The following is a 72,089-nucleotide window of genomic DNA, read 5'->3' as shown; positions in this document are numbered from 1 at the left end:
ACTGCCCATCTCATTTTCCGTTTCAGAGAAACAGTCTCCTGTTTTTCACATCAAATGTTGTCCTTCAAGTCATGGAGCATCATTGGTGATGAAGAGTTTCCAGTTTTGCTGAATTGGTTTGAGGGAAGGAATTGTACCTGGGAAAAGGAAACGCTGCCATTAGACCTCAAGATGATAATTTAAGAGGCACTGTGGAACTTTGCCATATTTTATCAGAGACGTTCCCCAATGTTGGCTAATTCGGCATCCACCTTACATCCTACCTGTATTTTGAATTCTCTGTAGCCAGTAAAAGTTAGTCAAATGTTGACTCTAATCTCTTTCTCTGTCTTATGAGTGTGTGTTATCTTCTCATCCTACAATAGCATCCTCTTGTATTTCTTTGCTGAATCAGAAAATGTGTTTCTATCCAGTAGCTGATGTGCAGTGATGGGAATAATGGCTTTTTCTGTTACTAGTGGCATTACTTTTTTCAATAAAGTGTGGTCTAACTATCACTTATTATTGTTAAAACACGCCTACTGGCCACGTTTACATGACTTTTAATTAATCCTTTGTTCTGAATAAAAGTTAAATCCGCTTTAAACTGATGAAAAATGACTATGTAAACATGTAATTCTAAATTTGGAGGTAAATTTAATTCCAAAGTCAATGGCTGGTTTATTACCATTTTATATTTGAACTGATAAATTCCTTTATCATGTTAATGTTTATTTCATGCTAAGTTAAGTAAGGGATAATGCCCGGCGTGGTGTCCATAATCAGAAATTAATGGACAACGCGGAGGCATGAACCGTCCGATGTGAAGCAGACACCCTGCAACCAATCAGAATCGAATATTCACACAGACTATGGTATAATTCCGATTATACCAATTACAGGGCATTATCCCTTACTTGTTTTGCTCATGCTTGTTACTTTATCCTGTCCTGATGATATCCATGTGTTGTTCTTCCCCTAATTTTCGGTAGTCTATCTTCTCAACGGTTGAAAGAAGTGAAGTCGTTCGTTCATGTCAAGCTGGTACTTCAAAATTATAATCAAAATAGTGGCAAAACTAAGACTTATTATGTAGTTTTCCATGTTCCAACAAAAAGACAAGAAGCAGGAAGTTGATTCTGTTTATTTCCAATATATCTCAATACATCATGCTCGCCCTCTGTCCAATCCGAACCCCTCCTAACCCACCGATCAAAAGACGAATTAAGTAATCACGTGTTTCCATGTAAACCTCAATTCGGAATTACTATTTCCATGCAAACCCTCCGAAAAATAATGTTAATCAGAATTATTTAAATTCCAAATTATTAACTCCGAATCAAAAAACATCATGTAATCATAGCAACTGTGACTAAAGTTAGTCCAAAGTTGGCATGGCAAACCAACTAGAAGCAGACTTGGGTGGGCACTAACACACAAACACAGTAAGCGTTCAAGTAAACAAGGCAGACAGAGACAGTCATGGTGAGCTCTGATGATTCAAAGGCAGTGCTTTTTTTTTTAAGGCAAATACAGACATTAGTTTTCTCTGTTAGATAAAAGGCAAGAATCTATATGTGAAATTTAATTTATGCCCTGGAACAATCTGCTTCTCTGCATCAGCTGGAAGCAATTTAAATCTCATTAAGCACCTCTCAGCGTCACATGCTTCAACAAAATTAGTCACCAAGAACGACAGTGTTGATAATAGCATCTAAAAGCCAGACTTAGGTGATGTAACCACATAATAACAAAGAAGATGGAGCAACGCTATCCAAGCAGTCTACACTTGATTTTTCTTACCCACAAACATCTGTGACAAACACAGAATTAAACAGACTGAGAACTCAGTATGATGTCGAGAACACACTGCTGTTATCAACCGTAGCGTTGGATTCCTTCATAGCTCTCATTGATAAAATACTGGAAAGAGGTTGGGTAGGCACACCATGCAGAAAGACTTTTCTAAATACAGACACAAAGTATGGTAAAATGAATGTCAACCTAAAAAAAAAAGCATTTGAGGAATCAGAATATGTCTCTACTGCAGCAGACATTTTGGACTGCAGACTCCACACAGCATGGAGTGTGGAAAAGCAACACTGACATGCAAAGGATTCAAGGGTGATCATAGACATGACCGTATTGCAGCTGTGCAGGAAAACATTCACTTATGCTGTGGCAAATACAACAAAATAACACCAACTGTCATGAACAATGGCTCTAATTTTGTCAAGGCCTTGAAAATGTACCAGCAAGTGGAGAGGGATGAGGATGAAGTAGCCTTTATGAACATGAATGATGCATTGATGTGTTGGTGATGATAATGACAGTGATGATAACAGTGCTGTAGGAATTACTTTGTTGCTATATCAGAGATGTGCATCACACATATGAAAACGTATTTCTTGTAATGATGGTGACAAGTAGTTCCTGTCACAACCAGAATAAAAGTTGTATATAGAAGAAGTACACTGTCATTAAGCCACTTTCAATGACTCTGAACATTCCTCAGGGCAAGGACAACACTTTTCATGGCACACTCCAACCCACACTTGAGATACCAATGTTATAGACCCTGGAACTGAAGACTGGTCTGGAAATTCTTGTTTTTCTCCTGGAGGCAGTTTTCAAAGCAATAAATTAAATCAGCAACTGCATTTTATTTATTGGGGAGAATGGAACATGCATATTATTAGTTTCTACAGTTTATGCTGGGTTTTAGAGCTATATGACATATGACTACAGATAATAGAGCTGCATTGAAACACAGAATGCATGTCCTTTTTTTGAAGAAAAAAAAACAAATTATGAAAACTGTAGTCTCAAAATAAATTTTCCAAGATGCACATATGATCTTGTGTTTGTTTGTGTATGAAGATGGATGCAGAGGTGTTGGAAAGTGAGGATGCTCACTTGGGTGCTGTGACTTACCCAAGATCAAACTGCATTGGTTGTGGATAGAGGAAAAGAAGGACAAGGTCAAGGCAAGCCTGCTGGCAGAGTGCCTGAAAATTGTCCTTGACCAACACCAGCCAGCAGATACCAGCACACCCCCATTAGCTCGAACTCAACCACATACAATGATTTTTTTTTTTTCCTTTTAAGATGAGGAAGACATTTCTGCTACTGCTGAAAGTCAAGTCAAAGATAAATCAGGATCACATGGAATGGACTAATTTGCACTAATATAGAAATTTACCTAAGATATAATGCAGCCTTACTGCTCAGTTCCCCAGTAAATAGACTGGCTAGCCTTGGGAAGCTTGTCTTCACTACAAAGACGATCAAGCTTTCAGATGAGAAGTTGGACAAGCTTCATGTTTGATATAAAACCACTGGTTTAACCCCATAAAACTACAGCAGGTTTCTCTTAAAACATGTTCCTAATGGATCAAAGGCCAACTATTTTACTGAACCCTTACTGATGTAATAAGATTGTTTTTGTTTCAGTATTTTACAAATACTTGTACCAGTGGTCTGAAATAAGGGTTTACTGAATCTACAGTTATGGTACACTGTAAAACCTGATGAGTTAGTTGAACTCAAATGGTTTGAGGAAACCGATTGCCTTAAATGATTTAAGTTCATCAACTCAAACGTTTTCAGTACAAAACACTTTTTTTACTAGAGTTAAAGTGACTTCAACCATTTAAGTTCTAAATACTTTAATAAATAAAGTTAAGAATACCTAACATATTTTAACATAATTCAACTCATATGAATTAGTTCCATAAACTTAAATGTGTCTCCTTTACCAAAATTATACATTTAAGTTAAATCTGACATTTTTGAAGTGCAATCACTACATTCTAGTTGTGACAACTTACTGTTGTGCTGTGGCTACTCAGTTCATTTAAGGAAACTAATTGCCTTAAACAATTTAAGTTGTATGAACACAAATAAAACAATACTTTGACCAAGTTTGACTATTTATTTAGTAAAACTACATGCATTCATTACAGAAAATTCCATTTTTCCTGTACAAAACTCCTGGATGACTTTATGAAGTCAAAGTCCCCAAGACAAAATTAACTTTTTGCATTTAGTTTATATGTATTCATTAACAATACCGATATAAAGTAAATGATAGGAGGAGGAACCCAGATGTATTTAGCAAAAGTCCATATTCAAGCTACTTTTGACAAACATAAATCAGATGTCCTTCTGAATAATTTTGGAAATAGCATGTGGAAAGATTTAAGTGCACGAGAGCACAGAAATAAATGTTAGATTTAAATCCACCAGTTTTTTTGGCAGTGCCAACATATTGCATTTAAATTGTAAAACAACATATTAACTGTAATGATTGTAGATGTCCAAGTAAGCTAATCAACACACCTTTAACACAACAAAAACTAATTTTTATAAATGGCAAAGACTCCAAAACACATTTTCAACATTTTTCATGGTCATCTTGCATTGGCCTTAAAAAGATTTGGGTTAAAAAAAAAAAAAAAAAAAAACAACAACAAAAGAAATTTGTTAATTGTCCTTTACAGTTGTGTGAAGTGAAATGAGTGAAATGAGTTTTACCAATGCTGAGAATGATAAATCAACTGGAAAAAACAGAATACAAAATGGAAAATCTTTTCATGTAGTATTGGAAATAGAAATTAAACATTCTGTAAAAGCTGAATGGTGCAAACCTAAAACTTGAACTGAAAGCATTTCCTTAAATGAGTTCTGCAGTGTTTTATCCAACATGCATCTACAAGAAGCTATTTAGAATGATGCATGTCGATTGGATGTTTTCAAAGTAAAGAACACTTTTTGATGCATCCTTAAAAGCCAAAATCTACACCATTTTATTCAAGCTCATTTTTCAAGGCCTGCAACTTAGGTTTCTGCTCCTTTCTACCATCATCAAGCTTTAGGAGGACAATTTGTATAAACTCAAAAAAACTCAATCAGTTTTTGTGGGTAGTCCAAATGAAGTGCATAAATCAGTCCGGATTCATCCTGTAAAGCAAAAAGTTTTAGCTATTTAGTTCAATTATGTTTCAGCATCTATAAGACATTTTCAGAACATAAACATAATAAAACAAGCTAATTCAAGGGCTTGTGCTTTCAGACTGTAAATTTGAAATATCAAATTCATGAATTAGCAAAAAAGAACATCTTAGGCTGTTCACAGAGAAAATATTAAATCTACTTAAAGGGAAGACTTTTGTTGTGTAACTTAACCATGCTTTGTATTTTTTAATAAACTGTATAATTTGGTTTCTGTTGGTGATTACCAATGAGTAGTGATTAACTTGGAAAAATAAAAAAGCTCAATGTATATATGAAAGATGCTGTATAATACCTGGCAAGTTTTAAAGACCCCTGAAGAATCCTCCTTTTGGAGTGGAAGACCAGCCAGGGCTGCAGCCCTTGTTGCAACAATATTGTTCCTGTCCTGTATTACACATAAAACACAAGATGTGCATATCAGGCTATGAAGTCGTGTAAAGTAGTGTTCAGTTGATTATTAAATTACTGTATATCAGTTACATCCGTACCTGCTTGCCATATGTCATCAGAATATTTTTGCATCTTCTCACCAAAACTTCCAGCCATCTTTGTTTTGTAGAGCCTTAGAAGTCGAGGTGTATACTTGTCCAGTGCAGCAAAGAAGGAGAATGGAAGATTCTGATTGGTGATCATGTGGAATTCACAATAAAGCTGCATGGAAGACAAAAAAAAAAAAATTCAAGTAATGAAAATGAATTTATTATTCAATTAAATGTCCAGTTAACCATTACATTTCTGTTTCCCCTTGACACTCTATTTTCACTGTGTACTCTTGACAAATATACCTTCAAGGAATTAAAAGTATTAAATATACACATGCATTTGCTGTATAGGCATCGTAAGGTTGAAACCATGGAATACTGGCCATGAAACAGTCTATAATGTCTCAATAACCACACTTTCATAGAGCTACAAAAAAGCTACACACAACTTACATTTTCACATGATTTTTCTCCAAGCCCAATGAACTCCCTCAAAGTTGAGGCTGCTGTGGTTGCCTTACTACCCTGAGAATAGAACATTTGTATCAGACTAAATATTTCCTCATTCACTTTTGAAGTTTGGAAAATCAAAACACATTGATAGTGACAAAATTTGCTACACAGGTTAAGGAATCTACAAAAGTCATTTAATGGATTGTTTAGTAATATTTAGAAGCCATGGTTAAATTAGTCAAGGCATGCGCTAATTAGCGTTAGCACGCTAATCAACTTACTGGCTTTTAACATTTTCTTTTTTTTTTTTTTTTTTTTTTTTTTTTTTCTGCAATAAAACAAGGTTTTGGTTTGATTGCACGCTAAATGGAATATATGCTAAACTATGGCAATTAGTTTTATGGTCTAACCTAAATTTAGTGAAAAGGCAGCCATTGAGGGAAAAAAAAAAAAATAAGAGACTTTTTTCTTATTGAAGAGTAGGTCTGGTGGGAGCTGGTTTCCACAACGTTGAAGAAAATATTCAGTCCAAAACATTGAGGGCAGTTTAGTTCGGCTATCCACCGTTTATGTTGATAAAATATTGAAATAGTGCCTCAGTGCTGCTGAGGCTGCGTGAAGGTGTGAACTGAGCAGGTGCAGACCAGTTCCAGCAGGTTCCAACACGTTCAGTTTGATTCTGTTCAGTATGGCAAAATCAAATTAGAGTAAATCAGTTAGTTTAACTAAATGGATTTATATAGTCTCTACTTAAAATGCTTTGCAACTTTAAGTGCACTAAAAATAATTGAGTTATTATAACACTGGGTTAGTTTTAAGTACACTTAATGTATTTGAATTAATTTAGAGTAATTTTTTTCAAGAATTTAGTAAAGGTAACTTAATTGCTTTATTGAGACGTACTGTTAGGTTAAACAGTGTATATGGCCTTAAAGCGTCTCAACTTTTCCAATAGTGTACAATGTGTAGGTACCCGGAAAGAGGTACCGAGGAAAATACTTATTTATTTGTCATATTCTACCAATGGGATGTCCGTTGCCAACAGCTTGATGGCTTGGATAGATTGGTGAAGCTAAAGTTGGATGTGCCAAATAAAAAGGCTAAATATATTTAACTCTAGGCAGAGAGGGGGCTTGAACTGTAGCCTTCCTGTATGGAGTTTGTATGTTCTCCCAGTGTAAGTGTGGCTTCTCTCCAGGTACACCAGCTTCCTCCCACCATCCAAAGATATGCATGTTGGGTTAATTGGTTACTCTAGCATTGTCCCTAGAGGTGATTGTGAGTGTGAATGGTTGTTTGTCTCTGTGTTTGCTCTGTGATGGACTGGCAACCTGTCCAGGGTGTATCCTGCCTCTCGCCCACTGGTTGCTTAATGGTCCCACGTGACTCTTAATAGGACTACGCAGTTCAGAAAATGACTGACTGACTTTGACAAAGCAGCCCCAACACTAATTTGGAAATGAGAATTTGTTGATGTAACAGATTTTGAAAGACTTTTGACTGTCTATCTTAACTTTAACTTCACCACTCTTTTGTTGTTTTTGAATAAAAAGAAGCCAACCTAAAGCACCCAAATGGATTGATGTGTTGTATCCCCGTCTAAACAATGCTCACTTAATTTCCTGGTAAAAATAAAGAAAATGGAAAGAAAAGTGAGGCTTTGGTTCTTAAAACAATGAAATCTCATGAATGGAGGCATTAATAACTCTTTCATCTTTTTTTTTTTTTGTCACTTCTTGCCATGTTGGGAATGTTTTAATAATTTCAAGCTGTGAAAACGGAACTACCATATTTTGTGTAACTATTAACAATAGTAGCCATAAATTAAAATGATTGCTTAAACATTCATTTTATTAATGTCCTGGCCACTGATATACAATATGCCCACATCATGGTAGATTTATGATAATGGAAAGAAAATGTTATGTGGGTCACCCAAACACAGGGAGTGGTAAACTGCACTGTCATTCTATCTGCAGATTATATGCACTGATGCTAATGTGTACACATTCGAGCCTCATTTAGGGAGATCCCTCCAGTCTTTCTGTCATGGTGGAATGAGTTTAGATTGATGAAAAAGGAAGAGAGAGTCATATTAGAGGGCATGTCATGATATGGTCGCAGAGGAAGAGGTGAGAGGTAAGAAGTGGAAGGCTGGAAGAGGGAGGGTGAAATAGCCTTTGGGTGTTCCTCAACCATCTATCAAGACGGCAAAGGCGTTGCCAAGAATCTCTCCCACCAGAAGGAAAACCCCCAGCAGCTGCCAAGGAAAGACATTGATGGGCTGGTGAGCAAAGAAAAGCCTCAGACTGTCTACTGTGTGAGCTCATCACACAACCTCTGGGACAGAAATGGGTTGAAGGAAGAAATGAGTGGCAGCGGTTAACAATTGTACTGACAAGGTAACAGAGTGGTCAGACAAACAGGGTGTCAGGTTAGTGGTTAACATTTAAAATGACCATTCATAAGCTGACAGAAATTTAAAAAAAACAAAAAAAACAAAAAAAAACACGAACAAATTACAATATCTTTTATTCAAATGATTCATTTTGGGGGGGGGTACAGTTACCTAAGTTCTAGATATAACTACTGGGGATTTTCAATGTTCAACCAACTTTTTAATTACAGAAAATACATCAAATTATACATAGACAATAATTCTCCCAATTAATCACTTGAAAAGCTTTAGCTAAAGAAGAAAGTCCAAATGCACAGTACTATTTTATACTCATAAGACTGCTGGTTCCAATTTATACTGGCTCCAGTACTTAGATTTAAAATGCATAAATTTCTCTGAAAAACTATAGCATTACTAAGGTATGTTTGCAAGGAATGATGACATTATTTGCTGCAGCTATTCCTGTCTGAGAAGCATGCTTGTGATCCCTTACAAAATTTGTTCTAAAATGTATAGAGAGAGCTACAAAATCAGTGTTTCAAAGCCTAACTGGGCTCATTTACCTCAGATGTTCATGAGAATGAATGAAAAAGCCCATCTGGCTCCAGGACAGACCTATTAGAGAAATTAAATGAATAAAAATAATACATAAACTTCATATTTTTTGGTCTTTCTGAAAATAACAACGTAACAAAGTATGTATTTTTGTCTCAAATGTAAGTATATCAGTGAGTAAAGCTGTGGCAAGTCATGCCCTGGTGATATGAGGTAGTAATATGCAACCAAAAGATCCCAGTTATACAGCAGTTGACAGTAAACAGACTTCTTTTTAAGTTTTATGTTTCATCTTATAGGCCTTATTTATCCATTTCTATCTTATGTTTTTGAATTTGAAATTTTAAACACTTTTTTTCAACAAACATCTTTGAAATTGTGTCTAGGTTTGTTATTGTTTAGGATATTGTTTCGATCAGATTGACTCAGGTGTCAGTGCTTGATGAGATTCATTTGAATAGCTGCAGGATATCGAGCAAGCAAACTTTACTTCTTACATGCAGTCGTGTGTAAAACCCAGAATACTGCTTGGAAACCTCAGAGACCGGCTAACAAAGGAAGTCTGCATATTTGATGTTATTGTTATACTTTTTGTGATGCGGCGCAACATGGATGTTTTAATTAGCTGGACACTGCAAAAGGCCTATTGGATCTTATGCACCAAGTGAAGTGACAATAACTTTTTCCCATGCTGCATCAGTACTAAGGATTCCCACGGTAACAAGATAAACTGTAAACGTAACTTAGCATCTTCTTATATTGGTGGTTCTGTAACCTGGTTAGCTGCTTCTGAGTGTAAAACCATAAACAATATTCTTACCCAGACTGCTTTTATTGACCGAAAATGCAAAATTGTTGGTTACAACACATCCCATATAAAACTACTTAACAGTAGTGAACAGGCTATAGCTTGCTTGCCACAGACATATGTGCATCACTGACTCTCTGCCTAATTTCTGTAAGTCCCTTCTGTTTTTTTCTTCAATTATCAGTGGACATTGTCTTAGTTTATGCCTGTATCTTTGGTGTAATTTCATATGCAGTCCTGTCAACATGAAAATTCTGTAAAATGCATGAAAACACTGAAATAGGCTGTGACAGACCTGCACTGCCAGTACAGTATGCAGCCAGTTAGTTGAAATGGGTCAGTGCACACAGTACATACACACCCAGTATTTGTTGTTACAGCAAATACTGTGCGTTCAAGGTGATGCGAAAGCTTGTCGTCTCTTATCTTCACGTTTCACCAGGCATCGCTGCAACTCTCTCTAGTCTTTGTAGAAAGATGAACATCTTAGGCGTCTCCTTGACGTTTTCTCTAAAATGATTTGGACAGTGGAACAATGAACTGAACTTAATTTCAAATTAATCTTAGTTTAATAACTTTGCAGTTGACCAAAAACCAGAAGACAGAGAATCGATGGCAGCTGATTAATTGAAATAATGAACTTATCTCATTCTTTGCTGAAACTATATATACAGAACCGATAGACAGCAAAGAGAGAAAAAGGGCAAAAGTTCATTTAAGAGAGTAAAAGTGGGACAGAATTAAATAAAGGAAACACTAGAAGAAGAGTTAGCCTCTGAAATAATGATCAGATAGACTTTTCAGCAGACATCTTATCAATCAGAGGCAGGAGACTGCGGCATTTGTGTGTATGGGGGCAGAGGGGGGTGAGTCTGTGTGAGTCAAAGACGAAGGGGAATATGATGAGATGTGCTAAAAGTTCTTTGTCTTTAGGCTGAGTACAAAGCCATGCTAACAAATGCTATGGCACAATACCAAGTACAGACTGGAGCACGAGACGCCCGCACACACTGAGAGATGTGCATAAACCACTCGGAGTCAAAGTGCGCTCCAAATCACAGCGAGGAAGTGCTCTTTGTAGGTCTGCAGATTTGATAGAGATCTTCCAGATTGAGGGTACTTAGACTTGGCAGCTTAACAGACAGTATGATTGCATCTCTGTGTGTGTGTGTGTGTGTGTGTGTGTGTGTGTGTGTGTGTGTGTGTGTGTGTGTGTGTGTGTGTGTGTGTGTGTGTGTGTGTGTGTGTGTGTGTGTCCATTCAAGGGAATCTGAGCTTTCTTGCTGAGGACACTCTTCAGGACAGGAAGAGCTGACAAAAAAAAAAAAGATGGATCCTCATAATGGTCTAACATCTGGAAGCATGCATGAGGCCAAGGACAGGCCTGCTCTCTCCCTCACTGCCTTTCTTCACTTTTTATGGTAACATGTAGCACTTAACGTGTTCTGCATCTCAAGAATCACCAACACACATTACTCAGAGGTAAAAAAAAAAAAAAAAAAAAAAACAGAGGGAGTTTTTCAACCTCCAGATCCTGCCAAATGCTCTTTACAACTTCAGGAATCAATCACCCTGACGCAGCAAAAAGAGATATTTAATCCAGGGATTTAGGTTTTAACTCAAAATCCATGGCTTTAATTTATCACAGCGTGAAGCTCCACTTGGCCAGTCTTTCAACAAGGAGCTCTTTCTTTGTGGAGCTGAATATTTTAAGAGTGAGTGTCTGAAAATGCAGCACATGAAACTCATTCACCTAAGTATCTTAATTCAAACACATATGTAGACTGAAGATAAAAGACTCATTGTTCAGTCAAAGACAACCTATTTTAAGTCCTCTCGAAAGATGATTTGAATTTTATGCAGTCACACCGCTTAAGGTATTTTGTATTTCAATAGTCTGTTCTGAACCATGAATCGGATCTGATAGTAATGTCAGTCTTGGTAATCTCTTGTGAGACAACCTGAACTGTTAAGTCCAGCGCTGACAATTCAAGTGGTCCATCTAGTCGAGAGGGAATGCCTGATAACAACAAAATCCCTCGCATAAGATGATAGCAGCAACAATCCGTGAACTTTTCTAAGAATATAGAAGAGTTTATTTGCATTGTTATAGAAAGTCTTTCGCAATTCAATAAGCTGTTTTATGGGAAAAACATATTAAAGCCTTTTTATGACATTGGTGCTACAAAATATAACACTTTTCAATTCGCTGCTGACTGAGACAATGAAAAAAAACAGAATAATCAATCTTCTCTGTAGATAGAACGCAATGAAGTTTTTAATTAAATTAAAAAATTCTTGTTTGACTTTGCAAACAAAAAGCCAAATGAGATATTGCTTTAATTAAATGTTTGGATCTGGTTAACGAAGACTACGTTGTATCTTAAGAGAATGGCCGTGAACGCCCCGGGCCGAGGTAGGTGTGTGTTCATTATTCTGAGCCCTGTAGCTGCACACAGATCATTTGTCTGTTTGAATCCTGTTCTGTGAGTGGCTGGCTGTGACGTCGTCCACCTGTGATTGGCCCGACTGTCTACAATCCAGCAGATCCAGCACTATTTGGATTTCTAAAGTTTGTGAAAATTCTCAAGTGGATCATTTTGTGTTTTGGGGCTGTTGCTTTATTTTATTTATTCATTATTTTCTTTGATACATTTATTTATTTATTGTTGGCAACCTTACTTTAAATAACTTAGAGCAATTATTTCTGATCGTTATTGTTACCAGTCCCATCTTCATTAGCTGGGTCGTGACAGATACAGTATAGACCTGGTTGCTAGTTGTTGCTATCAGTAGAAGAAGAAAACTAACAGAAAACAAATTTGCACATGAAGAGCACTGCTTCAGGGATTCCTGTAATTTCTGGGAATGGGGAGTTTGTCGTATTATGGAAGTTCCTGGTTAGTCACATGAGTTTGTTTGCAGGTAGAAGGTAGAAAAAGTTGGTGAGTGACGTTATATTAATTTGTATACGCATGCCTATTAATGCTCATTAAGTCTCCTTGGAAACAGCAAACATTTGGAAATAAATGCTGCCTCCAGTGAGAATATAGATTTTTTTTTGGGGGGGGGGGGGGGGGTTAATCATATGGGCTTTATTTATTTATATAATAGTTTTCTACTTACTTTATTTTAGTTTTATCTTCTAAACACAAATGAAAAATGACGAGTGTGAACCCAGCTCATGGTATCCATGTCTTTTAAATGAACTATACTCCGCATAATTCCTTTGAATTCTGGTATACATACTAGTGGCTTCTAATGTCGAAATTTCTCCATATCACAACAGAAAGAAAACTGAGAGGAAACAATTACTGATTTTCTTGTGAAACGACATAGATTTCACCGAGGAAGCATAAATAACAAAAAATTGGATGAAAATGGAAGAAATGAACACATTTAACTAAACACTAATTTTACTGTCTCGTGAAAGATGTTTCTCTTTTAGGTCAAACGTTTTGCTTTTTAACATTTAATATTATTAACACCACATGTCTCTACATTGTATAATAAGTGGTCATCCTTTCTTTGAATATTCACATTATTCCTGTAGATATGGGAGCCCTCAACAGTGGCAGTCAGCTCATCTTCATTCTCATATCTCCTGCCATGATGGTCATTTTTCACTGAAGGATAGGTTGAGGGAACAGGGTGAGGGAGAAGTTTGTAGCCCCACACATGACAAGCTTCCATCCCAAGTTGGTTGGTCTGAACTGGCACATTGTCAAATGGTAAAACAAAATCCCACAACAGATATTTCTAGAGCATTTGGCCTTGATGGATTGACACAGCTGCTTCAGTAGCATTGTGGCTCCATGAGGCAGGTACTTGAGGTTGACCAGTCCTTTACTGTACCAGAAAAGGATCGCCACAGTCTTCTTGATGGACCTGGTGGCTTTAAACTTCTTGGCCTTAAGAAATTTGACCAGTTTCTATTCCACCAAGTGTTGTTGCTCTCCAGATCATTATTATAAAGCCAGGTCACAGGTTACAACCTTAAAATGAAAATCAGCTGGGTTGGAGTTATAACAAGTCAGCAAGGCTCCCTTGATTGATTCATGTCATCAAAAAGCATTCTCGGGACACATCTTGCACAGTTTGGACATGAAGAGTTTGTCACTAAGGGAATGCCTTTTGGGTCCATATGAAAGACTTGTTTCTTCTAACTCAGTGAGAGGGAAGCAGCAGTTTCCCATCAGTGGTTTGTGCATGGTGTTTTCCTGACTGGTGCTGACTGATGGCCATCCTGACTGGGGGGGGTATGTTCCAAATTGTGAAGTATGTCTCTTCCTGAAAGTGACTAAACAATTGAAGCCAGCAATATGATCCCACACTGAGTTTGTTGCGAAAACATGAGTGTACATCAGGCGTGATGCATTATCCAACTGGAAAAAATGTGAGCCTAAAAACTTTTTGTCATCCCCTCACATGTAATGTAATGACTTGTACATCAGCTTTAATATTGCTTTAAACCTTTCATCTTACTTGCATCTTCAAGTAAGTTTCTACTGTAGATACCACATGAGAGTCCACAGTACTCAAAAACTACATGTTAAAGCAATATTGCTTACGTTTCTGCCTTATTTTGATGGCATAAAGACATTCATATACACATTCTTGCAGTCACCATTCTCCACATTTCTAACACAAAGCATTCTGTGACAACTGTGTTTGTCTGCATGGCATTGTTTCACATGGCAGCATCTGGATAATATCACATTGGAAATTTTAAACAGCAACTCCCATCCTTCAGTGTCCCTGTCTTGCAGGTTTTAGCTGTTAAAATGTACTTTTCCATAACTGTGGCCATAATGTGCAGTGATTAAAAAAAAAAAAAAAAAAAAATCAAAAAAAAAAATCGCATCTAATCATCTGTCAGCTTGAATCCCCTTCATATGATTTATTCTAGCATTTGACATTTAACGTTAATTAAATCCATTATTCTTCTCTCAGCATATTTTATCTGCATGTCTGACCATGTCTCACCTGCTGCTGAAGCTCCTCGATTGATTTCTGTTTCCTAGACAGTCATCAGGATGTCTGTACTGCACAGTTATGTATTTGCAGATGCCCTCTCATCTTTGGCTAATAATAGAATCAAGTAGCAACAGGAACCAAATTGTTTTTGGACAGTTTTCCTCAGTAGAGTATTCTGTAGAGTGAAACCGGTTTTTATTTTTTTCTTCTACATGAACTTGAGAAAGTTACAAATGTAAGAGTTCCAGCTTGGACGCCACAGTTTACTGAGGTCTGAGCTGTTGTCTAAATAAAGCGCCATGATTCAACCAGCTGCATATCAGATCGTTTCCATTTTTCCATCTCTCACGTGGATTCTGCGATTCTCCACACAGATAAATGCGCCCTCATGTTCCCCCAGAATGGAACAAACCGCACAGTCTGTGTTTCTCCTTTTCCTTCTCTCTCTCTCTCTCATTCCTCTACATTTCAGAAATTGCAGCCATATGTTTGAAGGGACCCCAGCTTCAAACGCACACCTTGAAGGACAACGCCATTATCTACAATTGATTTAAAGCTTTAAAGTTTATGCAGAGAGTGAAAGCAATTGCTCATGGTGTGACAGTGGCGCAGGGTGGACGGAAAGATGGAAAGATTATAAAAAAAGAGACAGGGGAGGTTAAGAGGGGTGAGCTCTCAGTGTGTTTGCATGTGGATGTATGCTCAGGTCTGTGTGTGTATGCATGTATTTGGCCTCTATGCACCCATCTACATCCCAAGGAAGATTGATTGCCTTCCAAGGATAATCTGTCCCAGACATTTTAAAGCACCCCCTTTACCCAGGCTGCATCAGACTCCTCTCCCCTGTGTCTCCTCTTTCTCACCCTTGTCTGCCTTCCTTGCCCTTTGCTCTCCCAGTTGCCGTAACCTCCCCATCCTGTCTAAGCACCTTGAAATGTACCCCCCTCCCCATGCCTGATCCTGCTTAAGCACTTTTCAAATGATTTGTTTTCTACATTTGTTTGTTTCTGCAGGATAGAAATTGTGAAAAACATGATGCAGATTCTGAAGTGAAAATTTATAAAAGTTTGAATGTTGAAAGAAAATGCATAAATCTATTTCTCATGGCCATCTTCCTCTGTCTCTCTGTGGCCCAAAACTGAGCTTTGATTTTTTTTTTTCTTTTGTTTTCTTTTCTAGTTTGATTTCCAGCATGGACCTGTGTTTTAAGACTATTATCGAAAAGAAACATTTTACTTCTGGATTTAACAAAAAAATAAATCCAATATCTAGACACACAGGCACCTTTTAATCTTCCTTGTCTTTCACTTTCACCCTCTCACTAATTAAGATATTAAGACGACAAGAGAGGGTGCTTTGGTGAAACAACAGGTCAAGGTAGCAAGTAGATCTATTCATTAATTTTTTCTAAGTTTCATTCTCTTTGTGTTTGTGTAGATTCAGTTGACCAAGCTTGTCTACTTTCTGACTTCCCTCATTAATCTATTGGGACCAAAAATATTGAAAAACACTTTATTCTCCTTTTTTATGAAGATTTTGCTAGTTTTAAAGCTTTGCATTTAGAATTGTTATCACTGGGTGTCCAGTTATTTATAGTTCTATTTAAAAATCTGAATTTGGCATTACCTTAGTGACAGAATCTGATTTTTGTCATACAGTTGCCTTATTTTACTTTACTGAATATCCTAAAGACACTTATCAACGTGAATAAGAAGCAAAGTAGAGTATAAGACAATGCAAACAGCACTAAGAGACATGCAGAGTGGTTCACAGTAATGCCATCCCGTTTGCAACTTCATAATAGCAATGTTGATGTGTAAATGTTGGTGGAAATAATTCTGATTAGCATATCAGATTCATGACATTGTTTTCATTTGCATGAAACATTAAGCAGATACATTTGAGATAATTATGCTGTAAACATTTGTTTTGCAGTCCACAAGAGCAAGAGTACATTTTAGAAAGCATATAGTTCTTTGTCCCTCTTAATGTAAATAAATTCTCACATAGCTGCAGCAACGATCCAAGCTCTTCTGGAGTGAAAATGGCTGACTGTTGCCAATATGGGATACTGATTGGTCCAGCAGAACTTTGCACAGCCATAAATACACAGTTAGATATTCTCCTATTTTGATCATGATCTCATAAACTTTGTGAAAAATGCAGCTGCTTTCAAGGAAGGATTAGGATTACTGTTCCTGCACTCAACAGGCTGTCTGAAAAAGAAAAAAAAGGTCAAAACTTGCAAAAGACATAGATATACCAGGTTTCAATTGGGCTACGATCAAATTATCTCAGCAAATAAGAAACATGCTTTATTTAATCATCTGCTAATATACTAATCTACTATAATACAAGCAAACAGAAGTTTGGTCTAGCATGCTGAAAGCACAAATTAAAGACATAACCTGTTCAAACCAGATCTGATTCAGACATAATGGATTTAATAAGCACTGTTACATTAGCTCAAGCCTTAATCATGGACACAAGCCCATGTAATTTCTACAGAACTAACAATGAAAATGGTGCCCTGATTTCCTTGAACTCACCCTGACCCTGCTCACAGTCTTCAAATGATGCCCTGTGTTTGTATTTGACCTATGCATGGAAATAGTGCCTCAGTTATCCAAAGAAAATTGCAGGGTATGCACAGAGCTTGCTTAGAGGGGTATATGGATACCCTATTGGTTGCTGAAGCATCTGATGAAAGGGGAAAAAAAACACACTGTTGCTATTAGTGTATGACTCTGCCTTTAACAAACACCAGATCTGTTGTGACATGTTTTTCGTTTCCCTGGTAGATCTGTGATAATGTTGAAATAAAGAGCCAAAAGTGTCAGATTTGTTTAAGAGGTGTTTAAGCTTGGGTTGATGGCTTAAAGCTTTAGGTTTTAACAAAAATGGATTCGCAGACTCAGTAATATTTAGTTTTCAACTACAGGCTTAATTCTATTTATCATCTGAAGTTGTGGCTTTAAATATAACATGATAAATTACGTTAATATTAAATCAATACTATAAAATGCAATGTCACATAAGACATGTGCAATTATTAAAATGTCATTAAAGATCCTGCCAGCTTGCAAAAGCCAGAGAAAAAGTCGGCTTCAAACAATGAAGTCATATTTTGACTTTCAGTCTGGTGTTGAAAAATTTGGAAATGTTACCTACCAGGTGTGCAGGATGAAACATATGGAATGCATTTACTGTTGATTTTGCTGGAATGAAAAAGGATCCATCATTCGAACAAAGACAGCTGCTCTTGCAAAATGATTTATATTGCAGCATAAAACGAAAGCATGCTGAGGTTAGTCGAGTTGATAAACCAACAGCCTTTTTTTTTTTTTTTTTTTTAATAAGCTGATGAAAAACCGTTTCACAAAGACTTCCTCTGCAGGAAAGTCAATGCACACCTGTTTTTAATTCTCCAGAAAATGTTTAACATTATATTAAAAAAAAAATTTTAAATGTCAGTGGATGTTTTCATCTATCTTTTTAAATAGGAAGAGTCTGCAGATGCACAGATTCATAGTTCTGTTACATCATTAATGCCAGAAAGTGTTTTCTGTGTCAGTATCACTCTTGTCAGCTGGGGGACAGCTGATATTGGCTCAAGTCTGGTTTGTCTAAAGGAGTCAGATCTCAGGATGAAGCTGTTTTTTTTTTAGGCCTAATCTGACAAGGTTTTAACAAAAGAGAAGCCTAAACTTCCCTTTTCCTGGTTACTTCTTCTAGTTAGTCTCTCCAGAATGTCCCGGATCTTTGCTGGGGTCTTCTCCTGGTGGGACATGCCCATAACATCCTACCAGAGAGGCATAAGGGTGACTTCCTCACCAGATACCCAGCTAGCTCACCTGGTTCTTCCCAATGTAAGGTAGCAACTGCTTTACAGTGCTCTACCACGAGGCGAGAGATGGGCAGGTAACTCATTTAGGCTGTTTGCAATCAGGATCTCATTATTTTGGTCATGGCCTACAGGCTGTGACCATATGAGGGTACCAACATAGATCAACCAGTAAATCAAGAACTTTACCTTTTTGGCTCGGCTGCCTCTCCATCATGACAGACTGATGTATAGCCTGCATCATGACAGGCACCGCACCTGTTGCTCTACTGCTGCTTTCCTCCCTCGCTGGCATTTTTTATACCATTATTTTGTGACATTTTTAAATCTAGTGACAAATTTACAGTTTCTTCATTAGATTATTCTTATTATTAATATCACAAGGAATTGGAGAAAAGTCAAAGACAATGTTCTTTTGTTTTTTTCTTACTGTAGATGTTAATGCTTTAAAGAAACCAGTGATAAACAGGTTTGCAAGTTGGTCTGCTGTATCTGCATGCCCAGACAAATTACATAATGGCAGTAAAAAGGAGAGCTTATTCTCATTGTAGTCATTGCTGTAATACTGTTGTGGAAGTTGCCAACTTTGGAAATGGAAACAATGGGTCTTCTACATGGACTGTTTAGCTGTAAAGCTCTGCTAGATGGTTCTCTGGACAGGACTAAAATTCAATTTTATCTCCTGTCGATGTTGAACCACTGTGGTACACAAACATTTAGTGGATTGCACATTTCATAGGAATCTGCCTTAAGCTTGTTACATACTCCACGGGAAGCAAGAACTGAGTTCTGGCTCTCGAGGCTGCAAGAACAAGAAAAAAATTATTTTTCGTCAGGTCCATACATACTCCACGAGAAGCACGTCTGCAGTGGGTTCGGGAGGCAGACTCCCTCCACACCTTTAAGATCAAGCTGAAAACCTTCCTTTTTCATGATTCTTATAGTTAGGATATGAGCATCTCCTGGATTGGAGTCTGCATGTACGGGACCCAACTGACCAGGTTATGTTCTTTGCTCTTTTTTTTTATTTTTTTTTTAAATTTTATTTATTTATTTATTTATTTTAATGTAATGTATGTTCTTTGCTCTTATAGTTATGGGTAGTCTAGCCATCCATTACTTATGTAGCAATGGGAACGTTACCTGATGCACTGAGATGTACCTCACTCTATTTCTCTAATGTATTAATGTATAAATATATGCCAATATTGCCGTCTCTAACTTATTTCTCCTTTTTTCCGCAGGTCTTCCTGAATAAGTCCAGTTGTACATGTTGATCTGTCTTTCCTGTCCTCTCCACCCCAACCAGTGGAGGCAGATGGCTGCCCTCCCTGAGCCGGGTTCTGTCGGAGGTTTTCTTCCTGTTAAAGGGGAGTTTTTTCCTTCCCACTATCGCCTCGTGCATGCTCAGGATAAGGGATTGGATTGAAGTCATGACTCGATGCAATCAGTTGGTTTCTGTTACAGGATATGTGTGAATTGGCTTGAAATGATGTTTATGTTGATTCGTGCATGTAAAGTGTCCTGTGACAACATTGTTGTGAAGTGGAGCTATACAAATAAAGTTGAATTGAATCACTGTGGGGGGCAATGTCTGCTTTTATGTACAATGAACCCGGTTGTTACCTCCGCCGAGGAGGTTATGTTTTTCCCAGAGTGTTTGTGCTCAAGATAACTCAAAAGGTTACCGACGGATTTTTTTTTTTAAATTTCAAGAGTTGTTGGAAATGTTGACGCGGGAACAAAATTGTCATTTTCTTCTCGTGGCGAACCAGAAAAAAGTTCTCGCTTCTCGCAGAGTATGTAACAAGCTTTAATGTTATACTTAACAAATCAAGGAGTTTGATATCCAAAAACTGACCAAGCAACTTACATTGAATATTTTCTTAAACAGGGAGTAGCTAGTCAGGATCTGAGCCAGTGGGTAATTTGGCTCTTAGTCTTACATTTGTTCTGGTTCTCTAATCTCCCTAAAAGTGGATTTTTGGACAAAGAAAAGAAATCTCTGTATCCACAACAACAAAGAAAGTCATGTCATGCGTGACAGATTTTATAGTACTAGTACAAAATTTCAAACTGAAATGCCACCATTAAAACACAATGTGAAACGGGTCATTCTTATTTTGGGTCTTCTATCAAAATGAAACGGAACTGCTATAAATCTTTTATATTTATAACTCTGTCCCATTACAGTTCTCTCCGTTTGACAGTCTGGCAGTGACTTTTCATATTACCTAACAAAGACAACAAACATTATTACCCTTCTGCTGTTTATGTTGGCTTGCTGCACCTTTCACATGCCCGGGAAGAGGGGAAAAAAATGACATGACAGAAAAAAAAACAGAGGCATTAAGGCACTATCACACGAATTTAGACACATTTCAGAAAATCCTGCTGTCCAGGGTTCAGACTGGGACATTGCTCAGGCTCTTTTAAGGGAGTTTAATCCAGGCTGAAGGTGATGGCCTGTGACACTAATAACCAGCCACCCAGTGACACGGACCCCACCACACAAGCAAAAAAAAAAAAAAAGATTTTCCACTTGTTCTGAAAGTCACACTGAATATCACGCCAGGTAATTACATAATTGAGCTTGTTTTCTTGCATGAATTGACTTTTAAACTGGGATTCTCTGCAGTGGATGTAAGGCTGTATGTAACGCAGCTGTGGGTGGAAGTGTGAAATTACCACACTGATCCCTGCTGGGTGACAAGAATTTGGTGGCCAGTAATGCAAAGTTCTAGTTTCCATCACATTTATCCTTTAAGTCCCAGTTAATGTTGGGAATGCTTTCTTGTAAGCCAGCCTTGGAAGACGGATTCCACGCCTCAGGACTATACAGTTTAATGAGTGACATATCAGTAACATACAGTATGACTCGCTCCTTTGCTCTGCTCCCAACAAAAACCAAATCCTTTGTGCTTTTCAACAACAGTTGGACATATTTTTGTCTTGGATTTTGTCTATTGTTACAAGAAAATCTGTCCTTGATCAGCATAGTGCTCCAAGGGATGGCTCAGCCATACTTTTCATGATGAAATTGTAAGCTCAATGGTAAAACCTCAAGCCAGAAATGATAAACATCACAAATACATGTTTGTTTATATTTGCCAGCCAGATCTTGAACATGTGGATGTGGTGCTGTGAGTTGGTGATACTGAGATGGAGAGAGTCTGATGCTTTGCGGGAAATGAATTAGTTGCAGATTTCCCTCCTTTTTTCCGCCTTCTACCCCCCATCCCCACCCCACCCCCCCACACATACACTCGATGACCACTGGCCACTATAATCCGCCATCAAAGGTATGTGTGAAGCTGTTCTTTCCGACTGTAAAATGGTTGTTGTCAGTCCATTCACATGACAGTGCTGAACTCTGACGCTTCATTCTCACCTTTTACTGCCGACCTGTGGAATATGAGTCCCGTGGGGGTCTTGTAAAAGGCACAGGAAGGGTTTTACTTAGGACAAAAGGGTCTCAGTGGGAGCATGAATATCACAGACACTTCACAAAACTTCGGGACCTCACAGTAGTGTGATCAGACATGTAGTCCATCACTGGAATTCTTGTCTTCACTGAAGGTCAAGGACTACTTTCATTGCCTAAATGTTGAAGAGTTGCTTCCTTGAAAAAAGGCATTGATATTTGTTTTCTTAAGATTTTAAATGGGTTTTGTTTCTCTCTCTCTCTCTCTTCCATGCTAAGCTATCAAGCAGCCGGCAGTAGCTTCAGGTTTGTTAATGGTGTTGATGCCTTCTTGTCGAACATTCAGCAAGAAACTCAATCGGGGTCTTTTGCAAAATGTCTAAATCTTGCTAAAGCTGTTTTTGCCTGTTTTTCTCACAGGGATCTGATAATCATCTTAATCCAGTGAACAGCCCGGGCTTGTCTCTTTGCTTATCTGAGAGTCCATTTGCATATGTGCACATGCTTTCTCCCTTGTGCATTTTACATGCTGCATACTCTTACAGCTTGTACTTGCACAAGGAGATTACTACACACCTGGATAGGTGTCTGTGTCTATGAGGGCCAGTTCTGACAGAGGCAACGGGGCACGTGTGAAACCAGACGATGCAGTTCTACTCACCCGACCCACTCTCCCATGCCTGACTGGAAGTGTGGGAATGTGTCATCTGATACCATACTTCAAGTAGGACCTGTGAAGACGGGGAAGATTATCCAGCAGGAGGGAAGGCGTGTCTTGATCTGATCATTGCAGCTATGTGGATAAGAAGAATGCCAAAGGAGCCATAACTTTTAGGGTGCTTTTACATTTCCATTGGAAATTGCTTTGTAATTTGTAACCTAGAAGCCGAGTTTGGTCTAGTTTTAGCAAGCTGGAACAGAGGGTGCCCTGCAGATGGAGAAACTATGCATCAATTTAAATTCTTTAACGGGGGTAACAGCTGCTCTGTGTTGCCTGTTGAGCTGCAGTGGAAATAACCTCATGGCTGCCCTGGACCTCGGCCCTAATGACAATTAAAATCTATGTCACATGCTTTATGCTTTGCCCAGCTTGGAACGAAGCTGTTTTGGCAGTTTGTAATGGTCCAGCACTCCATTAAGATGCAGATTTAAGTGTTCTCATAATATAGGGAATCCCTAAAGTCCAAATCAGCATGTAATCATAATCTTTTCCAGTGTGAGAGTATGTTTTATGCACACTCTCATTTTAAGAATGTCTCTTGTCAGATGAAATTATTCTGGTAAAAGTCAGACCACAAAACCCAAGACTTCAATTTTCCACAGTCTTCACAAAAACTAATTTCACTCACAGGGAATACAGAAAATGCCGAAAGTATTTGGTTTTGAGTTGAGATTTAATCATAAGAGTGGAAATGTGGCACTTAAAACCAAAACTATAAGCTCAAAGATACCTGAAGACGAAGGTTCCTAAGACGAAGCGTAAACTGAGAGGTGACCGAGCTTTTTCTGTTATTGGTCCCAAGTTGTGGAATAAGCTGCCCCTGTACATTAGACAGGCTGAATCGCTTCTTGTTTTTAAGTCTTGTCTGAAGACTCATTTTTTCTCTTTGGCGTTTTACTAATTTAAAGGGTTGTTTTACTATTAACAATGTGCTGATGCCCCAATTATGATGTAAATATGTATGTTTTATTGTTTCTTCTGTACAGCACTTTGGTCAACTTTGTTGTTTTTAACGGTGCTTTATAAATAAACTGGATTGGATTGGATTGGATTGAATGCTCTTCAGTCAACGTTGGGTGAGAACAAAGGGGCACTGCTGAATCCGATTAGCCCCTGAAATGCCCCTGTTCAATCACTGATGCTTTGACTCTTCAAAGATGAGTAGAAGTTAAAACATGTAACACTTTTCACAACCAAGGTGATGCTCTAGTATTTTCAGTGGGAAATAAGCCAAGGGAGTAAAAGTCAAAACTGGATGTTGATTAAAGGGTGTTAGGGGAAAAAAAAGATCACACTGTTTTACCCCCTGTGCATTCTGTATCTGTAAAGTGCAACTTTTTGAGAAAACCATTGTTTTTTAGGAGCAACAAAAAGATCACCTTCCATTTTAACAGTAGTTTGGTGTGAGTGTCAGAGTTTCAAAACATCCAACAATATCATGCATGTTAATTCAATTCAATTCAACTTTATTTGTACAGCGCCACTTTACAACAATGTTGTCACGGGACACTTTACATACACAAATCAACACACACATCATTCCGAGCCAAATTCCTTGTTTTATTAGCAGATTTGATTTAACTTGTGATTCTCACCATTCTTTGATATTGCACATTTTTTTGGACTAAACACAATAAAAAAAAATGTACAAAACATTTTTTGTTCGGCATTTTTCTTAATTTCATTTAGGGAAAACAACACAGTATCCAGACTATCATTGTGCTACAAAATTGTCCAAGAAGACAAGTAAAAAGATCAATAGGAACAATAAAAATGACAACAATTTCATAATGAATTATTTTTATAAAAAAAAAAATCAATATTTCCACTAAAAAGCGGCTGCCCGGTGGCATAGTGGTTAGCACTGTCCTCACAGCAACTGGGTCACTGGTTCGATCCTTGGTAGGGGCCAAGGTTTGGTCAGTAGCCTTTCTGTGTGGAGTTTGCATGTTCTCCCTGTGCATGCATGGGTTCTGTCTGGGTCCAGCTTCCTCCCACCACCCAATGACATGCAATACATTTGGTACATGCAATTCAATGACATGCAAGTTAGGTTAATTGGTTACTCAAAATTGCCCCTAGGGCTGACTGAGTGTGAGTAGTTGTTTGTCTGTGGCCCTGCAAGGGACTAGCAAGCTGTCCAGGGTGTACCCTGACTTTCACCCAAAGCCAGCTGGGATAGGCTCCCCACAACCCTGAATTGGATTAAGCAGTTTAGAAAATGAATTTAAAAAAAAAAAAAAACACATTGTCAAGCAAAAAAATCCTGATATTCAATTTTTTTTTTTTTTTTTTTAGTCGATTCCCAGCCTTTGAAGCGTAGTCTGGGCGTTATCACATCCACAAACGTGAAACATATCACGTTATAATGCAATGAGTTTATTGTAAAAATGTGAAACACATAACGTATCTGAAAACGTAAACTACATCATCTTAGCTGCATTCAAGTGCCATCCATCCAGTCATTCCTCTTCTGCCGCTTGTCCAGGGTCGGGTTGCCGGGGCAGCAGCCTAAACAGGGAAGCCCAGACTTCCCTCTCCCCAGTCACATTTGCCAACTCTGCGGGGGGGATCCCGAGACATTCCCAGTCCAGCCGAGAGATATAGTCCCTCCAGTGTTCAAGTGGTTATACGTTTTTACAGTACAACTTATCACGTCATAACGTGATATGCTTCGCGTTTTTACCATAAACTTATCACAACGTGATAAGGCCCAAACTTTTTATTTTTATGAGGATGACAGCTCTTCGTTTCCATACTTAATGACTATCCAGTAATTTTTTCTTTTTTTTTTTTTTTAACTGTTGAATGTTTTTAACTTTTTCACTCTTCACTTTATCTTATCTTTAAATGTTTCACTTCTATGTTTAGCACTTTGTTGCAGCTGGGATCCTATTAAAATGCTGCATAAATAAAAATGAGTTGAATTTCTGATTCTTTATTCTCTAAGAGGTATCACAAATCCCAATCAAGAACGCTGACTTTTAAAAAAGAAGACAATATTCTTAAGCACAATGATTTTTCTTCTAACTCTTATCATTTTATGTAATTTAGATAATGTTTCTTTAGCCAATTCAGTCTAAACAAACTTAAGTAGGGTAATTTCCCTTTCTCTCCTGCTTTGCTTCTCATCCCTGTGGGGATACAAGAAAACACTATAAAAGATTCAGAGATAAAGATTTGAGATAATGCCAATGTGACAGAGTTGAAGAAACTGCACTATAAAGTATATCCCCAAGCAAAGTTTTCTTTTGTTTTTGCAAGAATGTCTTGATATTCCTCAGATGCTGACGACTACGTTATATTTTCTGACAGATTATGTAAAAGTCCTTTTGCAGGAGATGACTACTGTTAATAATCTGCTGTACGAGGGCCACAGTCACTCAGTCCTTGTTTAGATAAATCGAGGAAACTTTACATCAAAAAGTGTTAAAGTCAAGAGTTTCAGTCCAACATGACTCATGAAGTCGTGGTTGAGGCATACGTGTACATTTCTCAGCCTCACTGACATGGTCATACAGAAGTGAACATAGCTTTTGAAATAAGTCCACGATGTTCACAGCAGAGGCTATTAGTGTTACACCACCCTGCAGGAACAGTCAGATACTGCAATGATTTTATATGAATAAATTTATTCCAAATAACTGATTGATTGTTGTACTTTCTGCGTATAAGCATGTTCTCATGCTAATTTCACAAGGTGCAAGGACTAAAAACTGTTCATTACAGTAATGTTACTGATCAGTCAGGAAAAAAAGGGACACCCCTTACATTTGTTATTTAGTAACTTTTGTTACATTTTATTTGCCTTTTTATTCAGAGTAATATTTAACATTGTGATGATAAACTGCAGTTAGAGAAAATATCGCAACCAGAATAGTATTTTGTTTCTGTGTTTCCAACCTTCACACATATTTTCTGCAGTGATGACAATAGCTCCACCTCTCCCCTAACCCTCATGCACAAAACCTGTTAACATCTTAAACCACAGCTGATAACTGTTGCATTTGTGCAGCAGATGCTACTGAAAATTTTGTGAAAAATAAAGTAATGGTAAAAAATCAAAAATCCACAAAAATGTCATATATGTCACAGCCATTTTTACGTTACCATCGCACACGGGTCTTATTCTTTGTCTTTATTGTACGTATGTGGGATTGTTACAGCTCCGCTTTCAGGCCTGGTATACATATTACAGCATTTTTTGTGGTTGGATGCACACATTTCTTAAAACAATTTCTTTACAGAAATCACTATTTTTAAAGATACTGAGTTCTGCGTGGATGTTACCTAAATGCATGTATTCATATTAGCATGTTAACAAGAGACTTTCCATTGAAATGAAGTCACAGATGAGAACATTGTAGCCTATGTTAGTTACTAGAGCATCAATAAAGGTGAAACTGTTAAAGACAAGATGCTGAAATGAGCTGAATATATTTTATATTTATATTTTGAGGGTGACAGAAGCCTTAAAAATCAATGTTTTTTAAGCTTTCTCTAAAAACACTGTGTATTAATATCACCATTATCCATTCATATCTGAATGTCCAATTAGTTGCTCAGCAGTACTATCAAGACTTGCTGCATGTGTTACTATTAGAGAAAATGGAGCTGATGTCTGCAAAGATATAAACATATAAACATATAAATTGGTGTTTGGAATGGAGTTTTAGTGAGAAGCAGACCTTGCACATGCTTCAGTTCATTTTTATAGCCAAGTCTGATTAACCCGAAGCGTCAGGAGCGTTTCCTTCATAAAACAGTACTTATTTAATGCAGCTTTAATTGTCATTTTATCGCAAACACAAATGGAAAATGTTTTTCAATCAAAGACTGTTTATATTTAAGTAGCTAAAGACGCAAGTCCAAAATAAAATGCAATTTACACAGACTTACATGGACTAAAAATGGAGCATTTCAGGTATATGCAACCATTTCATCAGCATTTTTATAATTCTAACTCTCTAACAACATGACTTTTTAGAGTAATTCAAGATATCTGGACTCAAGTTGCAATAGTTGTTAGAAACATATGAAATACTGAGCATTGAAATGCTCTCTAAATAATACAAGACTTTAGAGGATTATCCAAGCTATGAGTCATCCTTGTGTTTCATGTTTATCATTTTACAAGCAGTTTGAGAAGCATTGTGACGCCTGCTGTCATGTACACATCTCAAGCTGGAGGTTGGAAAGTTTGCCTCTGTTTTGAGTGTGTTTTTTCCTAAATTAACCCAAGTGTGTGTCAGGACGACGAATCAGTTGGCAGCCCACCCTCTGATGACTTAGTTTGGCAGTTTGACGTATAGGTATGAATCCATTCACGATAAATCGACTGCGACGGATGATCTGGTGTCTGTGTCTGAATGTGCTTCACTACGTTTAAAAGATCAAGGAGACACCCTGGCTTTGTGCTCCTCCAAAGAACCATGTCAGTGTAAGAAAAGAGGGGAATGGTGGTTCGCTTAACATGTTTTTTTTTTTTTTAAACTCGTAGATCACAACAAAAGCATGATAAGAGAATTCTACAATAAAGGCAGAATGACTGAGGCGTGGGATCGGTCATGCTTTGGTTTTCTATTATGTAGCTTCAGAATGATTGTTTTATCACTCTAAACATCTACAAAAAGCAATATTCGTGTTACTCCCTGTGTGGCCGGAACTGTTTTTTTACCCCCAAACCATCCCAGTTTGATCCCATCTGTTGTGCTCAGTTGTTTCTGCTCAGCAACATACCACCAGATGATTTTTGTGTTCATTTTTGATGATGAATGATTTTTCTCAGTCTCATTTTATTTACTTCTCCTGACTGGACTGAATCCATTTCCTCCTCAGAATAATTGTTTGTCAAAGTACCACACACAGAAATGCACATCAGGTTTTTCCAGATGCTCCAGAACAAAGGCTCAATTCTTGGAAAATTCCCCTTTGCGCTAAATTTGATTAGACACTGAACTGGTTCTGTTTCTTAGCCCTTTTGTTGTTTTTTTTTTTTTTGTTTGTTTTTTTTTGTCATCTATGTTCTGTTCGCTTGCAGTTAGTGTCATTTCACTTCACATCTCAGCCAAATGATGTGCTTCCCTTAAATTGCTTTAAGACATTGTTAGTTTCACATGTGCTAGCTGAATAAAGTCTGGGCTTTGTGGTGAGCCTGGGTACATCTACGTCTTCATGGCAAAGCAGCTTGTCTCTGCTTTCCACCATGCAGGTGTCATATATTGGAAAATAATCTGACTTCTTTTGCCTTTTAAGGGTTTCTTAAAGCACCGTTTATGCATTTGTCACAAAACACCCAGGCATAATTCATCCATCTTACCACAGAAATCACATTTAAAAAAAAAAACAAAAAAAAAACTCTTGTATAAAAGGATGGAGCAGAAGCTTGAGAGTTTTTAGTTGTTGTTTTGTGCTCAAATTTCATTGTAATATTTCCCACTGAGCCACATGTGAAATGTACATGCAAACCCATGAAGATATAATTTAGTCATGAAACAAGCATTGAAACGGCACAGAGTCTCCATGTGCTGATGCTTGAGGGGGCTGATTGTTTAAGTTGCTGCACCTGTCTAGGTGATGTTATAAGGCCTGCCTGATGAGGCGTGCTGGTTTTTTCCCATTTCGCAGTTGCAACTCCAAACTAGTCTCACCAGGAGACTATAGTCCAATCCAAACTCAGTTTTTATTCCCTTATAAATAAATTTTGACCTCAGTGAAGAAACTGGTTTGTAGAGGCGTTTTCTCCAAGGGACACCTGAGATCTTCAGAAGGCTGCTGGTATTTTTCTGAAGTTGCTGTTCACACAAGCACTTCACAGTGGGAGACTTGCTGCTGGACAAGTATTCTCAAGGGCCGTAGATGACTAAGATACCACTTCAGATGTCATATTTGCTGCTTCATAGAAGTTGGACGATGAGTTAGCAATAGCAAAAGTGTGTTGAAGAGTTTCTGCTTTAAGAGAATGACAACTCTGCTCTTTACTTTAACATTAAACCCTAGCATTTTAGCATGCTAACCAAGTTTGCATGTAGTATTGCAACTGCAACTTCCAGGGCTGAAATCCCATATTGAATTTTTGAAGCGGGAAATGCAAGGAAGGGCCCTAAAGAGGGATCTGAGGTACGATAGTTTAGAGCAAACAAGATGTGCTACAAAAACCGTATGGTGCAAATTGCTGTATTTACATTTCAATGATGTTTTGCAGGTGGGGCTTCTTCATGATTTACTATGTGAATTTTGGTAAGTTAACTGGATAACTGAAACACAGAGTAAAATGTAATGACTATGAACATAGCAATAGACAAACTCAGGGAAGATGTCTACGCTGGAGGCTTTAAGCCTGCTTTAAGTGAAGACACAGATAAAGAATAACTGCATGAAGTATTTAAGATATCCTATTTTGTATCTGCCAACATCAATGGAAATAGCTTTTTGCTTTTTTTTTATGTCATCTAATGGCAACAGCACAGCTTAATGTGAAGCACTGCTGAGATCATTTTGGTGTGTGGCGATATCAGCAAATCATGTGTAAACATCATGTCATATCCTTTTATAAACAAGAGGGAGATGGAAGGGAATGGACTATGGGACTTAATACAGAGGGTGTAGCGTTGAATAAGCAAAAAAGATGATTAGAGTAGATGGCGCAGAATTTAAGAGCATCAGGAAATAACCACGGTCCCCCAGAGCTTCTACATAACTTCTATCAGCACAGGAAGCTGCTCCATCAATCACTGCGAGGACAACCCTCTTTCTTACTTTCCTCCTCGGGCCATGAAGCCAACACAGTGCAGCTGCTCCGCCAGCCTCCAGATTTCATTCCTATCTCTCGATGAACACGTACATTTTTCAAGTATGCACACACACACACACAGCTGGGATTTGGCCAGTAAGGTAATTACAGGACTACAGTTGGACTCTAAACCAGCTTTACCACCAAGATACTGATGGATGATAAAAAGTCAGAGAGGTTAATGACAGTGAAAGGACACAAGAAGTCAAACCACAGCGAGATGCTTTCGTGTGAATATCTGTGTACTTGTTCGTTCATCTTTACGAGGACCAAGTTTCAAACAAAAGTGAGAACATGGTGGCAAAGTAAAAACATTTTTGGCAGTTTGTTTTTACTGTTTCCACACATTAAGCTCTTTAAATTAAATTAAAAGCTCATATCTAAGTTTTAGCATAATCTTAGAAGGTAGGAAACCGACGACCCAAATACCAAACAGCATGAAAATCTGCCAGGTAAGGGTTATCCTACAGGACCAATCCTCCTGTCTTCTCGGTCCAGTACAGGATACCACTTCATCTGACGAAAATCCAACACAATCTGGCACAAAAGTAGTGACGTTTTGACTGACAGTGATAAATGATTGCCAAGAAGACAGTCCTCTTCAACAGTAGCTAACATTTTTGTTGTTACTGTGATGATATCTCATCCTTTAGCTCGCTTTTCAACATTTTTTTATTACGTTTGTAGCAATCATGTCGGGTTTTTTTTTTTTTTTTTACACCAGAATAACAAGATGTCCCTTTTCTTTCCACAAACATTTACAATCATTTACAACAGACATAATGCACATGCCAGCTTCCACATTAACTTTAACTTTAAAAAGATTTGATCTATAAACACCTGACTGAAGCAATGTTATCATGCTATATTCTTTTCTATATACATCTGCCTTTTTCTCAGTCAAATATGACTCATTTCACCATATATAGCAGGTTAGTATTTTTCACTACATATTACAGAAATGGACTACATCTTTGACCATAACTACCCCTTTTCCCATATTACTGTTAAATTCATCATTGTTTTGAACATTTTAAGCTTTTTTTGGTTGTTTTTTTTTTTTTTTTTAGCTTTGCTGGTTGTGGATGAAGAAGGATCAGCAGTGTCATCTCCAAGCCAAGGATATCTGCTGAGAAAGAAAAGGAGAAGCACACTTAACTTGTCAAACATGGACAGAAAAAAAGTAAATAGAAAAATGGAGGAAATAGCTCAATGTATCATAGAACATTCTCCAGCATCCCCAACTATAAGCTTTGTCGAAATGGAAAGTTCTAAGCATCATCTTAAAGGTAGAGAAGTTGTCTGCTTCCCAGATATGAAGTAGGAACTGGTTCCATGTGACAAAAAGGACTGGATGAGGCATCTAACACCATCTACCACCAGAGGAGCTACTTCGTTAGCCAAATTTGCTGAAGCCAGTCAGGGGAACATAAAAAAAAACTCAGTTTACAGGTTTAACAGCATGAAATAAATACCTATCTTGATATTAAACAATTGAAAAAACTTTAGTCTAGAGGAATATTTGTTGGGCTTTTCTGTGCTTTTAAAGTTAATATGACTGTTTCTGCTTTCAAATCTTACTTCATGCACAACCGAGATCCAAATTATTGTTATTATTGATACATAAATGCTTAATACAATCAAAGTGAGGAACTGGAAGAGAGTAAAACTGTACAAAGCAGAACAAACGGCTTAGCTAGTCATGTTGACCGTCTTAAGACCAAGGATGGTATTACACGTGTCATTTCACGTCGTCTGCGAGGGATTTGGTGTAAGAGGGCTTACAGCTGTCTGCATTAGCTGCCCCTGTTCACAAATGCAAGAATGATTTGTATGGTTCAAGCACTTCATAAATAGTGAAGATAAATCAAGAAAATTGATGTGAGTTTTTTAAAGCATGGATGTGGACATAGAACACTTCAGATATTCATCATTTCTGACCAACGAGGTTTCGGTTGCAGGCAGCAGCATGCAAAGGCAGTGTTAGTGTCCCTCTCCCTCTCAAATTGTACAGAGATGTCGTTAAAAATAATGAGCCTTCACGTCTACGGAGCCCCCACTCTGGCATAGGCTGCTCAGTGTACTCAGGCAGAGGTTTAACAGTTTTTTTTTGTTTGTTTGTTTTTGGTTTTTTTTAGTGTTTTTTTTTTTTTTTTTATTAGCTTTTTACAGCATGAGAAAAAATCCCAGTTGAAGCAAGTAAGCCATTAATAGCTCATGTTCAGGCAGTTTACCATGATCCTGCTGGTGTTGTCCCAAAGTGTTAAAAGTTGGGCTGATCTTTGGGTCACAAATAGGGCAGGAAATTAACTTTTTCCACTGGCTGTACTTGGTGACTGGTCGCATCCAAAAGTCAACAATCACCTCTTGTATATTAGCAGCCAGATGTTTTACAACTGTTTTACTTGTGTTATTTTATACTCCTTTTATTTTCCAAGTATCAGTTTTCAATCTTTTTCTTCATTCACATCCAGAAATTCTGTTTGGTTGGGACGACTATGCCATGGTTTATTGTGGTCCAAAGTCAATGACCAGGAAAATGTGTTCACACCACATACAGTTGTAAGATACATCTTCTCTTGGTTTTAAATGCCTCTGATAATGATAACTAAGACTCATGATAGATCACTGAACTAACAGAGATGCTGAAAAGTGAGTAAATACATAAATAAAAGGAAGTTATTATAATTTTGTGGTCATTTGCAAACAAAGATTTACTTTAACATGTGATTTTTTTCCTTTTTTTTTTTTTTTGCTCCTGTAATTTGAGGATTTTTTAAATATTATTTTCTGATCTGACTTCAGATGCGAAATCTTTGATTTTGTGACAATAACCAGTATTTAAAGAGGTTCTGGGATTGTCATGATAATGTTATGGACGTTTTCCTAAGTATAGTCTGTCTTTCAGCAGTTCAAGTTAATCTTTTATCACATCTTTTGAAATGTAATTTATGTATTTATCAGGACACAATCTGGACTATCGATCTCACTGAGATCTGACTGTTGTGGGTTTACAGTAAACACTGACACTCCTAAAGGACTGCTGCAGTAATGTAACCATTAATCAATCTCATTTCATGCGGGCATTGCTTTTTCCCTGTCCTCTCCCCTCGTCAATATCTCGGCTGCAGTTATCAGGTCAGTGTATTTCCACATGCAGGCTTCTCACATGTGGGATGCTGACTGGGGTACATGAGATGGAGGATGATCCAGGTTGGAGGCAGCAGCGAGATCCAGCGGTTTAACTGATGAATGACATCGTGCCATAATGACATGGTCACAAGTCAAGCTGTGGGACGCCGCATATGTTTATTTTTACTGGTCCTCCTGCATATATAATATAATTACAGCAGCAACAGAACCAGCACAGATGACATATTAACATGGATGTATATTAGTTTTGTCAAGAACTTAAATGACCTGTCTGCGAAATGCAAGTTTCATGTGGTAAAACAACATGCAAAGTATTTCATGGTCTGGTTTTAATTTAAAAAAAAACAAAACTGCACGGTGACTAGCTTCATTCCTTGCAATCAAAGCACCAGAATCCAGTCCAAGAACCTATATACGCCTGCTTTTAACTCAATTTGAATAAATCGTTTAAACCAGTGCAACAAATGTGGGTGAACGAGAAAACAGAAGACATGTGCATGTTCACAATTTCATGTGGAAGCTGGAAAACGCAAAAGATCTTTATTGTGGAAATGAAACCGCAACACAGCAAGGGTGCTTTCCTGAAAATGGTCAAAATGCACGTTGACATGGTAACAACAGCAGTTGTGCTTCTGCTTACCTCGCCTCTCATGACCGTGCACAGCCATCGCGTCTGGACAATCCTCAGCAGTGGCTCCCGCAGCAACACGGTTGACATGGCCTAGAAACAACAACAAACACGCACTTGGAGACACTGTCTCTCGCAGGCGCAGACAAGCTCAGAACACACACGGGTACACGTGCATGTCGCTGTCTGCTCAAGTTTAAACACTGAGCAGTCTGCCAATCAGCCAGAGCTGTTCTGACAGGTCAAAGGTCGCTCGAATGTTTATATGACATCCATGTGTGCTACTGCGTGTGCCTTTTCAAAATGTCTTGGTTTTGTTTTTTATTCAAAGTGCTCACCTTAAGAGGTCTTTAATTGCTCCATTACTGCTATACTGAAGTATGTTGGTGCTGATTTACAATGAAGAAAGTCTTGTCTTTCATTTTTTCACATATCCTTATCTTTTGCACTTATAAACTTTAAAAACCCAGCTTCAAATCACACCTGATCCCAACCATTCAAAGCTCTGCATTCTCATGCTGTACATTGTGGCAGCATCTTGTGATGTCTGACACTCATGTTTAGCTTCAATATCTATAAGGTTCTCTAGTTTGCACCATACATGTAAAACAGTTATTAATCCTTTTGTTTATAAAGTATAATGCAATTTTTAATGGTATCATTAAGTACAGCATAAAAAGTCTGTAAAATGACATATTATGGAGCTCAGGGTCAGTTATTCTATCTGTGGGACTGTTCATTTAGGTTTGGGTTTTGCAAGCACAATAACTCATACTCCTTTCTATATCTCTGTTTGAGATGAGGAATATAGCACAGTATTAAAAGTAAACATCTTTCATAACCCCTGAGTTTCTTCTTTCTCTGGTCTTCGCTCAGCTTTTTGACTTGTGAGACATATAATACTTCTGTCATCTCTGCCTCTGAAGTGGGTCAACATTTATCCACAGCCGGCTGGACCAGGACTGAGCCTGAGGCTGAGGAAAAAGTTGCTCACTGCTATCTGTCTGATTGGGAGAACTATAACTACTAAATTTAGCGCACGGTCCTGGCGACAGCCTTATTAGGAACCTACAGCTAACTAATGCCACTTAACTGTTAACAGTTTCTAATGATTCGATATGTAAAGATAATCTTAGTTATGAATTAATTTGCCTGATCTTAGTGTGATGTTTCTGCTTTTGGTACGTTTTTTGTGAAAAAACTTCACCAACATGCGAAGAAACTCATTAGTACTAACACGTCTCTGTTGCAGACAGCTTAGCTTACAGGCAGATACTTAATCAAACAGTGCTTTGGTTTGATGACAGGCTGCATGTCAGAACCAACCTCCAACCGTATAGACAGTCCCTTTTCATATTCCTGAGAGTAATTTGACATGGCTTGCAGGTTTATTCTGGGTGAGATACAAATGAGCAAGGTTTTATATGCTGCTGTCTTTAAACATGCTCATCAATACTTCATAAATGATTCACAGAAGACAAATCTGGCTGAACTCTCCTCGACATGAGCGTCTCAGCAGCAGTGTCATTTATGTTGTTTATTAGATCCTGGGTCATATTTCTAAATTTACATTGGATTGGATTCTCTATAACAAAGTGGTGGATTCAATCACAGATGAGAAGTGTAACATTATTTGAATAATATGCTTGACGTGCATTATCATCCCATTTTAGCTCAGAGTAATCTGATGCACCCTGCAGCAGCTAGGTTCCTCTTTTAGTTGATTAGTTTAAACCATCTTTTTCTGCTCTACAAGAAACACCAGGATAGTGCCTGGTGTTTTGATCTACAATTTGCCCGCTGTCTCCATCTAGTGGAAGTCGTAGGCAATGCTTTATATTTCCCCACCCAGGAGCTGAAATTTGCAAGTTAAAATCAACTGCAGTATTGCTTCAAAGTAAGAAGGTTCTTCATTCAAACCTAATCTCGGTCCTTTCTGTGTGGACTGTGTACTTCATATCCAGGCACCGGTTGTCTGTCTGTCTTCTACCCACAGTCCAAAAACATGTTTGGTTTCTGAAGTTGACCGTGTGATGGACTGGTTTACTCTGCTTTTTGTTCTGATCTAGTTCCCATGTTTGAGATCACTCCATTATCTTATGAAAACATTAACTTTGAGGTTATTTGCTTTCCTATAAAGTTACTTTTTCTAATTAAAGGGGATTATTTCTTCCTTCTTATACTTTTGATTAACTAGTTGGATTGCAGAGGTTTGCTTACATTCAAGATGAATGCTGAATTTTTCTGCATTATTTACACAGTGAGGAGAAAAAAAAAGGCTAATTTTAATTTCTTTTAAAAGAAAAAAGGTTTCAGATAAGTGAAACTGAGTCAATAATCATCCTTGTAGGTATTTCTGGAGAAAATATTTTAAAAGAAATGTGTGACACATTGAAAAGTATCATTGTTTTCTGAATACTCTAGTTTTTATTGAGAGCACAGAGGATTCACCGTTTACACACTTGTACACTTAAATTTGTTCACATTTGGCAGTGGCACCTTTTCAATACACATTTCATCAACTGCACATTCTAATATTATGCAAAATCATGTATTTTTTTCTGAGTACAACAAACCAAAGTCATGAAGTATCACAGTCACTGACGATGGGGAAAAAAACAAAAAAACAAAAAACAAACATCAACTACATTTTCAAAGGTCACACTTCATGATCTCTCTGAGGCAGATGGTAGCGTAACAGGAGGAGTCCAGGTCGAAGTTTAAGGTCAGTATGAGGGAGTTGGATTCTGCGGTCTGAATCCCTCCACCATCAACGCCGGCTGCTCTCTGCAGCTGGTTGCTGAGGTTGTGTGGGACTGCCAGCAGGGGGCGGTAGCATCCTGGCAGGTTCAGTTTCAGGCTGCTTACTCTGAACCGGCAGTCGCTCAGTCCATCTCTGGCCAATCTCTCCTTGTACCATGTCCCCATGGTGTTTTCTGGATATTTCACTGTGTTTCCTGGCATTGGTAATAACACCTGACAGCACAACAAAGTAACTTTTATTTTGTTTATTTACAACATTAAGCTGAAGCTCTGAAGGCAGCTGATCAAACTACAAACCTGTTGTAATGTGTAAACCCTCGCCTGCTCTTCTTCTTCTGTCACCACATGGATCTGGAAAGGAAAAGATAAAGGAAAGGGTGCTGAGGTTGCTATGTCTGCTTCAGTGAGATGAGTTGTTCTCATAATCTCTGTGTTGTTGGAAAATGCCTAAAAGCTAACTTATTTATTCACTTATTTGATTATCAGTTGTTTTTCAGCTTTTTCAATACTTAAACACTCTTTTTATTGGCTACGCTCTTCTTCAGGAGTTTATAAAGCACTCAACACTCTCCTAAAACTGGGATTCAGAAGAAAATCTAAACTGGTCTATGCAATTTTTTTCTATCTGACCCGTGATTTGTGTGAATGTCTTTCACTAGATGTGTCAGAAGCAACCCAATGGCTTGCTATGGTTGTAGATACCAGCCTTAAATCAATCAAAATGGTCATCACTGACTACTGACTGAATTAATATTAATAAATGAGATTAAAAAGGAAGCAAATGTTTTCTTCGCATTAATCATGTTTACCTGTGGAGTACTGGTTCCTGCAGTGTCAAGCGTGTTGTTTTGCCCTGCTGTCTGCATCCACACCAGATCACCTTGTCTGACACAATGACCCATTGTTTGCAGCCTGTGTGCTGCTGCCTCATTCCACACTCTGATGAATACAAATAGATCCAGATGATTATTAAAATGACGCACTTGACTTCTGGGTACTCATTAAAATTCATTTTAAGTTAATATTCTAGTTGATAATGAGTTGAATCATTTCATAACAAGACAAACTGCAAACAAACTGAATATTTAATACTTTCAAAACAATATATTAGTGTTAAAAGTATGGAATTCAGGTGTTTGACCTACTGACCTGCTACAGTAGGCATGAGGGTAAAAAACCCTCATGCTGTGGGGAAGGCTGAGCCAGGCCTGGACACAACCACCTGGTCCGCTACCATAGCGGTTTAAGGCCCGAAGCATGAGCCGCTCCCTAGGCTTGGACAGCGGCATCAAAGCCAACGCTTCTTTAGCATTACCTGGTATCAGAGAGAAAATAGCACCCCTGTTTGTCTTCAATGGTTTAAGTACAACCCCAATTCCAACAAAATTGGGACAGTGTGCAAAGCATAAACAAAAACCTTACATACTGGTCTGCAAATCCCTTTTAACCTGTATGCAACTGAGTACATTACAAATACAAGATATGTAATGTTCAAACTAATTAACTTTATTTTTCTTAATATATGGACTCATTTCAAATCTGATGCCTACAATGTCCAACAAAGCTTGGACAGTGGCATGTTTACCACTGTTACATCACCTTTCATTCAAAGACATATGCATGGATGCATATGTTGTTACAAAACCTGCATCTACCTTTAAGCATTAATAGTGCCTCAACAGATGTGCAAGTTACTCATGACACGGACACCAATATACGCCTATAACCATCACACATGCTGGCCTTTGAACTTTAGGCTATAAAAATCCAGATAGTCCTTTCCTCTTTGGCCCAGAGGACATATCATCCATGTTTCCCCAAATAATTCAAATCTGGACTCGCTAAACCACAACTTTGCATCAATCAGATGCATCAATCATCAATCGATCAGCCTTGCCGTTAGTGTGCAGAAATTTCTCCAGATTTCCAGAATCTTTTGACATTATGGTCTACAAATGCTGAAATGTCTAAATCCCTAAGTTCCTGGCAATTGTACATTGAGAAGCATTCTTTAACTGCTGAGACTATTTGCTGACACAATTGTTAAAAGTAAAATTAGACTCTTCTAACTTGATTTTTATATATATTTTTAGAAGATCTGTAAGCGAAATGATCACCTGTCTGTAGGAAGTGTCTCTTTGCTTGGCTCTGGGGATCATCACCTTCCTCTGGAGTGAAGAACAGATGCACAGCACTCACCTGATACAAATAAAGATATACATCAAAACAATCACAGTTTGACAGAATTTTTGAGAGTGTCATCAGCTGCAGCTCACTTTCTCAGTTTCTTACCATGTCCTCTTTCAACAGAGCTAACCCTACTCGGTCCGACTGAATGCTCTGCCCGCTCCCAAACCTTTGTGGTCCATAGTAGTTTACAAAACCTTTGGTCTGTAAAGGAGAAAGACCATGACACATGTCAGGATTTCAAAAAAAAAAAAAAGTTTTTGTGTCTTAAAAATGAGCAAAAACCTCTTTGGTACCTTGACATTCTCCACTGCTTCTTTTACAAGTACTCCAAGGCGAGTGTGTATTTCTGCACCCGAGGAGTGTGTGTCAGTGGCTCCGTGGGGTCTGAGGTTGCGGACAACCAGGTCAAAGTGGTTCCCCTGCAGTCGTCCGAGCCTGAGAGGCTCGCTGACAGAACGGACCTGAGACAGGCGCATCCCTTTCTTCTCAAAGATGGCCGTCTTCTCTATCAACCTAACAATACGCAAAATCAAAAACAGCGGCTGTCATGAAAAGGTTTGAGGACCAAACTAACCAAATTCTCAAAAGAGAGACAGTGTTACCGTTGAGGTGAGATCTTCTTGACCACCATGGACTGGTATGTGATGGCCCGTTTATCCTTGATCCCAGCGTAGGTGAAATCAGATGGAAGGATGCCGAGAGCGGCCGCCATGTAGCTGATGGCCTCCAGAGTCTCCAGGTTCTCCTTACACAGTGTGAATGCTGAGGGGCCACACACACACACAACACATAATAATGTCTAGCATCACTTCTTAAATGTGATGTTTTGGTTTCCGTAAGCTAATTTTCAACGCTCAGATTAGCGTTACTTCGCATTTGTGGAAAAGCTCTTGTTTAGAAACGGCTGCACCTATTAACCAGTATGTAACCAAGACATTTTGGCTACACCAGTAACTCCTCAGTCCAGTCAAAACAAGTGGGATATTTGCTTTCTTCCATCTAGTTCACAGCAATTCTTTACATGTCATGATCATTCCCATTCACATCTGGCTTATTTTAACTTGTGTATCATCTTAAGAAACTCAGATCTATCATCACTGAAAACTGGTTGCTTATGATGCAAAGGCTCTTTAATGTCCCATGACAATTTAAAATAACTCCAACGTATGTGATCTTTCTTTCCCCGACTATTTCTACATATTTTGTGTTTTAAGTAAGAACAAAATCAAAGCTAGAGTACAAATCCTCCATCTTACCAGTGTAAATATCTTCTTCCTTGCGCTCCTCTGCTGTTCGCTTCTTTGGCCTCCGGTTCTCTCTCAGCCTAACTGATATCGATGTCCTCCCTTGATCATTGAAGCTTTTCGTCTCCACCAGTTTCCCAAACCTTCGGTTCAAAAAGTGATGGACAGCTGTCCTGTGCTCCTTGTTGTCGTCTGGTCCAAATGTATAAGATGAGCCTTGCACTTTGGCATCTATAAACCTGAAAAAGTCCTCTGCTTCATCCTCTTTTACCAGTTGGGAGAGCTCTCTGTAGTCTGGGTCTTCCCTCACCCTGATCTCAGGCTGAATGGTGATCGTCATGAGGAATGGGAAGCGGTGCCTGATGGCCCGGTGGACACTGGCTCTCTGGTGTTTGTCAGTGAAGGATCCCAGAGAAAGCTCCAGCTCAGCTGGATTTTTATCTCTGAGAGTCAAGACAAACTGCTCAAGTTCTTCACTGACTGACTGGCCTAAAATAACATCTAAATCAAAACTACCCAAGCTTGGCAGGGGGGTATCTACCCCCCATTCTGATGAAACATCACCGTCCTGTGACACTAAACTGCGACTATTCTGCTTAAACTTTGCACAGGTTTTATCATCTGAGCAGGCAGAGCCTGGTGTCTGTGTGGCTGCTGCCCTTTCAACATATTTTCCATTTATGTCAATTTCAGTCACCACAAAGTCTTCGATTATGCTTTTGATGCTTCCGTAAAAGCCTTCATGGTTTGATATGAAATATGCAGGGACGTTCACAGCATCGCTGTCCTGCTTCATTCTTATGTCTTTCAAACACAGCGCGGTTATGACTTAATCTGTAAAAACAGAATAAAATAAAAACACAAAATATCATATAAATACATAATGTACATTAGCAAACTACACATAGATGCAACTGCAATGCAAACACACACACACACATATATATATATATATATATATATATATATATATATATATATATATATCTTGTGAACGTTTTCCTGCACAATGGACGATGCTGATATATACACCGTGACAATACTTCAAGGGTAGTAGAAATTCCTACAAGAATTAACAGTAACACTACAACTCTTAAAAGGACAGCAGGTACTTTATCTGCTGAAATATTTTGATGTTTATAAAAAAAAATGTCTTTTTGCAGAAATATCTTTAGCGTGCTCGTAGACGTACCTCCACTTCGATGACAGATAGATGACGCTGTCAGAGCAGAGAAAATAATGAGCATTGCTATTTCTAAATTGCCATTTAAAGGTAATATGACTTTAGGGAAAAAAAACTTAACTGTTTGTTTACGTATTTGCACGACGGGCGGCATGTAAACGAGACGCTTGTAAACACAGCCACGCCAGGAGAATTACGGTTTCTTCCGCGTCATGTGACAATCACGTGACTTTTCTTAAAGCGACCGCTCTGACCTGAACAGCGAAAGCATAGACATCTACGGGCGAAATTGATAATTTCTCTACTTCAAGGGGTTTTCTAAAGACTGTACGCAGTTATTTTGTTGATTGTAAATTTAACTGTACTAAATATCACTTAAATTTGATAATTTCAGAAAAATATATGTTAATTTCTTCACTATTTAATGACTTGTGGTGTTGGTGTGAAAGCACAGATTCTAAAAAACTATGCTATTTTAAAAAAATGCTTTGAAAATTATAACTGAGTCGGGTCATGAAATCAGAGCTTCTTGTTGTGATTTATTTATTTATTTATCTATTTCTGGACTTGGGCATTGTTGAAAAAAAGTGATGCTAATTTCTTTCATTCTGTTGTTTTATCCTATCAATCCTCCACTTTTTACAGTTTCAGAATTATGACACCTGTTTCCATTTACCTATTGATTTAGCTGAACTTTAACTGTTTCCTTCCACTCCTTCCAAAAACTTCTATCCCATGCAATTTTTATTTATTTATTTATTTATTTATTTATTTATTTATTTATTTATTTGAGCCTAAGAAAATGATTAGAGGTTACCGCAGAGCTTCATTCTATATACCTAAAAACCATTAATGAGGCCAGAAATCTGGGTGTTGGACTCATTCCTAAAGAAAAAAGAAAAAGAAAAAAAACGCATAAGGAATCACAAGGTCAGTTTACAGTCACCTTAAGAATATATCAAGGGTTAAAAGATCTGATGTCACAGCAGGACCTGAAAAAACTAGTCCATGCTTTCATCTTTAGTCACCTTGTTCTCTGTAACAGTGTCTTGAGAGGTTTTCTTTTAAAAAAAAAAAAAAGGAAAGAAAGAAAACTGCAGCTAAGTCAGAACTCGGCTGTTCAAGTCAACACTAAAACCAAGAAAGTTGACCACATCAGTCCAGTTCTGAGGTCTTTACACTGATTGCCTGTATATCAGAGGATAGACTTTAAAGTCCTTTTGCTGTTTATAAAGCTCTGAATGACAGAGGACCAAAATACACTAGAGACCTCTTGTCCCAGTATGAACCTACTAGTCCCCTCAGGCCATCTGGATCTGGGCTTTTAAAAGCTCACAGAGTCAGAATGAGACATGAAGTGCCTGCATTCAGCTTCTATGCTTCACATGTCTGGAAAAACACAAGCTGAGCTGAAACTCTGTTTATTTAAATACTGGTTAAAGGGCTAATTTGTTCTCACCTGCAATTCAATACTTTTTTTTTTTTTTTGTTATTTGTAATAGTTTTGATATGTTATTTCTTTTTTGTTTTTATTTTGAATTTTGCTTCTTATTATGTTTTTGATGTCTTTATAAAGCACTTTGAATCACCCTTTTGATGAATTGTGCTCTTAAATATAATAAACTTGTCCTGCCAGATTGAGCCAGATTATGGTGAAAATCTGGCTCAATTTTTTTTTTTTTTAAATTACAGTCGTTAAAATGAATGGAAACTATATTATTAGGAAATCACATCAACTACACTTTACACAAAACAGTAAAGTAGTGCTTGGCAACCATTCTGATAACAGCACATCTCTTCATTTGCAGTTTGTAATTAATCCATCCAGGCATAGAACATACTTCCTCTGTTAACATGGACATAATGACAGATGTAAGTGCATGTTATGCTGGCTTGATATTGAAAGGAACAGAAACATCTAAAGCACAGGTGTCAAACCCCAGTCTTCGAGGGCCGGTATCCTGCAGGTTTTTGTTGTCTCCATGCTCCAACACACCTGACCATAATTCATAAATGGGCTGACAAGAAACTACAGGATCCATTTGATTTGAATCAGCTGTGTTGGTAGAGGGAAACATCAAAAACCTGCCAGATACCGTCCCTCGCGGACTGGAGTTTGATGGCCCTGACAGAAACCCTGCAAAGTGGCTTTAACAGGCTGTGCTCATTCCTCTAACCCAGTAATCAGTCTTTGTCAGATGATCATTTATTGCAAGGTAATGCAAATGTATTGTGCGGCAACTCAAAATGTATTGCAAAGAAACACAATAGTGCAGAAGAGAAATAAATCTCTGTGTCCCATCGAGGACTCTGTAGATTTTCCTGCTATATACTATAATAAATAGGATCATTTTTATGTTATGTTACACTTACATCTTGTTTTGAACTGTGCCCCTGAGTTAAATGTTTATTAGAAGTTATTGCAAATATTTTTTTTTACTATATAATCTTGATTTTCAAATATAATGTCAAAGCTTCATACTTGTTGTGACAGAAAACACATTTTATTCCAGGAATTGATTGATTGTTTCATTATCCAGTGAGTGTTTGAATTACTGACAGTGACTCTCCATGTGCACCCCTATTTACAACAACAGACTCGTAGCCTGTCTGAAGACATGGCAGACTCCAGAAGTAGACCGATGTGAATGTACCTTTCAGGAAATGTAAGCTGGAAAATTCTCTCTGCATTAAAAGCCTGAAAGCCATTTAAAACTCTACTCTGTCTGCTAGTCTTGAATAATTTACATAAACTACAAAATCACAGTCACTCCTGTTTGGTTTGATGAGTCCTTCTTCCACAAAACTGCTGAGAAACATAAGAAGATATAACCTCCTGAGAAAGATTTGAAGAACACAGTGTAAAACAAATAGCAGCTTATGTTACACACACAACTCTTCTTGCCGTTTAAAAGGTCATTATTTGCATGATTTACAAGAAGCTCCATTCAGGGCTTTGACTGGAAGGTAAAAGAATGCAATCCCATTCTCACAGAGTATAAGAGCTCATCTTGACTGTTGAAATTTAGGCATTATTTAAAGGCCTTAGATCCAAATAAGTTGCATAACTTCCTGTAAGTCTTGGAAGCCTTTACTCCAGATTGCACAATGATATTTACATTGATATGTTTCCAATGTGCAAAGCTGCTGCTTTCAGTTAGTTTGGCTCAGGGCCCTGAAAGCACCCCTGTGAGAGAAGACGTGGATCTAGAGAGATTATTAAGGTTAAAAGTAGACAATACAACACAAACTTGTGATATTTGTGTTGGCCTTTACTAAATGAGATCCTATGTCATCCTTCATCATTAATGACTGATGAAGACTCCTTCAGTGTTGTAAGGACCTAACAAACAAAAAGTCTGTGATGTAACACAGTGCATATCCCTCTTTTTTCTGTTTAAATGCCTTTCTTTTTTCATAAGTCTACTTATAACAAAGAACAGCAAACATGGTGTTATGACTAGGAACAGTTGAAAGTAAGTTAAAGGAAAGCAAACAAGATATTCAAAGTTAAAAAAAAAAAAAAACCAACATAATAGCTCACATAAGCTGCTGGACTGTATTTTCTTTTCCAAAGCGACACTGGGGAACAACAGGAGAGGCATTGGAGAGGTTTTTCTGGCTATCGGCTCTTTGTGTCATTCCTCCCACTAACATCCTCTGCAACAGAAAGCTTCTGTCTCTTCATGTCAAACAGATGTGTGAATGTGTACCAAAAATCTTACAGATACTCAATTGTGGACTAAAACGACTAAAACATCTGAAAGTGTACAATATGTGTCTATTACTGCCTTATTGCTCTCTATCTGTTTGTATGCACCATGGTTTCTTTTTATTTTCATCTGGAGGAACTCTGAGCACCCACTAATGAGCATTATGAGTGTGTGTGTGTGTGTGTGTGTGTGTGTGTGTGTGTGTGAGAGAGAGAGAGAGAGAGAGAGAGAGAGAGAGAGAGAGACTGAATTAGTTTTGAATGACAGACATGAAGATGTGGTGTAAGTATGTGTACTTGTGGTACTCATGAAGGGTCATAAGATGGAGCCTGTATTTCTTCTTGCAAGGCAACAGCTGTCAAAAAGTGTTTAATGGTGGTCATATGAGCTCACATAAAAAAGAGAAAATTAGTTGTTTATTGTTTCAACTTTGGGGATTTCTTGGCCTCGCTTCTTCACCTAAAGGGTCCCTATTTTTACTCACTCTGCTCCCCTTCAACCTGATGCAGATGATAAACAAAGTATAAGCTGGGGGAAAAAGATCTTCACATTTATCAATCGCTCCATTTTGTAAACCTGCTTAATCTAATACAGGATTGCAGAAGCCTATCCTGGCTGCTATCCTGGGTTGCCGGGCCAACACGGATACAAACAATCCTGTATGTTCACACTCATTCAAAGAGCGAGTTTAAAATCACCAATCAACCTGTGTTTTAGGACTCTAAGAGAAGCTGTGCATGCATGCATATGGGATGACCATCCAAATTTAAAATAAAAAAAATGCCAGATGAAGCATAAATCTTGCTTTAAAGAGAAGGTTTAAACCACCACAGCATCATGCAGCCCTGCGAGTCAATCAAAAAACATCTCTGACTAAAGGCACTGAAAGCAACAGCAACCATATTACCTGAAGATATTCGTGGTGAAAACGGGGTTGGATTTTGATAAACTTAACTGGTTGGCAGTTTATGTACTACCTTCGTCTGAGACCTTCAGCCTTCAAAAATAGATTTTGTGGGATGTATTAAATATGATCTAAAATTAGGACTATCAGGACTGAAACTGTTGCAGAATGGAGATTCTAGCTTTCTGTCACTATTTGAAATCACAAGCCAGGGGTGCCTCTCGTATATTTTTGGTTGGGGGCCAGTTAGGGTTACAAAGCAGAAAAAGGGTGGCAAGTGTTAGGGTTTAGGACCACTGTAAAAAGATCTAGACTTTAGGAAATAATGAACTGCTTATTACAACATTTATAGATAATAAGAACAATGAATGGTTCATCACATTTGCTACACAACACAGTGAAGAAACAAACAAGTTTGTTTCGTGGGATGCTTTTTCAAGTTGAAAGCAAGACAGAAAGATACAGGAGATCCTCCTGCCAGCAGCCCTCACCCTTTGGAACAAGTCATTATCTTCTAATTCATCTTTTTTATTTTTACTGCAACATTGCACTTTCCCCCTGGGATTACTTTAAACTAAGCACTCATATAAAGTAAACACTGAAGTGAACTTTGTAAAAGTTAATGTCAATCACCCTTTATTTTTGTCAACAGGTCTTTACTTAGAATAATCCAGTATTTTATGGCTTTAATCACTGTGAAACAAATATTTCTCATTTCTGTTATATAGTTAAAAAAAAACAAAAAAAACTTTGAGGCAAAGGTGCAATTCCAATGATATTTCTTCTGCTTTTTTGGTTGTTTGACTTTGTGCAGTCATCACATCTGGTGGTGTTACGACTTTCTCATCCTCATCATTACATATAAACTGTCTGGACAGACAAATATTGTCACCCACACAGGAAGTTGGTGGGCGGATCAAGAACATGGCAGTGTTGATGTAGAAGTGCAGTATATTATATGCTGCATTCACTTAAAACTAAGGCATGAGTTTTAGCCAAGTGAAGGACAGTTTACTTTGTATATCTGTTTGCTTGTGTGGCACCTGAGAATTCAAGGGGATTTGGATGCTTTACATGGTTCTGTTAGTTATTTGATGTCCTTTGGAGTACAATCAAGGTAGAGTCAGATGCTAACTCAATGTTGTCAAAATGACCGGTCTTCTTTAATTAAACTATATGCCTGGTCTAACATAGGAGCTAATAGGCCTGCTGTTGCCCTTCATTTCTGGGCTTCCAACAGCTTTTAAACACAGGCACAGACGTAAAAGAACTAAATGGATCTGGTTTATGAGGTATACATGCAAACGTCATACTGTTGGGGTTAAAGGTAGGAGATCCAGGAAAAACGGTTTGAGCAAGCTGCATTGTGAAAATGTACACTTCAAAAGCCGAAACATGACTCCAGACCACAATGCTTGCTTCAGAGTGACTGAGGGCGAAAGACAAAGTGACATATCACCATTCAGCTGTTATGAATGTGTCAAATTATTGGATGATGTTTTTTCAGTCATGTCTGTTCCACAGGTGACTAAACCTTTTTTTTTTTTTTTTTTTTTTTTAAAGTATTTTTTATGTTGGAGCTTTTGATTAATTGATAGCAATCTAAGTGTGCATTGGGTTTTTAGCAAGTAAAACTTCAGATGACATTTAAGTAAAAATGTTCCTGGAAAACATTTCCTATCCTACCAGAATGTGTGAATCTGATTTCTGATAATCGGATCAGCTGTATCACACTTCACATTTTACACAGGAGAAAGCTCAAAGAAGAGAGATACAAAAATGAATCTTTGTTAGGGGTTGACATTGTATGAAAATTTGCCATTGTTCAGCAGCGCTATTTTATAGACGCATTAAGTATCTTTCTGACCTTAAAACTCTGCATCCCAGACTTGTTCAATGACACAGTGACATTTAACGTGTGCATTTCTGTACAGTAGCATCCCGAGGCAGAGAAACTGGTCAGGTAGGATGCAAGATGGATGCCGAATTAGCCGTCGCTAGGGGTCGCGTGATGGGAAAATGGTGAAAGTTCTGCAGTGTGTCTTTAGCAATGCTGTTTTGTTAACTGGCTGCAAAAAAACTGCACACAATTTAATTAGGTCACAGTGCAAAACACCAGATATAAGAAAGTGGACCAAAAACAACAAATTAAAACTTTGAAACTTTTGTAGCTTCTTACTTTCTATATATTTGATGAAATTTTGGCAAAATTTTTGACAGTGTTTTTTTCCTAGCTAAAGAATTTGAGGTTATAAATAAAAGAACTGTAAATCTAGCTCCTTTTTAACGTCCTTGACGTTTTCATTTCTTCAAGACATTCTCATTTGACCGTGACTACTTAAATTATTTTAACCTGCTTTGGAAATAAAATAAAATAAAGACAAGAAAAAGGCCAAAGTCACTTACAACCTGCACTGAGACTGATGAAAACCACACCACCATCAAGAACAAACAAAACAAAACATAAACAGTTTAAAGCTAATATGGGAAATACATTGACAAGGAACCACGGTTGTATTTTTTTCTTTCTTTTCACAAAAAAACAAAAAATAATAAAATGAAATTAATTAATTAATTAATTAAAAAACAAACAAACAAAAAAAAAAACCAAAAACAAAAACGCCTTCCTAGATGGGGAGGGAGTTTTACTGACAGGACAAATGACTTTCTCTCAGTCTCCACCCACCGCGGAGCAACACATCTCGCACCAGAACGATCTGCGTACAATCCAGCGCCTGTCTCTGCAAACAGACAGCTTTGGCAGTTTCTTCTTTTACTGCTGGATCCAAACAAAGGAAAATGGGGAAAGTGGACGTGTGGTTGAAGAGGAGTTACATTTGCCTGCTCAGTGTGTTGGGGGTAAGTTTTTTTTTCTTTTCTTCCCTTTCCTGTTTTCACCCCAGGATAATCTAAGAAAACGGATCATAGCCTGGTCCAGAGAATTTGCGCAGATGTTTAGATTAGTTTTCGTTTACATTCCACACCACATTTCCAACTCGTGGTTCAGCTCAGTACTTTGTTTTTTTTTCCCTCTAAATCCTGTGTTAGGGCTACATTGTTGACTCATGCTTTCCTGTAACATGTTAGAGGAACAGCAACTGCTTGGAATGAACTCCCGATGGCTTCATGGAAAATACGCGCACACACAGACACACAAAACATGTCTATCTTAGAGATTACAAAAAAAAAAAAAAAAAAAAAAAAAAAATCACTTAAATGTTTCATGTTCTTCTGCTATAAATTTTCAAGTTTATGACATTTAATGATATAAACAGAAATTGAATGTGTTTTAGGTCGAAGTTTGTCCCACTAATGTGTCAGAAATAAAAATAATACCTAAGGGAGATTTCATTAAGCTTCTTGTCAGAAGAAAGAAATCGAGAAATCTGCAAGTGTGAAACTTGCCAGGAAATATATCTGACTTTGATGCTTTAGAACGGATCCCCCACCCCCACCCCCCCACACACTCACACATACACAGACACACATTTCTCTGTGAGCTGTATTTCCTGTCATTTAATGTAAAGCAGAATTAATGCTGAATATTTTCAACATGTTTCATCTTCTTTTCTCATAAGCTTCTGACACAAATAGTTTAGGACAAGAGATCCTTTTTTAGATGTGTTTCACATCAATATTCTTGAATTTTTTGTGGTGTGATCACTTCCCTTTATGCCTCACAAAAGGGTTTAATTTCTTTTCAATGCCATTACTTGAGATTATCACCCAAAACCTTCCAGAAAGGATCTAGAAGTAGGTTTTAGTGTACTGGGACATACACTTGTAAGCATTGTCTGGAATTTTCCATTGTTGGAAACTTTGGTGATTAATGAGCTACAACTTATGCAGACACTTCATTACAATCTTCATTTTATAATTCCCTGGCTTTTCAAAGAATTCCAGCATACCACATGGTCATGGTTACCAGTCTTTGCACAGCCAAACACTCTTCCAGAACAATGAACTTTCCTTCATGCAAGGCAAGGGTTTAAGCAACTTCACTTCTTACTCTTTCAAGGAATATCCAGTTATTTTCATATGTAAGTCGGTGTTGAGACAAGATTCATGTTTTGACATCAGTGCACCATGCTGTGGGATTGTGTATTTGTCTTCGCTGTATTACAAATACGACCCCGAAACTCATAATTACTCTTAAGTCTCTGTTTGACTGCCACTCAACTTCTTATATTTTTGTATAAACATTTACATATAGCTTGAGAATGACTGATTGCAACTGTATATAATTATTAGGGTTTACTTGCTTTTCTCTACATAAAAGGCACATTAACACTTCCTTCCTGTGGAGTCATGTAATGGGTTTTCTTACTCATATGATGCTGTTTGTTGCTGCTGTTTTAGATCCTCAGTCTCCTTTTATTGGGATTCACTCTGTTTGGCCATGGACACCTATACAAGGAGGATCTGGTAAGGCATGCATTTACAGTGTTTTATGTGGAGATATGTCATTGTTTTCTTTCTGTTTTTTGAGATATCCATTCACAAATGGATATTGGCAAAACAAGTGAGCAGCTTCCTTTTATAAAATCAAGAAAGAAAAAAATAAGAAAAGTCCTCACAGATTTGTTATGTTATTTATGAAAGAGCTGGCTCTAGTACCAATTCTTTGTCGTGTGTAATGGTGCGGGCCATGGACACAGAACAAAGAGACAGCATGATATGCAAGTGTGTCAAAAGAAAAAAAAAAAAAAAAGAAAAAGAAAAAAAAAATGAGGGAGGACCAAAAAGTTGGTAATATAGATTTTTTTTTTTTTAAATTGTAAGCAATGTTTAGGGTAGTTACTCAAAAAATTAATTAGTTACTGATTGCTTCTGTAAATTGTAATAACATTACTTTAAATGTTACTGCATTTGAAGAGTAAGGCCACTACATATAAGGCCAATTTCTTGTTTCTAAATTTACTGTGTTGGAGCACGCTCATGCAGACGTGTGCTGTCTACTGAATCAAATGAGTGAAATTGTCCAGACCTGTTTCATGAGTTCATTTTTTATATAATTCTGTTGAAGCATGGTTAAAAAACAATGTCTGACTTTCATTGGTTAAATTTCAGATCATTTTTTTAATATATTACTTTTGTCAGATTCAAATTATTTCTGTGACCATCATGAGTTTTTCTTTCATTGACCGAAGGATACCAACAGTTTTGTCTGTGTGTGTGTATAATAGACAAAAGGAGTTTCCTTCCACTGATCTGGAAGGTCAAATTAAAATATTTCAGTCGGGGAAAAAAAAACCCCAATGATTTATTTTATGAAATCTATAAGTGGACACCTAGCAGTTGCCTTACTCAATACGATCTCTACGGCAACTTGTCTAGGCAAGGACACACACACACACACACACACACACACACACACACACACACACACACACACACACACACACACACACACACACACACACACACACACACAGGCAGTGCATGCACACACTGCTTCCACAGATCAGAACTTTACAGACAGAAAAAAACACGGCTTTGGGAACACAGGAAAGCATGTTCCTACAGAATAGTAGTCATTTCCTTACTAATATTTTATGTGTAATTTGTTACTTTACTTTGTTACTCAAAAAGTAATATTGTTGCTTTGTTTTGCAGTTTTCATGAAAGTTTTACAATCTTATTACTCCGCTCTTGATATTTGATTTGTTTGCAGTTGTCGCTGAGTTCAATTTTTCATTCAATGATTTGATTAAAATTTTTACACAATAACTGAATTTTTTAGTATATATAAAGAATTTAAAAAAAAAATCTAACTTTTATGAAACCATGGATTTCCCACTAAATGTGCTGGGCGATGTGAGTAAAAAGGGAAAATGAGTGAATATCGAGAGTTGCGTGCGGTTCCACCTGACATTGCAGAACCCAGCTTCACTCCTCTCCTCTAAAACTGAGCCAAACAGAAAATGACTTTGATTTTCAACAAGAAACGACAGAAATGGCAAAAATTGTTTTCACCAATGGCACCAACTTGTTTCATTAGAAACAAGTTTCACAGTTCTTTTCTTGTTGATTTTTCATGTAAATATGTCTCGTTTACAAAAAACCTTGTGACTGACATAAACAGAGTTGCCATTTTCTGCTACATAAATAGACACAAGTGTTCCCTTGCTCGGACATGGGTCACCGGGGCCCCCCTCCGAAGCCAGGCCTTGAGGTGGGGCACAAGAGCAAGTATCTGGTGGCCAGGCCTTTGTCCATGGGGCCTGGTCGGGATCAGCCCGATCATGGGTTCACCTCCAATGTGCTTACCGTCTGTGGAAGGAGCCGTAGGGGTCGGGTGCAATGTGAGCTGGGTGGCAGCAAGAGGCGGGGACCCTGGCGGTCTGATCCTCGGCTGCAGAAACTGGCTCTAGGGATGTGGAGCGTCACCTCTCTGGCAGGGAGGACTCACCTCAACGCATGGCTTGGGCACTGGGACCAGTTCCCTCGAGAAGGGCTGGACCTTCTTCCACTCTGGAGTTGCTCACAGTGAAAGGCACTGAGCAGGTGTGGGCATTCTTATTGGTCCCCAGCTTGGTACCTGTACTTTCGGGTTTAACCCGGTGGACGAAAGGGTCCCCGTGTGGCTGGGTCAGGGGGAAGTCTGTGCTTCCCTTCTTTGGCTGCTGCCCCCATGATCCGACCTCGGATAAGCGGCAGAAAATGGATGGAGGGAATGGATAAATAGATACAGTAACTTTGGCAATATGCAGTCCAACAACATTCATGATCTCTGAATTAACCCAGTTCAATGAGCTCTTCCTTGTTGGCTACTATATTTTTGTTTGTCCCAGAAATCTGAGGGTATTCATAGGCTCAGACCTGAACTTCTGCAGCCACATGTTGAGGATTATGAACAGATGTCTCAGCAAGATTTAGAAAAACTTGTCCTTGCATTTGTCTTTGGCAGACTAGACTGTTGTAACTCTGCCCTTACGGGCCTCCATAAAAGTCCTTCAGACAGCTGCCGTAAGTCTAAAATGCTGCTGCTCGAGTCATCACTAAGGCCAAGAAAGTAGATCATATAACTCCAGTGTGCAGATCTTTACACTTTACACTTTTTTTGACCTGTTTGTCAAAGAATTTCCCTCAATAACCGAATGTACATTTACAATTCAATTCAATTCAACTTTATTTGTATAGCGCCACTTTACAACAAAGTTGTCACAGGGCACTTTACATACACGAATCAACATACACATCATTTCAAGCCAATTCATACATATCCTATAATAGAAACCAACTGATTGCATCGAGTCATGACTTCGATCCAATCCCCCATCCTGAGCATGCACGCGGCGACAGTGGGAAGGAAAACACCCCCCTTTAACAGGAAGAAAACCTCCGGCAGAACCTGGCTCAGAGAGGGCAGCCATCTGCCTCGACTGGTTGGGGTAGAGACGACAGGAAAGACAGAACAACATGTACAGTTGCACTTAGTCAGGTGCAAGTGAAGGTTTAGAACCAAAATACATAGTCTGGTTTGTTATGAACCAGCCAGATCCCCCAGGTCATCAGGGTCAAGTTTACTTTCTGTTCCCAGAGTCAAAACTAAATTTGCAAAGACAGCATTCAGTTTTTATGCTCCTTACATGTGGAACAAACTCCCAGAAATCTACAGGTCTGCTTAAACTCCCAGCAGCTTTACATCACTGATAAAGGCTTATATATGTGCTGCCTTTACACAGTAGCTTTTAGTTATGGTATTTTATCTTATTCTAGTTGAGTGTTTTAGTCTTTATTTAACGTCTTTTATTTCTATCTAAAGTTTGTTTTATAGATGTTCTGGATTCTAAATAAAGAGCCGGGCTAGCCTGCTAAGTGACCTGAGTCAAAAACGTTTAAACTTCTGGACTTCTTATTACTATCATTAATGTTTAGTGCTTTTAATTATTAAACTTTCTCATTTGTATTTCTGTTTTTTCATATAAAACTGAAAAATAACATCTTGTTTTGTTTTTTTTCTCTTCTCCACAGACAGACGAATCTATTGTTGGCCTGCATTTCATGTACGGGATTTCTACTGTAATTCTGTTTTTTGTCATCTTGGGTGTGTTTGGTATCTGCAAACTGAAGAAGTGGGCGCTAATAGTGGTAGGTTAAAAAGAAAATAAGCCCATGCAGACCTGAGTTTCTGGGAAAAAAAAAAAAAAAAAAAAAAGTATATGAATAAAGCAGATTTTCTGTATATTGTGTTTTAGTTTGCAGTGGGAATGACTCTGGGCTGTCTGTTCATGCTTGTAAATGAAATTCTTGGACTGGCTAATCAAGCAGTGGTAATCGCTTTTTTACTTTTAATATTTATGAGCCATTTTGTGTTTGTATATTTTCAGAATGTAAGTTCTGAGAAGATGTGCTAACGTCTCTTTTCAAATTGCTTTATTGTGTAGATTGAAAAAGAGCTGAAGAAGCATTATCTCAGCATCTTGCCACTAGAAAATGCCACAGAGAGTGTGATAGACAGCCTCAATGAAGTGCAAAGTTACGTAAGTGACCCTGTGTGGATTTTCTGAGTAAATGTGTGTTCACATCAGGATGGTCCGCTGGACTCGGTCTGATTGGGGACTCGGCTCAGTAGTAGGGGGGTGTATCCATGCAGACCGAAATCACATTCATGCTGCACTTTGGTCAAACGAGCCAAACATTAGAATAATATATCCTCATTCTCACCAAAGGTTCCGCTGCACTAGTATTTAGCAAAAGAGAGGACAAGTCAAGAAGAAAATTCTGTTTCCTCCACTAGTGAGCTAAAACATGGAACATGAAACTGGTTTGGGTTCAGTATCTGCAGAAATACACTGCAACAATGACCACGGTATGAACAGCAGACAGGGCTGAGAACCCAATTGCTATGTATTTACCCACAATGCAATGCTACATCACATGCAGGAAGTGACTTTTTTTCTAACTTTGTAGTCCACTTGCTGTATTTGGTCATTTGAAACTGTGTTTGTAGGTGGCTGAGTCTGCTTCTTTGATCTAAATCAGAATATGTTTGGTGTATTCACATTTCCCTAAACGAAGCGAACTTTCTGAACCTATAGACTACGATTTGACTCAAAAAGGCTGATGTGAATGTACCCTCAGTGTATTCATTCTAGTTTAAGGATTTTTGTTGTTATTGTTGTTGTTTTTTTAAAAAGAGAGAAGCAGATAAAACACTGAATAGAAATAAACCAATTAAAATTTGGAAGAGCTTACATCAGATGTGGGAAACTTGTTAGTTTTCTTTAAAAGTGTATGTTGGAGCAAAACTAATCCTGATCACAGTTTAGGATTAGTTTGGCTGCTTTCTCACTGTTTATATATTGTAATGTTTGTTTCTTACCACCTCCTCAGTTGCAGTGCTGTGGATTGGATCAGGGCTACATGGACTGGAATGACAAAATCCCAGAATCCTGCCTGTGTGCTGAAGAGTCCATTAATCCATGTGTGAGTGACAGATAGATGGTATTTTTTGCTTCACAATTTTAAAATATTTTTTTTTTTGTAAAAAAACTTTTTTTTTTCCAAATAAATTAAATGAATCCACTATAAATTTTTCGTAAGTTTTATTGATTTTATTGATCTCATTGCTTGTCTTCTTGGGCTTTACAGCAGTAGAATGATGGTCTGACTACTGTGTTCATTCATTCATTCATTTTCCTAACCGCTTAATCCAATGAAGGGTCGCGGGGAAGCTGGAGCCTATCCCAGCAGGCTTTGGGCGAAAGGCTGGGTACACCCTGGATAGCTCACCAGTCCATCACAGTGGCTACTGTGTGAATTTTTCCTAATTAAAATCAAGAAGAATGATGAGCAAAAAAAAGTTTTCTACTTTTTTTTTGTTTTTAATCTACAAAAATCACCAAAATAAAACAATTGTGAGAATCGCAATTTAAATCCAATCGGCACCCCAACAAATGGGAATTGTATCAAATCAGGACAAAAGCATATAGTCACAGCCCTGGTACTTACTCTCTTTGGTATTTTTAGAATTAAAATGGATTTCTATTGGGGTTGTATAATTTTATCAACAAAATAACCCCACATCTCCTGAGGTGAAGTTGGTTTTAATAAAAAAAAAAACAAAAACAGGCAACAAATAATCTAAACCAGGGGTATGCTATCTGTGGCCTCTGTATGATTTGAGACCCTATTGCTAGTTTAGTCAACTTTACTTAGTATCACCTGTTACAAGTAGTCAGGCGTTAAGCTAATGATTCATGTGTGTGTGTGTATTCCAGGTGGTTGCTCCTAAAACCAGTGATCTGTTTGAAAACAGAACAAATGGCCAGCCAGTCATGATCTATTCTCAGGTTATTATCCTCCTAAGCCTTCATGTCTTATGTATAAAGTGTTTTATGTCAAGGATGCACGAGATGTTGCCCTGACTGATCTGTTCTCCCATTTCAGCCATGCCTGCTGTTCTATGTTGAGCTTGAAATGACTTTCATACAAATCATATTAGGCACAATGCTGGCGTTCACTTTGTTGTGGGTATGTATCTGATTCTTCATGAGAGCACTCTTCAGGAAGTCTGCCTTTTATAAAACTGATGCACAAAACAGCACACACATAATTGTGTTTGATATTTTATTTGCATTTTTCTTCTGCTGTTTGTACTTGCATCAAGTCATAAAAAAGGACTTTTAAAGTTCTCACAATAATTTTTTTTCACTTCTTATAGGTCTTGTCAGTGGTGCTGTGTATCATCATCTTGTGTCAAATGAGCCAGAAGAAGGAAACCTCGACGGTGGTCTACAGTAAAGAGGCAAAAGCAGGAAACTATTGTAATCTGGTCGAGGGTCCAGATGCAGACTGTACCTGATTTATTTGAATGCTTTCTTTATGTATATTTTTGTTGCTAATGCTCACAACTGAGAATGTCATTGTTTTTTTGTTTTTTTTAAAGAAAAAAAAGCCTTGGAAGCTTTTTGTTATAACTTTTTTACAGTAACACTACGCTACATAAAACAGAATAAAAAAATTGAGTGTGCCTTTTAAACTTGGAAGCCTTTCATGCCAGAAGCATTTATCACTTTAACTGCTAAAATAGGGAATTCTATTCATTTGTGATAATGATCACATTTATTTCCACTGTTTTCAGTGAGGCGCATCTATTAAGAAATTGTATTTTCACCTCACAATTCTATTTTTCAGGATTTTTGCTAATCACAACCAGAGTTAGGATCATGTTTGAAAATAGATTGGATAGGGGTTATAAAATTGGGAAAAACATTGAGTATTATTACTGAATATTGCATAATGAAAAGACTTGCAACACATAAAAAGATATTTCAAAAAGTGATGCATATCTCAAGTGTACTGACAAAAGCTGCATTCTACATCTGCACCTGTGTATACTAGTTGGTGGTAGAACCGGAAGTCCGACTAAGTGGAGTGCAAATACACAGGGGATCATTTTTTTTATGTTAAAATATCTTTGTGATATAGATATTTGGCATGTTGACAATACAATGATATTTTAATATATTTTAAATGAAGTGAATCAATACAATAGGATGTTAATAGATATAAGGCTTCCATATAAAAAGCACTTTTGATGACTATGTGTCCCAGAGCTTTAATGTTAAGTGTTTTTCACTGTATACTGTCTGTCAAAATTGATTGTCTTTTGTTTTTAAAAACTTATCTTTCCAAATTCTGCAATTAAATGTTGAGATTTTTTTTGCTCTAAGTTAAGATGATTGCTTCATGTTTGTTATTGGAACCATTTGCTACAGTATCCCCAAAACTGTTTTGTTTATAAATATATAGTAATTTTACTGGTTTGGCTGTGTGTCCTTTTGTCAAAATCATAAACTGTGTATAAAAAGACGGTCTATGGTTAAAATCCAACTGATTTTTCATCAGTATTTTTGATTAAGGTTTTATAAAAATGGTCACGTGGGGGAAATAAGACTTTCCAATTTAAAATGAAGTTTGTCTCTGCATGTTTAGATTTTCAGTGTCACGATAAAGTCTCCCTTTAATTTGTAATCATGCATTTTATGGGGGATGTACTGTACCATATTTCATGTCGAAATACTTTTAAGATGAATGCGTCTACATTCTTCATGAACGTAGACACTTGTGAATTGTGAACCAGGCTTTCTGGGAAATTGCTGAGGAATTTGGAGTCTGGATGGACACCTCTGACTCCTGTCGAGTTCTTTCACTGCTTCAATGGCGGCGGTCACTGCTGTCCTGTTGGTGTAAGCAGCCACTGTAAGGGGAGTGCTCACCAGGATGCAGGATTTGCCAAAATATCATGTTGTAACGAGACAGCAGTGTTACTTTACTTATTAATTGTTTTAACATTATCACTGATGTACTTGGAAAAATTAAAGGTTAAGCTTAAAAAAAGAACAAAACTTTGGAACAAGTACAGAACATGAGGCTGTGTTTAAATATACTTATTTAAAAGAAAAATAACATTACTGTAATCTGTTAACTCTGATTTTTAATGCCAGACCGGACTTCTTAGTTGATTTGTTTAAAAAAAAAAAAACAAAAAAAAAAAAACATTAGTTACTCTAATACCATAAATAATATTGGGCTTGAAGGAAATCAAACTACTGGATTGTAATAACTATCTCTGTCTCCACCACCTGGTCAGATTAAGACCTAAAAAAAACTTAAGTGTCATGTTTATACTCTGTGGCACCAAGGTTCTACATTCTAAGAAACTTCCAAATGAAATTAAGACAAGAAACATTTTTATTCCTGCTATTTACAAAATATTACATCAAGTTCACCCCATAAATAAATAAAAACTGTGCGTGACAGAAAAGAAAATACCATACTTTGCAGGAAGATACTGTATATCAGGCATTAATGGTTAAAGTGCACAGGTAGACACTGGATCTGCTGTTTTGGATGAAATTCATTCGATGTTCTAAAAAGTCAAGGAGAGATTTCAACAGCAGGGAGTTCATGCAGCAAGTCAGAACAGAAGTGATGTGATGTAAAGGCTTCTTCGGTGACAGTGGCATCAGCTGGAGCATTGCAGTCTCTGCAAGAATATCGATGACTCATTTTCCCGCAAGAGACTCTCCCGACCTCTCTGCAGTGTCCCAATGTTGTCCCAAACCTTGACATTTAAAACAAGTGATGGTCTTTACTGCATGTCTACTGAATGTGCAAAAAAAAAAAAAAGAAAACACCTCCCCCTTTCTCCATCAAGTGGAAACCAATGCAGATTTGTCACTCAATGCGTGTGCTTCCAGGAAAAATGAATGCATGACTTTTTAAATATATACAATGTGCATAACAAGGAATCAAGACATTCTCTTGTCACAGTACGACATGTGACTCATTCCTTTGTCAGACCTGATTATTAACTTAAGAACATACATTGCTTAATAAACGATTATATCACAAGAGAAGCACTTTGTAAACACTGTTTAAGAAAGATGTTACATAAATGTTATTAATATTAATAATTAGCATATTCAAAGTTTATTGGTTGCTCTACTGCTGAAAATTCAGTATGTGCTTAGGACAAAAAGTAAAATGCAAGTTGAAATGATGCGTTACGCAAAAATCTGTTCATAAATAAAATTAAGGGTTTTTTGATCATTGAAATTTTGGAATCAAAAGACAAAAAAAAAAAAAAAAGTGCTTTAGTGTGTTTGGATGCTTAAATTAAAGTCAAGTACAAGATTGAAGAACAGGGTTGAGCCAAGTGTGATTCCATGTTTGTAAACATGTAAGAGGCCAAAACACTGTTTAAAGAATGGGTTTGATCTGTATGAAGTGGTTTTAAATGAATCTGCACCCAAACTTTGACTGGAACATGGAACGGGAAGTCAGATATCTTCAGCTTACACCAGAAAGAATAGCTGCTGTTCCTCTGAGCATAACACTACAGCGGATGGCTATCACAATAAAAAGGATCAAACTGCACTTCTCTTTCCGAGGACTTGGTTGCCTCTCTTAGCTGCAGAGATAAAACTGGTAATGCAAAACAAAAATGACCACAGTAAGAGGGGGCCAAGAGATTTATGGGACAGGTTCACCATTGTAGATGGATCAGAACAAGAAGAAAACCCTGCTTTCTGTCCCACTCTTTGGAAATAGCATATGTAACTTTTGGCTGCTAATTTTGTGGCAATTTTAATTGACTGTAGTGGAATATATGATTTAAAGTTGCTACATCTAATGTGATGATGACTGTGATATTTGGAACTTTGTGATAAAATCAATGTCAATTTGGCTCACTTTTAGCGGTTTAGCATTTTACGGTGTAACTACATGTTGAAAGAAGACAAATCAGCAATTTATTAGCAAAGCTAATGTTTGCTTAGTGCAGTGCCCCCTAGTGGTCAAATGATGTGGAACATACTTGTGCTTGCTTGAAGTGGAGAACATTGGTCCTGGTTAACAGTCCTTTTTTTTTTATTACGAAGTTCCTTCTTTCCACTAGAAAAAAGGTAACAGCCACAGTTAGAGCTGTCCAAAGTCTCCTAATGCTGAGGAACGGGGCTTCCATGATTCCTTCAGGGAAAGACGAAAATAACCCTGTACCAGTATTCCTTGCAGCCTCAACATTTACAGCGCCACTAGATTATTTCCATACATTCCTACTTAGTAAGATTTGTGTGTAAATAAATTTACGGACAGGAGAGTCAGCATCAGTAGAGTAGATTAGCTCACTTTTGCAGTGTTTTGTTGGCTTTTTTAATTGCAAACTTGAAAAAAAATGGGCATATGATTAAATGCACCTCAAATCTTGCCCAAATGGTGGCACAAGGACTCTGGAGTTGCAGATATCATGTAAAGAATCGTGAGACTTTCCTCTAAAGATGTTCTAGGATACAGCTTTAGGGTCTGTAAAAGACTTTGAAGTGAGAAAAAGAAAGAATAAGAAAAAGACACATGAAGCAGCTCATGGCACAATCCCAGAAAAAGCAACAGATGCTTTAAAAAAATGGGATTTTAGCAACATGTATGAAGGGCACCATTTCCACTGTGACAAAATCATGTGAAATCGTGATTATTATCTAGCCTCTTTCTTTACAGCAGTAAGGCTTAAAATACTACTAGGATGTGGCTCTATGCATGTAGATTACTTTTCAACGTCAGTTACATGCATAAACATGTAGAAATCATAACATATATTGCCATAGCACAAAATAGCCAGATTATGGTATACAGCATAGTGTGCAAATTCAAACCAGGTATGCTTGATAGTAATGTCAAGCGTGTATTAAAACGTACTGTATTGCAATACTAGAAAGCACCAGGAACATATCTGTTTGACTGGAGAAGAGCCAGGAACTCCTGCTTCCTCTTTATCTGGCCCATCAGCTTGACGCTCATGACAAGTAAAACAATCTGGAAATGGAAGCAGAGGTTAGCAGAGGACCATTAACTCTACATGTAAATCAAAAATTGTTGGCGCTTCTTAAAAAATGCTGTGAAATATCGAATCGAAAAATGAACACTTACCCAAAACACTCCGCTTCCGAACTGTATACCCATTACTAAGGAGAATGCCAGCTTCAGCTCAGAGACATAAATGGGTAGGCATGGCTGCGGGAAAACAGAGCAGGCAGAGGTTTAAAGGTTTAAAAAGGTAATTGATCTAGAGGTGTAGTTCATTTTGTCTCCCTCTGTGTCACATTACACCTACTGGAATGCACTTAGGGGCCATTTTATTAGTTACACCTGTTCAACAGAAACTGCCAAAAGCAAATACGTCCAGACAGCCAACAGTGACTCAGATAACTTGATACAACCAAAGTGGAATGATTTGAGTTGATTCACTTCAATCCAGATTTATTTGTATTGTGTCACTACACAACAATGTCATCTCAGGGCACTTTACAGACACATTACTTCAAGCCAAGTCATAATAAATAGCCTAGACGAGGGAAACCAACAGACTGCATCGAATCTTGACTTTGATCTAATCGTTCATCCTGAGAATGCATGAGGCGACAGTGGAGAGGAAAACTCAAGGTGGGCAGTCACCTATCTGGACTGGTTTGGGTGACATGGTGCATTATGTTGATGGAAGTAGCCATCAGAAAATGGTACACTGTCCTCATAAAAGGACGGAGATGGCCAGCAACAACATGTACCAAGCATAGACTGAATATAAAGAGATGGACAGAGCCTCCGTGACGTTACCCATAGGTTTCTGAAGAGCTGAATTGAAGCTCAGTGGGCGGTTCCTACCGTCGCCATCTTGGCAGCGTCATGCGCGTCATCTCGCTCGGAAAATACAAATACAGGCAAAGAGGTGGAGCTGAGCGGGGAGCCGTGATGATTGGCATGGCGGATGATTGACATGGCGGATGAGCTAAAAGCTAACCGAGCTAACCCGGAGATAACAGGAGCTAACCAGCTAACGGATGTAAGCGGGCTAAAGCTAAGTCATGTTGTTAACCAGCTAAAAACCACGGTTGTTCTACGTTCTTCTTACTTGAAGCTGGAGATTGGTACCTGTCAATCAAAAGGACACACCCCTAAATATGCCAAACTTCGAGATTAAATTACTTTCAAACGGGCGAGTTAGAAAAAAATTCACTCCCCCCACAGTTGTCATAAGGTAAACCTGACCTATAAACCAAAAATGGATTTTTGAACCAGGCTGTAAACATGTTTATTTCTGTCCTGAAGTTGGCCTTTTTAACATGGGAGTCTATGGGGATTTGCTATGTTTTGGAGCCAGCCCCTAGAGGATAAAGGGGGAACTGCAGTTTTATGGACTTCCGCATGGGCTTCACTTTTAACCGCCGGAGGTTGCCGCTTGGTGTACCAAGGGGCCAGGATGCGCCAAAAAAATATCATCCACACCATTACAGCACCACCATAGATACTAGACTAGATAGATCCATGCTTTCATGTTGATGCCAAATTGTGTGACCCTATAATGCAGCTGAAATTGAGACTCATAAGGCCAGGAAACATTTTTCTAATCCTCTATTGTACAAGTTTTGTGAGTGCTAGATCTGCAGCAGCTTTCTGCCTCTTAGCTGACACGAGTAGCACCTAATGTAATGTCCTATTGCTTTAGTCCATGTGCCAGTGCTGCATTCAGAGATGGTATTCTGCATATACCTCAGGTCTAACATGGGTCTATTTGAGTTATTGTTGCCTTTTTATTAGCTCAAACCAGTCTCCACATTCTTCTCCCACCTTTGACATCAAGGCATATTCACACTTTACAAATGCCACTCCCTTGATGTTTTATCTTTTTCAGTATTTTAATCTTTTTGTGTCTAAAAATGCCAGTAAATGAGCATTTTCTGAAATACACATACCAGCCCATCTGGCACCAACAAGCATACCACATAAAAAGTCACCAATATTTAATTACCTACTTATTCAGATGCTCAATTTGCACTTCAGCAAGTCGTTTCAACCATCTCTACAAAACTAAATTGAGTTGCTGCCATGGGATTGGTTACTTTTCTATTTGTGTTAACATGTAATTAAGAATATGGATCTCATCAAGTGAACAGTGAGTGGATCAGTTAATTGGCTCCTCGATATTTTATTCTATACTTAATCACACCAGTAAAAATACTTAATCTGACCTGTAAAAATACTTAATCAGACCTGTAAAACACCAGAGATTTCCTGTGGACAGGAGGAGGAAAAACCTCAGGTAGTAAAAAGAAGGCAGACTGTCATAATTTTCCTACATGTTAATGTTCTTAATTTCATGTTGTATTTATTTAACAAACACAACGTTATTTTTTTCTGATTTACAGTAAAATAGCAGCTAATACTTGGTGATGCTCTAACATACAAGTGGATGATATACCTTGAAAACTTAGCTAGGTCCACGTGAAAAGCTACTATACAATGGCTTTCTCTTTCATCATTTGCATACAGCTACTATGTTCACATATATTATCTAGGATCAGAAAACAAAATACAGAAAAAGGACTGGAAATACAAATATTTTCCATACTCTCTTTTCCTTACTCACTGTTAAATGGCAATTAAGTGAAACTTTGTCTTTTCAGCCCCAATATTCAGATGGTGCAGTCAATTTTTGAGTAAACAGCATTAAATCATGGATACATGTTCCCTTGTATAAACTTATCAGACTGGATATGTAGGTGTAATGGTGTGAGGGTCAGTTTCAAACACAGGTCACCCTATTTGAAAGGCTGCTTTCAGCAGAATAACACACCACCCTATTATCTCATATAGTCTTTGCAAGATGTGACTGATAAAATGAACGGTTTTCACAAAGCAGACGCTGCTTCACTGCTGTTATTCAAAACATAGAAGCTCATTAAAACATGTAGTTTTCTTTGTTTAAACTTATTAAGCTCCTTTTACCTCTCGGTAAACATACTGGTTCTTTGGAGCTCCAAGTGTTGCAATTCCCCTTAGTCGAATCTGAGAAGAGTTGAAACAAAAAGGCTGTTAAATAAGAGATTATGACAACATTAAAACAAATGCAAATGATAGTTCATTGTGACTAAAAACCTGGTTTTACTTTAGTTATTACTATATTATTTGTGTAATTTGTGGCCACATTGTTAACAGCTATTAGATACTGTAGAGTCAATTCATTTCCTCTTTGTTTTCATACTGTGCAGATGTTATTTATAGGCAAAACAGTCTGCCATTCCTCTCAGATAAAGCCAGATTATATTTCATCCTACTTGTTTGCATGTGGAAAATTTTTATTTTTAGCTGCACCCATTTTATTTATTCATCCCTAGCACGATACTTCGATACACTTAAATGTCCTGCTTGTTATGTTGATGTTTAATTACGCACTGTCTTCATTTTTTACATCACATATGAACCAGTTTTTCAACCACCGATCATTTTGCAACAAATTAATTGCATTGTTACATTGACAGCCAAAGGAATGAAAATAAAATCGAAATTATGAAAGGAAAAACACCCAGAAGTGTCTCTATGATTGACAGACAAGGTGCATTTACACTTCATAACCTGCTATCCTTACAGCAATGCTTAAATAGTTAATATAAGATAAGGAACTTACACATTTTCCTGGATAGTGACAGTTACAGGAAGGAGGGATGGTAGAGCCCCAGTCCTTGTAGCCTTCAATAAGACCACAGCATTCGAACTAGAGATAAAACACACACGCACATACACAAAGTCTAATTAAAAGATAATGTCTGAAAACCAGTGAGTAATTTTAAATATCAATGGATCTCTTCATCAAGTTTAAAAATTATTTACTGTCACCAGCACAAGTCACAAAGCTTATTTTTGATCCTTACTACCATTTTGAGGTACAAAAGTCTCATGTTTTCTCAGCATCCTGACTGGATTTGTAGGTGTGGATGATTATATAACTTGTTTCCAGTAAACATATGATTGTTCTGTACATGTAGGCCATTTCTCTGCAAGGAAACGTTATGGGCTTGTGACATCAGAACTAGTGATTTTTACCTCTGTTATGTGCAGCCTTCTGAAGCTTTGCAAACACAGATCTATGTGTTGTGGATGCTTGCTGCCACTAGGGGGCAGTATAAAAAGATCTGCAGCTTGAGTTGTAAGACACTCCTGCTTGAGCGTCTGTTGGTGCTGATTCTGTAGCTTGGCCACGATATGAGAACCAAAGTGGTTTTAAAAGAGAAAGATTAAGGTTTTAGAGAGTTATTTTGCTTTAGAGCCTTCCTATCTGAGTGATATGACCAAGAAGTACATAAATGACAAACATAAGAGTTGTTCCGATTTTTTAAATGGTACAAAAAGAAGCTGCAATGTTTCCTTTATTATTTCCTTTAAGCGCTGGATTTGCAAAGCCATCCTTTATGAAAGATGGCAGATAATCCCATCTCACAATTCCTTATGGCTTCAAGCTCTGATATTCAATAGTTTTCCTCCATGATATGAAGACATTTGTGTTAGTGTCAGGCACAAGAACATTATTAACTTTGGTACACTTTTCTCCCTTATTAATTACAAAGCTTTAAAACAAAGTGATATATCATAACAATGGAATAAAGTTATATTAGATGAAATATTTAAATCACTTATTAACGAGTATTTATTAAACTTGAGGGCGCCGTGTCAGTGCTACAGACATGTATCACAGCTTAGTGTGAGATCAGATTTTCATTTCAGGATGCTCTTCTTTCCATGTCTTTATAAACACCTCCTACCACCTTTCCATAAATGTATCATGTTATCAACAAAGTCCAGAAAAAGAAATAGGAGAAGACCAAATTATTTCATTTTTTCTTCACTATTAACCCAAACCTTTTGCTTTGTTTGGATTTTTTTTTTTGTCCCTTTTCATGCTTCCTCCTCCTTATTGTAAAGAAACACACTGTGAAAATCTCACATCTTGTTCAACTTAGTGTGTAACCAATTAACATGTACCCTACACAAAAAAACATCAAGTTTCATCTGTTTTTTTATGTTTTACCAGTGGTGTCTTGGACATTTTTTAAAACTATGTAGACATAGGAAATGTAAGGAACAAAAGGAAGTGTCTTTATGTTCTTACATCTTTGCTTTGTTTAGGGTCTCTTCCACCAAAGTGTGGGAGTCAACATTTCTCTGCCCCATTTGATCCAAAAAAAAAGAAAGAAAAAAGTATCCCCTAAAGAAAACTGCCACCCATGGGTAGTGAAGCAAAAAGAGAAGCACAAGGAGAGATGCAGCAAGCTGACATCCTTGTTTAAGAGCCATCACTTAAACAAGGATGTAACTGACACAACCAGTGTCAATTACATCTCACATGCGGCACATCTGCAGCATCTGTCCCTTGTTTTTATCAGCCTGTAGGCATGTTCATATCAGTCAGATGTGCATTAACAGTGTTAATGGCCCACTTTTTAACATGACCCACCACCCTTTATTTTTAAGGTTAAATGATGAAAAGAGCTGTGTAAACGATGGACCTGTGTATCCTCCTCTGCTAAGTCTCTTCAAGGTTCATATTAGAAGTTGAGTCACACTTCAACATGATAAATTTGTTGGGTCACAGGCAGGAAGATAGAGGAGGTGAGGGGCGTTTTATTGCCAAGTCATGCTTCCTAATGCCCCCACTCCTCCAGGAATCTAGTAATTATTATTGGCTTATTTTTCTAATGCCAAAGCACCAGCAGATGACAAGCTTCAGCTGAGACTCACATAGGTGTTTCCTATGAAGGAACCTTTTGCAGAAATAAGAGCCTGCTCAGCAGTATGACACTGTAGTTCCTCCAAAACCTTCTATTTAATGAAGCTCCACAGCTCAGGTCAACTTGCAGAGAAAACAGCAGCCTTGTTGTTGGAATAAATAGTGACACATCAAGACCTGCACACCTGCTAATATTTTAGTGGGTGTTGATGTGTTCTTTGTGTAATATGGCTTCTAGATCAACTATGGTAGCATGGAAAAGTTTAAAGAAGAAATCATAAATAACAGCTGCTTACTTCCTCTTGAATGCTATACAGTAGAGTCCTGTTAGCTTTGCTGGTTCCACTGAGTGGCATCATGGCCAGCAGCTTGGACTCCTCACGAACAACGCGCTTCTAAGGGGAAATTAAGAATAATGACATCCAATTTTCTACAGCAACACAAGCTGAATTCATAAAAGCAAGCCATTCGAGTGACGTACCTCATAAACATCCTGGTAACTTAGTGCTGTTCGTACAATGATTGTTTGACTAGCGGCCGCCATCCCAGCTGCATACTGTGCGCACACACACACACACACAGAAACAAAAGTTTGCTATTGTTGTTTTCAAACACATATTACACATAAATGTACCCAACAAACACATTTAGCAGAGTTTTTCTTTTTCTTTTTACCAGGATCAAACACCATCTCTTTCCTTTGCAGGCTCCGAAGACACCGAGTACCGAAAGCAGCAGGCAGCCAACCTCTATGACGTACATCATCGCCACAGAAACGCTGGACACCATCTAAAGAGCAAGTTCACACTCGTATTAAATGTATGCGCTAAACTCACAAAGACCAGTTGTGTTTTGTTTTGTGCCACAGCAGTCATGGCTGAAAATATCTCAAAGGTCACTGTCCGCTGCAAAATCTCATGAAAGATAACTCACATGGCCAAGGACACTTCACGAGACCCGTGCTACTAAATATATGAAGCCTCTCCCAGAGAGCGGCTGTATAAAAACCTGCTGCTGTGGCACGTTCAGACAATATTGATGGACATGAGCATTAATAATTCCTCAGCTGTCTTCTGTGAAGATTAATAATTCTCATTTCTTCCTCAACAATGTTTTATTTTCCCACAAAACTATGCCTATCCAGTGTTTTTTTTAAAAAGTATATGTAAAAATTCAACCTTACTTTCCCTGTCTGTATCAGGTCTCTGTGCCAAATCACCGTCATTCTCAGCATGAAGAAGCACAGCGCCTTCGAAGAAAAGAACAGAATCAATGTTTAAGTTAGCAAACTGCGAGCTGTGCATTAATGCAATATCTGAAGTACTTTATTATACAATCACAAAACACAGAACTCTGGGAAGTATGGAGAAGTGATTTCCTCTTGACCAGCATGGTCAAATCCCTCAAATGGCACTCCCTCTAGTTTGATAAATCAACGAACCACTTGGGTAAGGACTTACTGTGCGTAACCTTTGGCAAGCAGGACAATACATAAAAACTTTACAGCACAAAAAGGAACACTTGTGTTGACTTCATTCAGAGGAGGTAATATATTCTCTGGCTTGGAAGAATCTAAAATAGACCAACACATGGTCAAAATATGTATTGAAGATACAGAAATGAGTTTTTATGGTCACTTTTAGAAGAAATGGATGATCGAGACAAAAGATTAAAAGCCAGGTTGTGACTCTTGCTAGTCTTGTCAACGCAACTGAAAATACTGATCATCATCGCCATCATCATACTTCAGCCTTCAGAGCAACTATTCTGCACACATTAGACGTGACTGAAGGGGGAAAAAAGATGATGCAGGTGCTGGACTGCCCTGCCTGCCGTCTTGACCTGTCCCAAACAGAGACTGTGTGGAAAAAGCAAACATGGGAACACAACCTGCAATATTGTGCATCTTCAGATGCACTGCGGAAGGAAATGTAATTATAAGCTGCATACTTTGCACACTTCAATATGATTTCTTTAAAGGTGTTATTAAGACTTTTTCCCTTTAACAAGGTATTGCAAACCTAAAAGAACATTTAGTTATGTATTATTAACTTAAATTAAACTGTCCATTTATTACATGTCATGTGGTACTGCCATAATGCCCCAGCTTTTTCTGACTTAGACTTTTATTTAACAGGTCAGAAATGTCAAATCTCGAATATTAAGTATTTTTGAACCCACTGGTGTCACTTCTTAAAGGAGCAGAGGCTCATATAAGAGTGAATGGAAGGCAGTAACACGCATTACTGCACAACGCAGTGTCACTTAAATCAAAACAAGGCCGACAGACACATCTGAGAAACACAAAAACATTCAAATCAATCACAGCTTATTCTTATTCTTTAGTAAACTGAAAACGAACAAATAATATAGACCTGTTATAGCTGACATATCCAGTAGAGATGACACTTAAATGCAGCAATTTAACACAAAAATGGATAAAACAATAATAAAATGACAACTACAGCAGCTAAGATAATCTTATGTAGTCTTATAAACTAATTTGAGGGATTCGTTGAAGGGCGAATGGGAGATTTTAGGACGCAAATCAATCAGTTAATCACAATTAAACGGGCCTATTCGATTAAACTGCATTAGGAGCTGCTGAAAGAAACCTACCATATGAACCGCGTTTGCGAAAATGAACGGCCTTTTCAGACTCGTTTTTTCCGCCACCACGACCACCGCACTCTTCTGCATGTCGGCGCCGCTAGTGCTCTTTCCAGACTTTAAAAAAAAACGTCCTTTACACGGAGAAAAGAAGAAAGCAGTGAAGCTGCGGCTGAAGCTGTAAGGGCATCTGTAGACTGGATGCGCACAGGACGTCACCGTGATGTGCTGGATGTGGGCTCCGTGGCGCGTTCACGTACGCGATAAAGTATTGGAATTGAGATGCGCAAGGGTGATGCTCGGCTTTGCCGCGAGGAAAGGCTGTCATTCAAAATAGGTGGGTGTTATGTGTATGGACATGGGCATTAACAAGGATTACAGAAAGAGTGGAACTGAAACACACACCGCTTTTAAAGCTATAATCCCTAAAAAGCATCATTTGACTAATGGGCTGCAATGCCCTGATAATGTTCAGTTTGGGGAAGGGGTTAAAAGCACTTTGAGGACGTTTAAGTGAAGAACATAAAGTATCCAAAGGTGTGCAAAAATTCATAAAATAAAAACAGTGACATTATCTTCACACAGTTTTTGATATACAGGTTTTATGCCTTCTACATCTTATGCATTGCTTTAATAGATTTGGAGACTATTTCCTCATCCGAGCACCAGTTGGGGCAGGGCCTTCCACTTTAAAATCTTTGCAGCCCCATGTGTTTTTACATTCAAACCTAGCATCTGCTGACATATGAGTCATAATCCAGCAACACTTGCTATTCCATGAGCGTGGCTTGCAGAACCTCGCTTTCCTCCTGTGCTTTTTTTTTTTTTTTTAGCTCTGACTGCCAGAATTTGATCATATATCCTCTGTGGCATCCTACAGTTGTGAAGAAAACCTGAATATGACTTTAAATCAGCTGGTATTCTGCAGTCATGATGGCTTGATCATCAAAGACATGTGCAGTGAAAACTGCAGTGAAAACTCTTTCATGTGTTTTATTTTTCACAATGTGTTTATTAGTAGAAGCAGACTAGTCCTATTCCTCTTATCCTCTACGTTCAGATCCTTTACTTCAATAAAAGTAATTATTTAAGATATTAAAAGTAGACTGTCTTTCAATGTCTTTACTAGCCCTACCATAGCTGGTGTTTGTTCATTGTTAATTGAGGTGGAGTTCCTTATGACCTACATTTAGTAGGAAGTCCAACTCTTGCTAACTGTCTTTTAGGATTATTCTGATCTTTATTCTTTACATTTCCACATGATTTCTCTCTTTATTTAATTTATTTAAATCATGCTATAACACAATTCCAAGGAAGAAAGACACAAGAGACTTAAAGACTCAGAGAAGAAATTGATGAGCTCCATCAATCTAGAAATGCCAATTAGGCCATTTGAAACCATTTGGTATCCATCAGATAATTCACAAGTAGAAGCCATTCAAGACAGTCGACACTCTGGGAGTTGATACTCCCAAGGTTAGAAAGTGCAATGTTCTGAACAAGCTGAGCCACTAAAGGTGTGGATATGGGAGGTGTGGCAGGTGAGCGGCTGACACAGCAGCAGCTATTCAGTCACCACCCTGACTTTATTTGTAGTGAAGATCCTTTCGAACTAGTATCTGTAAAGGTGATGCCTTTGAGCTGTTTTTGCATACATGACCTGGTCACCTTCAGTCATTGAAGTGACCATGAACCCCTATTTGTGCCAAAATATTTTAGAGCCAAATGTGAGACAACTCTGACAGCTGTGATGTGGCTGAACATGAGTCACGCAGCAAGTCAGTGATCCTGAAAACAGCCACAAATCTTTATTAGAATAGCTGGTGTATACTGTGGATAGTTTCAAAATCCCTTTGCACAACCTAGTGCTAGCAAATCTCAATAAAGTCAGGCAACATTGTCAAGAAATAAAGACTAAAATTTCTTTACAATGACGGATCACATAATACACAAAGTAATTTGCTTGTTTAAGTTATCACAAAAGGTGGTACAGACTCTTGAAATGTAAGATGTACCCAACTGTTCACACAATGCATCTCCATTTTGGTTTTATTTTTTTTAAATAAATGGCAGAATAAATTGTTATTGTTTATTTGAACTTGTTTCAAACTTGTTAAGACCTTGTAAAAATCATTCGACTTCTTCTTTTTTCCTGATTGGTTACATAAGAATTGACAGAAGGTACTTC

General features: G+C 37.9%; 3 protein-coding genes across 3 annotated transcripts; 1 reads left to right on the top strand and 2 right to left on the bottom strand.

The window, feature by feature from the left end:
* Nucleotides 1-36,732: 36,732 nt before the first annotated feature.
* On the bottom strand, nucleotides 36,733-41,743 carry pus7l (pseudouridine synthase 7 like). Its single transcript, XM_079263220.1, has 10 exons — nucleotides 41,620-41,743; nucleotides 40,440-41,261; nucleotides 39,786-39,945; nucleotides 39,477-39,696; nucleotides 39,286-39,384; nucleotides 39,111-39,192; nucleotides 38,143-38,308; nucleotides 37,803-37,932; nucleotides 37,291-37,344; nucleotides 36,733-37,206 (listed from the first exon to the last, which is right to left on the bottom strand). The coding sequence occupies exons 2-10, from the start codon at nucleotides 41,221-41,223 to the stop codon at nucleotides 36,883-36,885; spliced, it is 2,019 nt and encodes a 672-aa protein (XP_079119346.1). The 5' UTR covers nucleotides 41,224-41,261; nucleotides 41,620-41,743; the 3' UTR covers nucleotides 36,733-36,882.
* Nucleotides 41,744-48,923: 7,180 nt separating this feature from the next.
* Nucleotides 48,924-57,955, top strand: LOC306773628 (tetraspanin-8-like). Its single transcript, XM_079263499.1, has 9 exons — nucleotides 48,924-49,086; nucleotides 50,587-50,652; nucleotides 54,205-54,321; nucleotides 54,429-54,503; nucleotides 54,618-54,713; nucleotides 55,567-55,659; nucleotides 56,454-56,525; nucleotides 56,623-56,706; nucleotides 56,897-57,955. Exons 1-9 carry the CDS (start codon nucleotides 49,027-49,029, stop codon nucleotides 57,035-57,037), a joined length of 804 nt encoding a protein of 267 aa, XP_079119625.1. The 5' UTR covers nucleotides 48,924-49,026; the 3' UTR covers nucleotides 57,038-57,955.
* A 3,488-nt stretch (nucleotides 57,956-61,443) lies between these two features.
* LOC306773288 (tetraspanin-8-like) lies at nucleotides 61,444-70,005 on the bottom strand (the record flags this gene model as incomplete). The annotated part of the gene is made up of 9 exons (XM_079263059.1): nucleotides 69,911-70,005; nucleotides 68,475-68,540; nucleotides 67,967-68,080; nucleotides 67,773-67,847; nucleotides 67,588-67,686; nucleotides 65,195-65,281; nucleotides 64,516-64,575; nucleotides 61,663-61,746; nucleotides 61,444-61,548 (listed from the first exon to the last, which is right to left on the bottom strand). Exons 1-9 carry the CDS (start codon nucleotides 69,989-69,991, stop codon nucleotides 61,444-61,446), a joined length of 771 nt encoding a protein of 256 aa, XP_079119185.1. The 5' UTR covers nucleotides 69,992-70,005.
* Between the last annotated feature and the right edge of the window lie 2,084 nt (nucleotides 70,006-72,089).

This window comes from Telmatherina bonti, assembly GCF_933228915.1.
Source record: "Telmatherina bonti genome assembly, chromosome: 23".
Lineage (NCBI taxonomy): Eukaryota > Metazoa > Chordata > Actinopteri > Atheriniformes > Telmatherinidae > Telmatherina > Telmatherina bonti.
The sequence above is the reverse complement of the archived record's forward strand: the minus strand, read 5'-3'. Positions and strand labels throughout refer to the sequence as shown.

Coding starts and splice junctions, on each gene's coding strand:
- pus7l (XM_079263220.1), bottom strand. CDS start 41,223: ATGAAGCAGGACAGCGATGCTGTGAACGTCCCTGCATATTTCATATCA. Junction 39,946..40,439: donor GGAAGAAGATATTTACACTG/GTAAGATGGAGG, acceptor GTGGCCCCTCAG/CATTCACACTGTGTAAGGAG. Junction 37,933..38,142: donor CCTCATGCCTACTGTAGCAG/GTCAGTAGGTCA, acceptor TGTATTCATCAG/AGTGTGGAATGAGGCAGCAG.
- LOC306773628 (XM_079263499.1), top strand. CDS start 49,027: ATGGGGAAAGTGGACGTGTGGTTGAAGAGGAGTTACATTTGCCTGCTC. Junction 50,653..54,204: donor ACCTATACAAGGAGGATCTG/GTAAGGCATGCA, acceptor TCTTCTCCACAG/ACAGACGAATCTATTGTTGG. Junction 56,526..56,622: donor CAGTCATGATCTATTCTCAG/GTTATTATCCTC, acceptor CTCCCATTTCAG/CCATGCCTGCTGTTCTATGT.